Raw genomic sequence first — 72,089 nt, 5'->3', positions numbered from 1 at the left:
AAATGGGGACCATGATGCTTTCCAGCTTCTTAATGCATAAGGCCTTGCTCAATAATAAAACTTTGAAATCCACAAAATTAACATCAGTCCTTAGAAATGGTAAGAGTGGACCTCCTGGTTGCCACCTGGCTCCTGTTCAGCACACCTTCTCCTGTTTTGTAGCTGCTGCGTAGTGTTGTCAGATGCTTCCGGTGTGGTGCTCTGCTTTGTTCAATGTTGATATCAATCAGCTGCGTGCATGTGTTCCCTCTGTGTGCTGCCCCAGCTCTGCAGATAGCTAACACAGCAGATTCCGAGAGAACTACCAATGACCACAGACTCTAGTAAGGTATGAAGGCACGGCGGCCAGGTTTATTGTCAAAGAGAAACACTGTTTAATAATGTTTAAGAAGGATGAATTCAAACTGGAACAGGTTCAGAGACGGGCTACTAGGATGATCCGAGGAATGGAAAACCTGTCATATGAAAGGAGACTCAAAGAGCTTGGCTTGTTTAGTCTAGCCAAAAGAAGGCTGAGGGGGGATATGCTTGCTCTTTATAAATATATCAGAGGGATTAATATTAGGGAGGGAGAGGAATTATTTAAGCTTAGTACCAATGTAGATACAAGAACGAATGGGTATAAACTGGATACTAGGAAGTTTAGACTTGAAATTAGACGAAGGTTTCTACCCATTAGAGGAGTGAAGTTCTGGAACAGCCTTCCAAGGGGAGTAGTGGGGGCAAAAGACATATCTGGCTTTAAGATTAAGCTTGATAAGTTTATGGAAGGGATGGTATGATGGGAGACCCTAATTTTGGCAAGTGATCTTTGATTATCGCCAGATAAGTATGCCCAGTGGTTGGTGATGGGATGTTGGATGGGATGGGATCTGAGTTACTGCAGAGAATTCTTTTCTGAGTGCTGGCTGGTGAGTCTTGCCCACATGCTCAGGGTTTAGCTGATCGCCATATATGAGGTCGGTAGGGAATTTTCCTCCAGGGCAGATTGGCAGAGGCCCTGGAGGTTTTTCGCCTTCCCCTGCAGCGTGGGGCATGGGTCACTTGCTGGTGGATTCTCTGCAGCTTGAGGTCTTCAAACCACAATCTGAAGACTTCAGTAACTCAGGCATAGGTTAGGGGTTTTTTATAGAAGTGGATGGGTAGGGTTCTGTGGCCTGCTTTGTGCAGGGGGTCAGACTAGATGATTACATTGGTCCCTTCTGACCCTAGAATCTATGAATCTATGAAACTGTCTCCAGCTCCCTGGCAAACGAAGTCCAAGGTGCTGTTAAGGTGCACCTAGCCAGTACTTATGTGCTCCCTGGCAATGGACTCAGCTCAGTCAGTGACAGGACTTTCCACTGCCCCCTAGGCTGGACAAAGACACTGCCCTAGGGATGCATTCTTATACACAGGTACAAACAAGTTACACATCACTCCTGACGTATTGAGGTGCAACCCCTCTACGCAGTAAGGTGACACCTCTCACCTTGTACATGTTGGTTGGAACAAAACAACTCTATCCATCATATTACCCTTTTGGCCCTGTCATTGGGATGGGTCAGCTTGTTCCTTGTTATCTGCGTGGAGTGTACAAGTATGTGAATGTTTTGATATCTGGTGTCCAGTACTTTTTAGGTATGTCTCTTTTTGCAGCATCAGCCCTTTCCTTGCCAGCTCCTGTGAGCAGGGCCTGCCTCTGGCTCATAGTTTAACTTTGCTTTATGTTAGCAAAGTCTTGACCATTACTTTAGTTCAGGCCTCAGGCCTCATACCGGGCCTCTGATACCAAGGTTTATATCTTTGGGCCTCTTCTTACTACACCTAGCATGCGCACCATTTAGGGTTGTGCTAATGCAGTGGACCTGTAAGGCTCTCTCAAGGATTGGGGGCATACTCAGTGCAAATGGAATATTGGTAGAGTTTCCCTGCAAGTCTCTAATAAACTCTACTGAACATGTGCAAAGGCAGTCTTCAGAAGCATATAATTTGTTCAAATCTGGGTAAATATCATAACGAAGTGAAGGACACCTCTGTGACCTCAGGGCTATCCATCTGCCACATTGCAAGTCCGTTCTCCAAAGGATGAAGGTTTAGAGATGTCCAAAAATGGTTTGGAAAAAAACTTTACCTTTAACAGCCTAAGGCACAAAGCAAGCATGGAAAACTTCAACCTGAACAGTTAAAGTTTGGCAAAGTGAAAAAGCAACTGAAAACAGGGGCTTATATTGGAAAATGGTAGGCAACCTTAACTATGTGTCACTGCCAGCTTGTAGCAAGGCGGTGGGATATCCCACAGCCCCTCTGCGAGACAAACCTTTCCCAAACCTGCTGTGGGCGGGGCCACCAGGGCCTACGCCTGCCCCTCAGAGGTCACAGCGCAGACCTGGAAGTATAAAAGCTCACCGGCAGAGCTCAGTGGGGCCCCAGCCGCCAGAGAGACCAGATGTCTGTGACCGAGCTCCCACTGGAGAGCCAGCAGAAGGTCGCGGCCGGCCTGACGTCGCACCAGGTCGGCTGAGCCTACCCCTCGCTCACTACCCCAGGGAGGCCTGGCCGAGCCTGCCCCTAGCTCGTTACCTCGAAGAGGACTGGTCAAGCTTACCCTGCTCCCTCTACCCCGCAGAGGAGCTGAGCCTGCCGCTTGCCTGCTACCCCGAGGACCCGCTGAGCCCACCAGTGAACACTTACCCCGAGGAGCCGATGGTGGTTGACCCCTCTGCTGACACCACGACGAATCAGGTACTCGATGAGGGGGAGAGTGGAAGTGGCCCGGGGGTAGCCGACCCCAGTATGGCTGCAGCACTGCCAGAACCAATGTCAGTGTGTTGTGGCTTGGATCCCCACTGACAGCAGTGACTCCCCGCCATTGCTAGGGCCTCGGGCCGGGACGCAGTGGAGTGGGAGGGCCTGCGTCTCCCCTGCCACCCCTCCAGGGGTGGCAGACTCCCCCTTTCTCTGGCCTGAGGAGGCCGCAAACCCTCTATTGACTTGCTGTGTTTGCTGCCCCGCCCTGACCTAAGGGCCGGGCCTAGAACTGTTACTGCTCAGCCCTGCCTAAGGGCCTGAGCCTATTGACTTACTGTGCTTGCTGCTCAGCCCTGCCTAAGGGCCCAAGCGTAGTGACTCACGTTAGTTGTTGCCCTGCCCTGACCAGGGCCTGGGCTTAAGGCTACTAACAGCGAGGTGGTGAGATATCCCACAGCCCCGCTGCGGGAAAAACCGCAGCCGCGTCGCATCACACAGCTCTATTTACGAGAAATATTATGAGGCCAAACAAACACTATACTACTGCAGTATCAGGCTCCTCTCCTTTTAATCTTGTGCTAAACTTTATCTGGCCTTGTTCACTGGGATGTCGCATGGAAGAGAACACAGACAGAAAAATCCTCCTTGTCCAATACCTAGAGTACTTGCCAGCTCTATATCTCCAGTGAAAGGCTGATCAAACATGAGCTGCTGTTTTGAAGTAGGACACATCTGTTTACATTACTTTGTCTGTAAGTTATTGCTTCATTAATTCATCCATTCTCTCACTCATTGAAATGTTATTTTAATGTCCTTTTTTTTTTTGGAAAAAAAAAGGAACACTCAAATTTTCTTATGTCTGCCAGGATTATACTTTAGTAAAAAGGATGGATGTCTTAAAACTGGGCTTCTGTGAATTATTTTTTTTCTTGTTTTTTTTTCAGAAGGAAGGGAATCCTACTGCAAATTGGGGGCATTGTAAGTTCTTTTTCCACTCATCCAAGATGAGCATGAGTAATGTGGTACAGCCCTAGTCCTATTTTGAAAAGTTTAATACAGTTTCACTTTTAATTTCACATTGAAGGAGATCGCTTCTTTCTGTTTTCAGTTCAGGATGCACAAAATACACATTACAGAAATTATTTTTTCAGGGAACATCACATGTGAGTGTCATGTCTCAGTGGAAAGTGAAAATAGTGAGGGAAGAGCACCATCTACAGGACACATTACTGTATCAGTGAAGAACATCAGATATTGGGATAATCTTCTGTAACTGTACTATTATTTAACTTAAACCATTCTTCTAAAGAAAATAATCCTGCAGTATTGCTCTGAATATCTCTTGGTGACATTACAAATACATTCTGTGCTATTCAGAGTTTCTTCTAGCCATGGTCATTTTCTAGGGTGCCCCACATCCTGTGCTTGGGGATGGGTAGGGAGAAGTAGTTCTTTATTTAAAGAAGTAGTACTAATATTTTGTCTGCAGGGTGATCCAAAAAATCTTTGAGGGCTGTACAGGGCTTCCAGAGAAACAGGAGTCACAGGTAAAAGGAAAATTAATATTTGCATAAAACATGCAAAACAAAACCTGCATGCTTATCAGCAGAGTACCTGCTGCAGTACATTCTCTGATGCACTAGGCCTCTGAATTACAGACAGGCCTGTACAGCTGGCATAGGTAGGGCCAACACTAAAATGAATAGGAGGACAGACAGGGAGACTGCTCTCCTTTAGCTGGATTCTTTGGTCTGCGAGAACAGGTTCATCTTGGTTGATACCACACTGCCACAGATAAAAGATGGGAGACCAGACCATTTAGCACACAGATGTGTGACATCAGAGGTGGAGGACATACCTTGCAGGACACAGTCCGTGCTCATATCAATATATGAGAAGGTAAGGGAGAGTGGATTTTGAGTTTCACACAGCTGTAGAGAGAGAAGGAATGTTCTGGATCTGAGTTCATCTCCCTATATTTCTGAAGGTCCAATTTTCAGAGTTCTTCAGAGTCCCTCTAGTTGGTTGTGTATATTTTCCCCAAATATGACTAGGGTTGGGAATTGCATAATCAGCTTTGGAATCTTAATAGAAAGTGGAGTGAATGCTAGGGTTGACTCGTATGATCAGTCTTCCTTTTGTTGGTTGCTTATTAACAATACATCTGTTAAACACAGGAGCACATTTTGTTGACAAATGTATTTACCCTTATAAAGTCAGGATCTTTGAATATTTAGCCCATACAGCAGGTGTGCAGTCCATCACCAGTGGCTGTGAGTTAGTTATTGGCTCTCGGTAATTTCATTTCACAATGGCTTGTTTGAATATTTTCTCTGGCTTTGATCACATGGGTTCTTAACTATCAAATCTGACTTTTGACCTTGAGAGTGGAAAGAATTGCAGAAGTTATTGTGATAATAGCTACAATGCATGGAACTCTCATAGAAAATGCATAGGACATTCATGGGCCCAGTCTGCAGCCATGAACCAGGACTCTATCTTTCACTGTCTTCTGAAGGATAAGGACCTAGTAGCTGGTGTATGAAAAAGTCCTCTTAATGTTTTTTGGGGGCTACTTAATCCCTTCTTGAGGTCATGCATTCCTGTTCCCCTCCCTAGATATTTTCAGGAGGGCCTGCTAGGACTGACTGTCACCCTAGAGCAAGGGTTAGCCTAAGCCTGTTCTTCCTCTACAGTAATATTTTAACTCTTCCTCTGTCTATAACATGTACTCCTTCTTCTCATTATCACCACCACTGATAACTTTCACGTTTGTCTCAACATGATCATTAGATCACACAGTCCTAGCACAGAATCATTATTTCTACAGACAAATGCAATAGTATATAAACCCTGCCATCCTACTGGCTTTGTTCCTGCTAGTGATTTTAAGATCACGCTAATCTCAAACAAATCCTGCACTGAATTCATGAAGGATACCCACCTGGTTAGGAAGCGATAATTAATAAGGAAGCTATGCCTCACTGTTTGCAGCACAATGCTTCGATTTATAAGTCCATATGCCAGAGTCTGAAGACAATATACTGAAAATACTTCTGCGTTCTGAGCAAGGGCGGATCCAGGCCCCAGCACGCCAAGCGCGTTCTTGGGGTGGCAAGCCGTGGGGGATGCTCTGCCAGCACCACGAGGGCAGCAGGCAGGCTGCCTCCGGCGGCTTGCCTGCGGGAGGTCAGCCGAAGCCATGGGACCAGCAGACCCTCTGCAGGCAAACCGCTGGAGGCAGACTGCCTGCTGTGCTTGGGGCAGTAAAATCCCTAGAGCCGCCCCTGGTTCTGAGGGATGCATTTGCATTAATTTTGTTAGCGAGCATCTCTGCTGTTCTTGCTGCTGCTTCTGACCCTTTTCATGTATTCTACAGTTGTTATGAAACAAATCATAATAACCATCCCAGACATGAGTATTCATTATAGAGAATGAAATGTGAAAGACACTTGTACCCAGAATCCAAGAAATACTAGGTTGTTTATGTGCAGGAAGACAAAGAAAAGAATTAAAGGTCTACTGTACTTGATTGAAGTAAAGCTCATCAGCAAGAGTTCATGATCAAGTGTGCCCAAGCTCTACCATATTTGTTAAACCAAGAGGACTCAATGCCCCTGTCTACATTAGAAAACTTTGCACTGATGCAAGTAAATCAGTGCACCTGCAACTGTAAATCCCTAATGTAGATGTGTTTATAACCAGTACTACTAAATCTAGAAAATTACTGGTGTAAACTCAGTTTTACATTGGCTCAGTGTGTCTGCATAAGGAGTTTGTACCAATGTAATACTTGTGTAAATTTCTCAAATGTAGACCTACATAGGATCAGTAAATAGACCCTCATTCCATTCAGGCTGACAGATGCACCTGTAGATTTACAGTGCTGTATATAAGAGTATTTGAAGGGCCTCTGGGATGATAAATGCTGTTCTATAGAAAGGGTTTTCAACAATTTAACCACCCTCCTCTCTTCAATGTAGGTTTACAGTCCTGGCTCTCTCAGAGGAGATAGCACCCTTTCTGAACACACAGCCCTCAACCTCCAGTTAATGGGTGTTACTAAATAAGGTGAGATGCTGCATCAAGTGGTCAAGTGTAAAAAAAAAAATTTTTTTTTTTGAGAATCAAATTTAAGAATAACATAAAGCACACATGGACATGAACAAAATCCTGTAGGTGAATTCCCTTGTACACGCAGGCATCAGCCTATTTTTTTTCTTTCCCGTAACTAGCCCAATCTCAGACTCTTTTAAAAAGCAAACTATCCCTTACAATTAGGGGCATGTGGGAGTGTGTAAAGACTGCATGAATGAGCCTTAAAGCAGTAGATTCCAGGGGCAGAAGAGATCAAAGTTATATGGAATTCATGAAGGACATGAAAACATTCACAGGTTGCTTTCCCTCTACTCCATTTTCCAGTCACGGTAACGCCAGTCACAGTTACACTTTTTCATGCTTTCTGCCAGACTGGAAAATGCTTCTGTTGAATCTGCCTTAAAGAAACAATGGAAATGTTGAAGTTGATTCTGCTTCTGTTCCAGCCTCAGCAGCAATTAGAGGTCACAAGTGACTTAGGGCTTGTCTACATCAGAAAGTTGCAGCGCTGGTGAAGGAGTTACAGCGCTGCAACTTAGGAGGTGTACACATCTGCAGGGCACCACCAGCGCTGCAACTCCCTGTTTGCAGCGCTGGCCGTACTCCCGTTTTGTCTCGGGTGTAGAGGATCCAGCGCTGGTGATCCAGCGCTGGTAATCAAGTATAGACACTTACCAGTGCTTTTCTTGACCTCCGTGGAATAAGCAGGTATCCCAGCATACCTGAGGAAGCCTCTGGTAATCAAGCTGGTCTCCTTCCCCGGTTTGCTCTCGCGTTCCCCGAACCCCGAGCAAGCAGGTCTCCTTCCCTGAGGTTTGCTGGGTGGTTCCGGGAACGCGAGAGCAAACCGCGGCGAAGCTGATCTCCTTTCCCGGTTTGCTCTCTCGTTCCCCGAACTCCCGAGCAAGCAGGTCTCCTTCCCTGCGGTTTGCAGGGGGGTTCGGGGAACGCGAGAGCAAACCGCGGTGAAGCTGGTCTCCTTTCCCGGTTTGCTCTCTCGTTCCCCGAACCCCCGAACAAGCAGGTCTCCTTCCCTGCGGTTTGCAGGGTGGTTCGGGGAAGGCGAGAGCAAACCGGGAAAGGAGACCAGCTTCGCCGCGGTTTGCTCTCGCGTTCCCCGAACAAGCAGGTCTCCTTCCCTGCGGTTTGCAGGGTGGTTCGGGGAACGCGAGAGCAAACCGCGGCGAAGCTGGTCTCCTTTCCCGGTTTGCTCTCGCGTTCCCCGAACCCCCCTTGAAGCCGCCCAACAGCGCTGCAGTGTGGCCACATCTAACACCACTTGCAGCGCTGGTTGCTGTAAGTGTGGCCACTCTGCAGCGCTGGCCCTATACAGCTGTACTAATACAGCTGTAACAACCAGCGCTGCAAAATTTTAGATGTAGACATGGCCTGGGTGTAAGGTGATGAGTCACTCCTGTGCTAAGCTTCAGACAATCCACCAGGTAGAAACTGGTCTTGTGACTCCCAGACTGGGTATAAGCCTCACAAGAGAAAAAGCAGCTCAGTCTGCTTGATGTCATGCCAGAGCTTGGAACTTGCTCCTGCCTGACAGCAGCAACAGACTCCATGAACCTTAGCAAGCTCCAGCCTTGCTCTTGTTTTGGTTCTGCTCCAGCTCTGCTCTGGCCTACTGAATCTGACTCCAACTCCTAGGCATGACTGCTCCAGCTCCAACCATTAAGCCTAACCAGCCACATCACAGTTTCTGACACTGGAGGAGAATTCCTCCAATACAGGAGCTGTGTAGAGTCAACAGAAGAGCCCACCCACCCAAAGCCCCCAGTCCCACATTCACAATGTCCATTAGACTCCTGGTGGCCAGAATGGGAGCAAGGCAGAGGTAGCATAGTGCATTCTAGGCTGCCTTAAGGCCCATAGGCAACCCTCCATAAATTATAGCAGCCTATGGGGATGATTTATGCCAGGGGCCATTTTGGCTCCTGCAACAGTCAAGAACAAAAGTACTGAAACATGTCATAAAACCATCTTCTGCCCTCACTCCCCTTGAGCTGTGTTGCACAGATCCTGTCACTCATACCTGCTTGTGGCTGGCCCTAAAGAAGCAGTATGGTCTGGTGCTCTGTGGGAACAAGGAGCAGAATCTATGGGCTGGTAATTTCTACATCATCTTTCAAGATAGCAAAAATAATGGGTTTCTGTTTTGTTAAATCTTCAGAAAAAACTACATCTGTGAATTTTTTTGTCTGTATTCTATTTTTGTTCACTTTGTCATTGCTTTTAATCTGCACATGTTTATCAGGATCATTCCTCAAACATTGTCTTTGAAAGAATAAAATCTATATTCTGTTCACATACTGTCTATTCATCCATGCTGCTGCTGCTGAGTTATTCTCATGCATATTTGAATATTTAAAAGCTTAACCTTGGTACATATGGTTGTTGTATACCTCTTCACTAGCCGCTCACTTAACAGCCAAATTTACCTTTATCCACTACAAACATGGTGTTATTACAATATTATACGGCAGAAACCCTGCATTGTAAAACATTACTTATTGTCCAGAGATAAATCTCACTCCATCATTACATTTACTATTATTTTATTTGTATCTTCCTTTCTGGTCTTAATCCCCAAATTAGTCAGACGTTTGGGACTTCAAATCTTGGCAAGATGGGTAAAGGCACTTATTAAGCAAATGATTTAAAAGTATTCCTGAAACACTGAGAGACTTCATTTGAAGTCAAATCCTCGCTCTGTTGAAGTCAATAGCAAACTTCCCTCTGACTTCAGTGGCACCAGGATTTCACCCTTGCTGTACTGACGTCAATGAAATATACAGAGTTTAATAAATAACTATGGTGCTTTTCAAAAAGACATATTAGGTCACCTTAAAACCAGCTCCAATATGCCTGAACTGTACAAGAGATGGCTTTAATCCTAGGTGAGCTAGGTGACCATCTGGAGCGAGGCACCTAAGACCTTTCTCCCAAAGAAAGAGAAGGTGTCCCTCTTATTAACTTGACCCCCAAAGATTAGAGCCTTCACTCAGACTGTGGAAGACCTGGGTTTGAATACCCTTCCCCTCCCCTCCCCTAAATCAGGCAGGGATTTAAACATGGGTCTTCTAGCAGATGCCCTAGCCACTGAGCTGTTATTCTCACTCTTTCTCTGAACCAGTTAATATTGATTAGTTATACCAAGTGGAACAGCTCCAGCAGGAGAGAGAGAGCAAGAGAGAGAGACAGAGGGAGAGAGAGAGAAATTCATCCTACAATGCCCTGTAGCCTAGTGGTTGGGGCATTCACTGGCAGATGAGCCCACTGGCTCAATTCCCTGCTCCACCCCAGGGCACCTGGCCTGATTCAAAGAAGAAGGTCAGTAGGAAGCAGGGAATGCCATGTTTTCCATACACACAGACTTACTGTTAGTGGCTTTTATTTCAAATTAAGAGACATGATAAACAAAGAAAAAGCAAATATAGAATAATCATGCATCAGAAAGAGCATAGAGATGTTGTAATGTTCTGCCTCTGTACTGACTCAGCAGTGCCATCAACAGACAATGAAGGAGTAGCCTTACTTGGAAATGTGGAGTACATAGAAAATAGAATGGTAGCATCGCCCCATAACTATATACACTATAGGCGATCTGTGGCTTATGGGGGGAAGAAGAAGAGGAGAGAAAAAAAATAGGGGAGCACCTGGGGAGAGAGAGAAGCATTAGAGAGCAGAGAAGAAAAAAAATTATGATAAAGGGGGGAGAGAAAGGAGGGAAAACAAACAATGGAATGGACACACAAGAAAATAATGAAAAACAAAAGAAAAAAGTGAATAAGGAAAGGGACTGAGAGGGCAGCTAGCAAAGGGACATCATAAAAGTAACACAATCTTTTTGTTTCAGATTACTACATTCCAAATTTTAGGAGTGGCTTTCCAGGCTGTGAATTATGGATTTTTGTCAAGAATAAATATGCACTGTTAATATCATTGCCCTCTATTTTCCCCTTTTGTCTTGTGAGAGGTGAGGCCAAAAGTAGAATGCAACTACACCAAAAGGGTAAAACAGCTTGTTACATTCCAGTCCATATTCCTTATGAAAATATGCTTATGATATGAGTAGAACATAACAGATGTACTTTATGCAACCTTAAGCACAAATAAATTTGTTAGGTGACACTGGACTCCTCGTTGTTTTTATGGAAGATGTCTCATGTGAGATGTCATTGGAAAAGTTATGATTTACTGAATGTGATTATCCACTTTGTATGCCTGTATCATTTCTGTATCTGAAGTTAGGAATATTAACTATCTATCTGTGTTCCAAATGTGTTACTTTGGGTGTTAACCCTGACCAGCCCTTCAGGTACAACAATGGAAAAGCCAGACAGGGCTAATGAACCATTAGCAGAAACAATGAACTGTGAAAGAGCTTAGTCTTCATATGGATGCTGGAGATAGCCACAGCAGTGCAGAGACATGGGTCTGAGTCACCTGATGCTGGATACCCCTCCCTTTTTGAAATGCCAGTGGTTTTCCACTAGAAGACAAAGGGGTTCCTGCCTTACACAAGAGCTGTATGAGACAGGGAAGTGATATCATCAGGGGTCTCCTCTGCCCCCCCACCCAAAGAAACCCTGAAAAAGACCTGGAAACAAAAATTGAACTGAAGGGAAAAGGGTTAGTCCCTTAAGATGAGTCTTCTCAAAGCTGATCTGCAGTTGGGTGTGGCCCTGCCTGTGTCTTTGAGGAGGTTTTAATAGCCTAGCTCAGAAAGACAGGTTAAAGGGGGCCCATGCTGGCAGAACAGATAGACTTAGTGGTATCTGAGCACATCAGGTGGCTTACTAAGGGGCATAACCCATCACACAGCTGTCAGGTACAAAGCTTACTTTCATTGCAAAGTGTGTAGTACAGCTCTTTCTCCAGGCGATTGGTACCTGTCAGAAATTTGTCAAATTCTCATGGTCCTAAAAAAACTGAAAGCCTGTTGGGAAAATGGACTTTCTGTTGTTACCAATATGATGGGAAATCACCCAGTGTATGGAATCATTCCAGCAGACCAATGGGGAAAGGCTAGACTATTGCACTGCAGTCTATTACCATCCTGCAATTGTGTGCCTCTTAATAGTCCAATAACAATGAAACAAGGCCATGAAAAGAGTAAGGAGAGACACCTTATCCAGTTTTTCATAAACAAGAGGCCTTTGACAGTTCAGATAGTGGCAAATAGGTTCCTTTCCTTATTCTCATGTGCAAAATATAACTGTGCCCAGTATCACTGGTGAAGAACATCTATATGACAAGATCATTAAGCGTAGAGGTTATTATTCATCACCAGTTTACTTCAGTACCAACTCAGATGCTGAGGTCACCTATTTAGGCCCCCATGATCACAGCCTTAAGTGGTAAAATAATACAAGATTTTTTTTAATGTGTTATGATTCCAGCAGAATCAATGTGACAAATTCCTATTATTATTTTATGGTACATAAAATATTAACTATTGTTGTTCATTGAATTCTAACCATGAATCCACTTAGTTAATGTTTTCTGGTCTTTCCAGGGTGTCACAACCTGAAACTCACACTTAGGCTTTTGGTCTGGCCGATCATTGGTCAGTACAGGGTCAGCACAAGGTCAGTATAGGGCCATGTGCTACTAGTGAGCCGTGTGCCACCTGTGTGCCTCGTGCTACTGCAGGACCGTGTGCTACAAGTGTGTCATGTGCTACCTGTGCCGTGTGAAAAAGTGGTGTGTCGTGTGCAGCCCCTAGTGTGCCGGGTGCAGCTTCTACTGACGTAAAGGGCACCAGCTCGGAACCCGATAGGTGCAGGAGCAGGGAACCAATCCGATGCCGACACAAGTAAGAGTGCTCAGATAAAACTGTGTCTCGCACCAAAAACCGTTAGAAGTGCCCACGTGTTAGCTGAGAGGCCTGATCACCCTCTCAGCCAGGGTCTTCTCTGTGTTTTTCCGGCTCATGTCATGTCGTGTTAAGATTACTTTCCACCAATTCGCCATGTACTCGATGTCTGTACTGCTGGTCAGCTGCATCTGGAGTGTGGTAAGAACAGTTTAATTTTTGTATATAATTCATTTTTGCCTAGTTATTTTCCTCTGTTTATTCTTCCCTGCTTGTGTATAGAGTTGTGTATAGAGTTGTGTATAAAGCTGTGTATACAATTGCTGATATTGTTCTTGGTTGATAAATTGCCTTGTTCAATTTGAATTGTAATTATTTCCTTGTTGTTGTTGTTCTTTTTCCCTGGTATCAGGTTGTGTATGTTTTGTTCTGATAGTATCTGTAGTTGTTGAATTGGCCCTTTTTGATCCAAGTTGCAATTTACCCTTGTTGTTTGTTCGGTTAATAAACAGCTGTTTGGTTTTGAACTTTACTCGGTTGCATTTAGTCGTTCCTCACCAGAGTAAACACTTAGTCGAACCTGATTCGTCTCGGACACAGGGTCATACTATGAAAATGAGATTTGGAGTTGTCCAGCAGACAATGCATTCACCATTAATTAAGACTGTCAAAATACTGACTCTATTAGTGGTCTGTGCATGAGGCTACAACCTGAACATCCTTTTACCAACTGTGTTATTGCACTACAGTCAACAAATGGCAAGCTATGAAAGCCTCTAAAAGCTTCAAACCAGTTTTTTGAGTCATAGAGCCATTTGTCATGTTCAGGTTAGAAATATTTATAAATTTTGTATGGAGATCTCAACAGTTCTGGGGTAAATCGTGGCTCTATACTACAGAGTGGGAAGAATCTATATTTTGGGTGATGGAGAAAGACTTATGCAGGGGGGGTTCCATACACTTGGAGAAAGATGTGATGCAGTGGTAGTAAATGCTAAATACAAGCAGCAGCTGCTGTTCAAAATTATCTGAATTTTTATATAGAAACACAATACAAAAGGGAAACAAATTACATAGTTATCTAAAATGCTCCAACAAATCACCCCTTAGAATATTTGTGCCTGGAAAATGATCCTTAGAAAGACATTCAAGCCTTTTGCTAACAATGACTTCCTTTACTACTACCTGGTTACCACTAAATTCTTCTATGTGTGTTCACTCTTTTATAGAGTCTGTCTCAGTTTGCTTTTCTGGTTGGTGGCCCTTTAAATCTGGGAGACAAAAGGGACTGCAGCCATAAGGAAGCCATTTTGAAGGTGATTGCTGCAAATTGCGCTTCTCTTTTCTTTCAGCTAGTAAGTGTGTGTATGGTTGGGTTTTTTTTAAGTTTTTATTATGTTTTCATCTTTTTACCCCTCACTCTTAATGAGATTGTACACCACTGTGTGAAGAGGTGTATTGATACTGGAATATGTGCATGTTCAAATTTCATTTAAAAAACATTAGACTCAAGGCCACGGGAACTGAAGACACAGTTGCCCAGGAGGAACTCATAGCTTGTAGCATCAGGACTTATATGTGCTTATATAGAGTCAAACGCACTCTGCTGATGTTTAACAAATATTGCATTATATTAGTATGATGAGCATAGTTTTGCTCTAGTATTTTTCCAAGTAACATTCTCCAAGGTTTTCAAAAGCTTGGGAAGGTACAGGCAGCAATTTGAGCACTCACATAGGCGCTCAAAAAGAAGAGGCCATGCAAGGGCTTTTTCAAAGCTGGTGTTCGGTTGTGCCCAAGTTATCTGAGAGCCCACTAGCTTGGGTCCTTGAAGGGGCAAGATAAGATAGTGAATCGGGGTGCTGGGTCTCCAGTAGTGTCTTAAAAATAGACTGTTTGTTACTGGGCTTGAGGCCTGAACAGCATAGGCAAAGCAAAAGTCTGCATATGTTAATGTATACCTAGGTAAAATTTCTGCTTTACCCAAAGTCACCAGGAAAATTCCATGGGCAATGCTCAAAATTCCATTGGATGCACAGGCAGTTTGAGCATGACCAAAAATTGCCTTTGGAAATCATCTGGGATCCCAGCTCCCACTTGAGTCATTAGATGGGGTTGCAATGGCAATTTCTGTGGCCCAAGTTTTTGAAAATGCTGACTCTTACATAAAAACTGCTTCTTCCCAGCTTCTTGTTCAACCTTCAGCAATATCTGAGCACTAAATGAGGAAAAAACTGCTTGTTTTAATATCACTCTTTAAAACAAGTCATCTCCTGACCCATACTTATGCCAGGGTTTTTTGTTTTTTTAATCAGTTCAGGACAGTGTACTGTTTCAGCAAGCAACAGGTGGCTGATGGGAGAACTATGGTTGTGTCTTGAGTAACTTTGGATGAGGGGTGAAACTGAGGCCATGTCTACATCTACAATTTTGCAGCGCTGGTTGTTACAGCTGTATTAGTACAGCTGTATAGGGCCAGCGCTGCAGAGTGGCCACACTTACAGCAACCAGCGCTGCAAGTGGTGTTAGATGTGGCCACACTGCAGCGCTGTTGGGCGGCTTCAAGGGAGGTTCGGGGAACGCGAGAGCAAACCGCGGCGAAGCTGGTCTCCTTTCCCGGTTTGCTCTCTCGTTCCCCGAACCCCCGAACAAGCAGGTCTCCTTCCCTGCGGTTTGCTGGGTGGTTCGGGGAACGCGAGAGCAAACCCGGGAAAGGAGACCAGCTTCGCCGCGGTTTGCTCTCGCGTTCCCCGAACAAGCAGGTCTCCTTCCCTGCGGTTTGCAGGGTGGTTCCGGGAAACGCGAGAGCAAACCGCGGCGAAGCTGGTCTCCTTTCCCGGTTTGCTCTCGCGTTCCCCGAACCCCGAGCAAGCAGGTCTCCTTCCCTGAGGTTTGCTGGGTGGTTCCGGGAACGCGAGAGCAAACCGGGAAAGGAGACCAGCTTCGCCGCGGTTTGCTCTCGCGTTCCCCGAACCCCGAGCAAGCAGGTCTCCTTCCCTGCGGTTTGCAGGGTGGTTCCGGGAACGCGAGAGCAAACCGCGGCGAAGCTGGTCTCCTTTCCCGGTTTGCTCTCGCGTTCCCGGAACCACCCAGCAAACCTCAGGGAAGGAGACCTGCTTGATCGGGGTTCGAGGAACGCGAGAGCAAGCCGGGGAAGGAGACCTGCTTGATTACCAGAGGCTTCCTCAGGTATGCTGGGATACCTGCTTATTCCACGGAGGTCAAGAAAAGCGCTGGTAAGTGTCTATATTTGATTACCAGCGCTGGATCACCAGCGCTGGATCCTCTACACCCGAGACAAAACGGGAGTACGGCCAGCGCTGCAAACAGGGAGTTGCAGCGCTGGTGGTGCCCTGCAGATGTGTACACCTCCTAAGTTGCAGCGCTGTAACTCCCTCATCAGCGCTGCAACTTTCTGATGTAGACAAGCCCTGACATTCAGCAGTGCCTTGAGAGCATGCCATCATATAGCAGTGAGGTTTTGAAAATGCCAGTAGCCGGGTGTCAAAGTGACCTCCCAGACACCTCTACCCTGATATAGCATGACCCAAAATAACATGAATTTGGATGTAACAAGGTAGAGCAGTTCTCTGGGGGGGCAGGGCTGCGCACTTCTGCGGATCAAAGCAAGTTCGATACAATGCGGTTTCACTTATAATGTGGTAAGATTTTTTTGGCTCCCAAGGACAGCATTCTGTCGGCGTAGAGGTGCAGTATCAAGATGACCATTTCAAAAAAACAACCCCACTCTGTTCCCTTTCCTGCTTGTATGCCCACATCCTCAGCAGTGTGTCCAGAGTGAGAGAGGCCCTTGAAAAATGTCCTTGGAAATGTACTAGAATTATATAGTTCATTATGGTATAAAATTCTATTATTCCACTGCACTAGTAAGCTTAAACTGCATAGTATTGTGTTTCATAGGCACACATTTGTATAAAGTATTTCTTTTTATATGTAACACATTACATATTCCAACTACGTGAGTATAAAATGTGAGATTGAGGAAGCAGAGGGAAGGATTTTGTTCTCATTTTACTGGCATAGTTACTATGCTATGGAACATTCTCCTGCTCTGCTCTTCCACAGAATAAAATAATAAAAATCTGTCAGGCTTGCTATGCATGGGGAGCACAGAAAGGGTATAAATAACCCAGTATTGCAAATAAATTAAAAGCCTAAACCTTCTATTTTGTGGGATTTTGTGGGAGGGGAAAGACTCCATAAGAAAGGCTATACTGGATCAGACCCATGGCCCATCTAGCCCAGTATTCTCTCTCTGACAATGGCCAGTACGAGAGCTTCTGGTGAAGAGTACAGAATGGGATAGCTGAAGTGATCCACCCCTGGTTTCCCCTCTCAGCTACTGGGGAATATGGAGTGCCCCAAGTGTGGGGTTGCATCCCTGACCATTTTGGCTAAAAGCCATTGATGGACCAATCCTCCAGGAACTTATCTAGTTCTTTTTTGAACCTAGTTATGCTTTTGGCCATCACAACATCCAATGGCAATGAGTTCCACAGGTTATTTGTGCATTGTGTGAAAATGTACTTCCTCTTCCTTGTATTAAACCCGCTCCCTGTTAATTTTATGGGGTGACCCCTGATTTTTGTATTGTGTGAAAGAGGTCACAGCATTCACGATTTTCTAGACTTCTGTCATATCCCCCCTTAGTCATCTCTTTTCTAGGATGAACAGCCCTAATCTTTCTAGTCTCCCTCATACAGAAGTCATTCCATACCCTTCATCATCTTTGTTGCCCTTCTCCGTAGCTTTTCCAGTTCCACTATGTCCTTTCTAAGATGGAGTGACCAAAACTGGACACAGTATTCAAGGTGTGGGCACACTGAAGGATCAATCCCTTCTTGACTGCTGCTGTCCACTGAGCTGAAATTTTAAAAAACTATCTATGATGACTTCAAGATGTCTGTCTTGAGGGTAACAGCTAATTTGGAACCCGATATTGTATATGTATAGTTGAGATTATTTTTTTCCAATATGTATTACTTTGCGTTTATCACTGTTGAATTTCACCTTTCATTTAGTCACCCAGTTTTGTAAGAATCCCCTGTAAATCTTTACAGTCAGCTTTGGCCTTAACTATCTTGAATAATTTTGTGTCATCTGCAAATTTTGCCACCTCATTGTTCTCTCCCTTTTCCATATTATTAATGAATATGTTGAACAACACAGGTCCTGGCACAGATTGTTGGAGGTCCCAACTTTTTACCTCTCTCCATAGTGAAAACTGATCATTTAGTCCTACCCTTTGTTTCCTATCTTTTAACCTGTTTCTGATCTGTGAGTGGACCTTCCCTCTTCTCCCATGTCTACTTAATTTCCTTAAGAGCCTTTGGTGAGAGACCATTTCAAAGACTGTCTGAAACTCCAAGTACATTATAGCCAGTAGATCACCCTTGTCCACATGGTTGTTGACGCCCTCACAGAATTCTAATAGATTGTTGAGCCATTGGTGTTCTGTTTATTAAACAACTCATGTTAATCTGCTTGTGACAATTTTGTTCTTTACTGTTGTTTCTACTAATTTGCCTGTGTTGAAGTTAGGCTCACCAAACTGTAATTGTCAGGATCACCTGTGAGTCCTTTTTTAAAAAGCTTTACATAGTCGCTTTACAGTCATTTGGTACACAGGCTTGTTTCAGCATAGGTTACATTGTACAGTTAGTAGTTCTGCAATTTCATATTTGAGTTAATTCAGAACCTTTGGGTGCCTCCTCATCAGGTTTTTATCACTATTACTATAGATTGCCATGTCGTCTAACAGTTTTACTGCCTCTGTACATGATCTTAGCTCTTTATTTCTGTGTTGCATGCCTTTCTCTTGTTTGTAACACTTGTATAACATATAGTGTAAGCATAATATGTAAATGATGCAATCTCTTTATTGGTCCCAAGAGTCCATTGCTCAGTTATTTGTATTTCTTTTCATTTTTGTCATAGTTCTTATGTTGTTTTATTTATAATTAAGTCAGATGTGTGCAGGGAATTTCACAGGTAAATGAGGACGTGGTCCCTGCTCCAAAGAGCTTACGTTCTAAATGGACTACAAAGGATAGTATGCAACAAAAAGCAAGTGATTTTTGTAATAATGTTTAGCTTCTGCATTGCTGATTCAATAGTGATTGCTTGTTCTGTTGTTTTAATAGTCATCATCTGTTTTACAGACTGGGACAAGAAGAGTCTAAGGGACACAGGGAGAAAGATGCAGGGTTGAGTGAGAGAAGAATATTTAGTCATGTAACTTGGACAAGGAGCTGGGAGGAACTAAAAGAAATTAGGAGAAAAAAGAGGACAAATTGTGCAACACTTTGAAGACTACAACAGAGAGCTCAGTGGTCTCAGTTTGTGTGCCCACTCCTTACTATTACTGCTAATAATTAGCTATATTAAAGTAGGCCCAATCAGGATTCAGGAACTGTAATGGTGCAAGACTCATCACCATAGCACCTCCTGCTGGTGGTTCTGGAATTAGCTCAAGTCCTTCCACAGGGCACCCTTCTCCAGTGCTTTGTCATTTGCCATTACTCCCGCTTTGCTGTCTCCACCACTCTGGGACCTGTGTCACTCCCCAGACTGTGGTGTCCTCTTCTGGGCATGGTCCTCCAGCTGTGCCCCCATTCCAGTATTAGCAGTCCTTAGTCCCACCTTGCCTCGTGGCCAACTGCAGTCCAAGGTCCAGCCCCTCGCCTCAGGTGCAAACTGCAGTCTGGATACCAGCCATTCTCCTCATTAGCAAGTGTTGTGCAAGGCAGGGGGGGACCCAGGCCCACCTGTTACTCTGGATCCCAACCCAGGGATCCTATAGCTGGCAGCCTCCTACTTCCCTCCTCCAAATTGCTGCCTTTTTTTCCATGGGCCACTTCTCCCATAGCTCTAGCACCCTCTCAGCCCGTGTAGCAAGGCCCCAGCCTGGCAGTGGTGAGCCAGCAGCTCACCCTTGAACTCTGCTGACCCTGCCCAGCACTACTCTATCTAGGAGACTTCCCTCTGTGCTGCTGAGCAGCCCTTTATATATGTGTGATGTTCCCCTAATGTTATATGAACTAGTGATCTGCTTGGTCACTCCAATCCTCAACTCTGGGAGCCAGCCTTACCTGCTCTGCTGTGAAAACCCCCACTTCTGGGCTGTTCACGCACAGCCTCTGGCATGTAAGCTGCTCCCAGCAATGTGAGTGAGCACTTTTGGCCAGCCGCTGCTTGGATTGTGCAACCGAATGACACTAGCCAATATCTCTGGTCCCGGACACAACCCTAGGAACCTCCATCTTGCAGTGTCCAGTTATGTCCGCTGGACACTGCAAGCTTATGAGAGTTTGTCAATTTAACAAAGAAATTGATATGTACCAGGCATTTTATCCCAAGGGGAGTCTCTGACGCACTCCAAACCAAACACACTGCTTCAGGTAGAATAAACAAACAAATGTATTAACTACAAAAGTAGATTTTACTTGATTATAAGTCAAAGCACAACAAGTCAGATTTGGTCAAATGAAATAAAAGCAAAATGCATTCTAAGCTGATCTTAACGCTTTCAGTGCCCTTACAAACTTAGATGCTTCTCACCACAGGCTGGCTGGTTGCTCTTCAGCTAGGCTCTCCCCTTTGATCAGTACTTCAGTCGCTTGGTGTGGTGTCTGTAGATGGAAGTGGAGGAAAGAGACAGTATGGCAAATGTTTCCCCTTTTATCATGTTCTTTCTTCCCTTCTGGCTTTGTCCCACCCTCTTCAGAGCCAGGTGAGCATTACCTCATTGTAGTCCCAAACTGATCGAGGGAAGGGGAGTGACTCACACAAGAGTCCAATGGATCCTTTGTTGCTGCCTAGGCCAGCGTCTTTTCTTCCTGTGAGACTGGGCTAGGTTTGTCCCATACATGCCCTGATGAGGTGTGAACTGCCCCTCTTCTCCTGGAGAGTTCTTGCCTGGGCTTGTTTTTAGTCATAAGGACACATTTTCAGCCTCATAACTATATATATGAAATTACAACTTATTACTATAACAACAATGCTTAGTGCATCATGACCTTTGAAGACACCTGACATGACAAACTTTGCACTGGATACCACACACTCACATTATAAGGATGAACATGGGGGTGCAGGGTGTTCCACTGAGGTACAGAGCGTCACAATATGGCCCTCACCAGCCCTGATTGGCTGCTCCAGCAAGCCTGCCTCCTATTGGTGGGCTCAGTATGCCTTTCCTGATTAGTGGGTTCTGTGCAGCCTCCTTGGTGCTGCTTTTAGCCCCTTCTTCTCCCTGTGTGGAGCAGCCACTCCACCACAGGAGCCTACTGGGCTGGACACTGTACAAAAAGAGCAAAGAGACAATGCCTCCTAGTGTTCAGTCTTGAAATTAGTGTCTGGGAATTACATAGGTGCTGATTTTTAAAGCCCTATATAAGAGAGCATATTGTAGCAAATGGAGCATGTTAAGAGTGTATGAGGTAAGTAAATATTATCCCTGTTTTATAGATGAAGGAAACTCAGACAGAGAGGTTATATGACTTTTCCCATAGTTGTACAGCAAGTTGCTGTCAGACCTGGGACTGGAACTGAGGCACTCTTGATTCAGTTCTCCTGACCAATCCATTAGAGTTGCCTTTTCCATCTCTTGTCTTTCTCAATGGTATTTTTATTGTTTACCTAAAAATATACAATCCTTTCCTGAGCAGTTCTCCACATACAAACACTACCTCTTTCTTCTAATTCAAAAAATTCACATCCCTTTTTTAAACAAGCTAATTTTTTTCATCCCTAAAATTGAAAATACCAGTTTTAATAAAAGCTTAACATATCTCTGTTTTCTCCTTCGGTCCCAAAGCTGCCCACCTCCCCCCCCCCCATTACTTTTAAGACTGTCACTGATGAACATTGATTAATATTTGCAAAGCTGGAAGGAAAAAGAAGTATTCCCATTGAAATTGTGTATTCTGATGAAGTGGGAGAGAAAGGTGGTAACGAAATACCACACACGGAAATAAAATCAAAAGTTAAGCTCCCTTGTGACTGATTATGCTGCTTGAGCAGGTGCCACACTCTTATTGGTTTAATATCTGGCAGCAAAGGTACTAGACAAGAACCTCCTCTTGGGGCAATGATTCTGCGCTGGTTGATATGTTTAATGAGGTGTTACTAATTTCCTCCATGCCTTTTGATAACAGTAAACATATCTTCTCCTATTTCATAGAATATACTTAATATTCTAAGTGAATGTCTGATAAGTGGAACAGGTGTCTGCTATGTGCATGTCTTCTGCAGAATTATCTTTAGACAGAATTTGAAGGGATTTGTCTTACTACTTTTTCAAGGACCCCTAGCCCGGACATGCACAGAAATAATCATTTTCCATTGGTTCCCATGGCTGTGCCATTCAGACCAAATTTGCCTCAGGTGTTCTTGGCTCACAGTGGCTCTGCAAGCCCTAGACTGCATAGCTGTAGAGGTACTCAACTAATTGGGTTCTTCTCTTGAGGTGAGGTTTTAAATGGTGTAACTAGCTCGGGGAGGAAGGTAACAGAGGGGACCTATTGAGCCAAAGAATTTCTCAGCTGTTCCTCCCTCATCTCCAAAAATGGATATTAAAAAAGGTTCTGAGAGTTTCTTTCCTCTTTTCAATTGGGATAGTCCCAAAAGAAAAGTGGGATGGAAGAAAAGTAGGAGTATTCTTCTTTCCAGTGATTATAGAGAACACCACTCCTTCCTAGCAATCAGGTATTCAGCCACTCACTGCCATCAGTTTTTTTTTGTTTTTTCCTCCAACATTGTCTCCTGTCTCTACAGAGTCATCTGGGTGTAAGATACTCCTAGAACTTCCATAACTCCTGCATGCTGCTCTTCTTTATTGGGTTAGAACTGACCCAGAACACAGCTTGTGGTATGCAGGAGTCATAGAGCTTATGTATGTAAGCTCTCCTTCCCCAAGCAACTCTGTACCCCCACGATCATATAGAAAGGCATATGTATGTACCTTTTACTTATGCAGCTGGATGGCCTGTTTCTTCAACATGGTGGCCCGTTGCAGAGCCAGTATCCATGGCTCAGAAGGCCAAAATATTTTAGCCTAGATAGAGTCCTGGATTACAGGACAAGATTCTGTTTATAAAGTATTTCCAGATCCCTGAATGGAGAACACCATGTTAGGGCTGTGTGGGTTTCTAATAATTTCTATCAGATGCCTATAATTATGAATTCCACATGACCAACTTTACTACTTGGTTGAGGTCCAGCAAATTATGGAAGGCTATCTCTGGACCTGTGAGTGGTAAGAGTTAGTATCTGTCACCAGTTTGCCTGGCTCAAGTCAGTGCTATGAATCCTTAGTTTACCTAATAATCAAATTATATCCTCATTTTACCCCCCCCCCAAAAAAGGTTGTTGCATAACACAAATCGGTATTAATATCCCAAGTTATATTGGCCTTTGCAAGTTATATTGGCCTTTGTCTATTTTTATTATTTAAAATACTAAAAAATCTCAAAGAGAAAAATAATGCACCAGTAAGGTTAACTTCACATTCACAAAGGTTTTACAGTGTAGTCGGTACCTTATTGTATTTAATTGTGATACCTGTGCTGGGCCCTGTATAAATATATATGCACATGTATAATAACAGTATTTCTTTCCCTGTGAAGTAATAGACTTAAATAGCAGTAAACATCCTGATGAAATAGCAGCTGAAGCAGTAGAGCATAAAATTAATATGCATCAAATGACAGATGATCGGTTGATAGGCTGTTTCATAAAGTTTCCATGCATAATTTAAACAAAGCTGTTTAGCAGTTTGTGGATCTTACAATTATAGCGCTGTTTATTGCTAATGCATGAAATATATCTGTTCAGGTAATAATATAACATTTTGTCACAGAAAAGTTTAAACATTTCAGTTATCAAATATTTGATACAAGCTAGCATACCTTCTGGTGTGACATCTAGTGTCTTAGTGCTGTAGAAATCCCTTTCTGGGTTAAGATATATATCAAATGAATCACTTTCTCTGTTTTGTGCTGTTTGTTTTCACCATTTTCTCCAAAAAATTCTCCATCACAGTTGTATGGCTTGATAGCCTCTCGGAGACCCAGGTTTGGGAGAGTGGAGGCAACTTGCATCACATGCTTCCTAGTTTAAGGAAACTCAGGCAAATGAAAGTTAACAGGCCTGGCTTCTGGAGTGGTGTGGAGCTTCATTAACTCTGGGGTTGGAAGTAAGCTCATTGCACAAGCATCTACCTGGTGATCAATCAGATAGGTCTGTTCTCCCCCGAGAATAAGTAGGGACCATGTCACCATCCAAAAAGGAAATGAGGGTTGGTGGGGAAATGGGATCCCAAGAATAAAGTGTTAGGGGACACTTCAGATCCTCTTGATCAATTTTAATTGAATGCTAGATGTTGTGAATTAAATTTGAGTGTGCAAGGAGAAAGCATCTCCACGACACAAAGCTTCTATCGATGTCCTTCTACATATGAAAAATGTGCTGTCTACATTTCATATTGTTTAGTGCAGTTTGTCATAGATTCTCAGAAAAGGCCGCATACATTCCTGATACTGCTGATAATGATGCTTTCTGTTAAAACTCTTCCACCTACTCTCATTCACTTCTTCCTAAGCAAAAATTCTTTCTTAAAAGCGCTTTGATGAGTGACGGAAGTTAGCCTATTGTAAAGTTGTCTTTCAATGTTAAATTGCAGGTATTTAGAACTCAAGAACATTAGAATAGTGTTCTGGACACTGGAACAATTTTCAGGAGTGTAAGTTGTGGGGGTGGGAGGAATAATACAAAAACAAGATGTTTACTGAGTTGCCCCTTTGTAGTCATCTCAAGTTCATTTCAAGTGAGAACATTCTGACAGTACAAAAAAATTGAAAAGTGAGATTTTTAATCCCTTTTTGGGAAAAGACTACTGACTACTTAGCAATGGTGAAGTAATTTTCTATATATACAGCATTAGTATATTTATTTTGCTATTTATCAATTTAAAATGAAGAGATCAGTTTTATAGCACTACTTAGTATATGGGTTTGACAGGAAACTTGGTGCCAGATGCAGTATATCACAATATGGAGTTTGGCACACTGTGTTGTTTGCATTTGATATTGTCTGGACCAGAGCAGCCAATGTTTTCCTAAATGTATACACTTTGATTTTTCTGATTTCTAATCTAATAATCTTTTTTCTTGGTCCCAGAATATCCTAAGAGGGCTTTAAATAATGAAAATGGAAATGTAGCAGTACCAAAATCTCAAGAAATGGTTAGATTCTTACACTGTACACAGTCATATTATTGGAGTTCTTCTTAATTTGAAAGTATAGGATGAGTATAGCATAGGAAAAGATGTGTGTAGCAGTGTACTATAAAGCCACATAATTTTTGGACAGTAAGTATTGCTGTTAGCTACTTGGTAAAGTGTGATTTAACTAACATTGCATTGTATAAATCCCCTGAGCAATTAAATAGAAGCCATTGTGATGAGCTACAGCAAGCAGGGACAGTACAAGAGTTGTTGTTATTTAAATATTAATACTGTACCATGGGAATCTTTTTAGTCCCAGGTTTAATATTGCATAATTTCCCTATCCAGAGTGGTAAAGAAGAAGAAGGGTATTATATAGGAGGGAGAAGCCTCTTAAAAGAATCTGAATACCCAAGAGACCAACATAATTTCTTGGCTGACTCAAGATTTATTAATTAGAAAAGAATATCAAAGGAAAAGTGTGGTCCAAACATAGAATCATAGAAGTGAAGGACTGGAAGAGACGTCAGTAGGTCATGTAGTCCAGTCCCCTGCACTTCAGGCAGGACTAAAAACTAGACCATTCCTGACTGGTGTTTGTCTAATCTGTTATTTAAAACCTCCAATGACAGAGATTCTACAACTTCCCTAGGCATTTTGTTCCAGTGCTTAACTACCCTGACAGTTAGGAAGTTTTTCCTAATGTCCAGCCTAAACCTCTCTTGCTGCAATTTAAGTCCATTGCTTCTTGTCCTGTCCTCAGAGGTTAAGGAGGGCAGATTTTCATCTACCTCCTTGTTAACAACCTTTTATGTACTTGAAAACTGTTATCATTGTCCCTCCTCAGTCTTGTCTTCTCCAGACTAAACAAGCCCATTTTTTTCAATTTTCCCCTCATAGTTCATGTTTTCTAGACCTTTCATCATTTTTGTTGCTCTTCTCTGGCCTTGATCCAATTTTTCCACATCTTTCCTGAAATGTGGCACCGAGAACTGGACGCAATAGTCTAGGTGAGACCTTATCAGAGCTGTGTAGAGCAGAAGAATTACTTCTCGTGTCTTATTTACAACACTCCTGCACCCCAATACATCCCAGAATGTTGTTTACTTTTTTTAAAAACAGTGTTACACTGATGTCTCATATTTAGCTTATGAGTCACTGTAACCCTCAGATCCCTTTTTGCAGTATCCTTCCTAAGCAGCCATTTCCCATTTTGTATCGGTGCAAATGATAGTTTTTTCATAAGTGGAGTACTTTGGATTTGTCCTTATTGAATTACATCCCATTTACTTCAGACCAGTCCTCCAGTTTGTCCGGGTAATTTTGAATGTTAATCCTAACCTCCAAAGCACTTGCAACCCCTCCACGCTTGGTATCATCTGCAAACTTTATAAGTGCCCTCTCCATGCCATTATTAAATCATGTATGAAGATACTGAATGGAACTGAACCAAAACGACTGATCACTGTGGGACCCCACTCAATATGCCTGTCAGGTTGACTGTGAACCACTGATAACTACTCTCTGGGAGTGGTTTTCCAACCAGTTATGCACCCACCTTATATTGGCTCTATCTAAGCTATATTTCCTAATTTGTTTATGAGAAGGTCATGCAGGACAGTATCAAAAGTCTTACTAAAGTCAAGCTATAACACGTCTATCACTTCTTCCCATTCACAAGGCTTCTTAGGTTATTTGATTGGTTTGACATGATTTGTTCTTGACAAGTCCATGCTGATTGTTACTTAATTACCTTACTATTTTCTAAGTGTTTGCAAATTAATTGCTTGATTAGTTGCTCCATTATCTTTCTGGGTTCTGAAGTTAAGTTGTCTGTCTGTAATTCCCCAGGTTGTCCTTATTTCCCTTTTTATAGATTGGCACTATATTTGCCCTTTTCCAGTCCTCAGGAATCTCTCCCAACTCCCATGAGTTTTTTAAGATAATCGTTAATGGCTCAGATATCTCCTCAGCCAGCTCCTTGAGTATTCTAGGACGTGTTTCATCAAACCCTGCTGACTGGACGACATCTAACTTATCTAAGTAATTTTTAACTTGTTCTTTCCGTATTTTAGCTTCTGATTCCGCCTCATTTTCATTGACTTTCACTGTTAGACGTCTGATCGCTACTAACCTTTTTGGTGAAAACTTAAACAAAAAAGTAATTTAGCACTTCTGCCATTTCATTTTTTGTTGTCCTTCCCCCTCATTGAGTAATGGGCCTACTCCAGGGTTTCTCAAACAGGGGTCACCGCTTGTGTAGGGAAAGCCCCTGGCGGTCTGGGTCAGGTCGGTGTGTTTACCTCCCCCATCCGCAGGTCCAGCTGATTGCGGCTCCCACTGGCTGCAGATTGCTGCTCTGGGCCAATGGGAGCTGCTGGAAGCGGTGCGGGCTGAGGGACTTACTGCGGATGGGGCAGGTAAACACACTGGCCCAGCCCAGCCCAGCCCACCAGGGGCTTTCCCTACACAAGCGGCGACCCCTGTTTGAGAAACCCTGGCCTACCCTGTCCTTAGTCTTTCTCTTGCTTCTAATGTAGTTGTAGAAAGTTTTCTTGTTACCCTTTTTGTCTCTAGCTACTTTAATCTCATTTTGAGCTGTGGTCTTTCTAATGTTCTCCCTATGTGCTTGTGGTGTTGTGTTTTATATTCATCTTTCCTAATTTGACTTAGTTTCCACTTTTTGTAGGACTCGTTTTTGAGTTTCAGATCATTGAAGATCTCCTGGTTAAGCCAGAGTGGTCTCTTTCCATACTTCCTATCTTTCCTAAGCAGTGGGATAGTTTACTCTTGTGTCCTTTCTAATGTCTATTGAAACAACTGCCAGCACTCTCCAACTATTTTCCCTGAGGCTTGCTTTACATGGGATGTTACCTACCAACTCCCTGAGTTTGCTAAAGTCTGTCTTCTTGAAATCGACTACCTTTGTTCTGCTGTTTTCCCTCCTACCAAATATGTTATCTGTTGTCAGTGGAGCAAAATGTCTAAAGGTAGTACTGCACTGAGAACAAAACTGTTTTGCAAAAGATTTTGAGATTTTTAAAAAAAACTAGCTTTATTCTGCATTGAACAAACTCAAAAAAAAATTCTCAAAGGAAAGGTAAAAAAAAGTAGTAGGTTAATTAAAACATTTCATTTAGATTTTTTTTACTTTTTTGTTTTGTATTGTATTATTTATAGAATACAATAAAAAATTCAAAATAAAATCTAAGTGTCTTATTCCAAAAAAACTGAAAATGGATGTTTCAACATTGAGTAATTTTTTCTAAAATGAATTCCAGCAAAAGCAAGATGATTTCATGAAGCATTTTTATTATAATGGAACTGCTTATTTTGACAGAATATGATTTTATCAAAGATTTTCAACTGGCTCTATCTAAAGAGGAATATTTGGCAACTCATAGCCATACATTAGAGAAGACAACTGTGGCAGCGTAGTCTGATCCCAGTATTACCTAGGTAGCTGTAGAACAGACCATACACCCTCAGGGTGCTAGACGGAGATCTCCTGTATAGTTCACTTTACTTGGGATCATGCAGAGCCTAGAGACATCCTGAACAGAACTCCATTCCCCATCTAGTGGCTGGACTCGCAATATATTGCTTCTCATATCTCAGCTTGCTCAAGGAAAGGTGTTGACCTTATCTCAGCTGGAGTTAATTCTGTGTATCTTACCTGGAATTCTTTATGAAACATTTAACAGCTGGGAGTGATATCCTGGATATAGTGAGCTCAGTGGGAGTTCTGGTATTGACTTTTACGTGACTACCACTGGTGGCAACCATTGGTATTTACTTGTGCATTGTAGAAAGTAACTCCATGTATTCTGCCTTTTTTAATAACAGAATCTTTCTGCTGACTAGAAAGAGATTGTTAATATTATGATGTTAGAAGAGAGACTCCAGAGTGTCTCGCTCTATAAATTTATTTTCCTGTGTTTTTCTTTTGCTGATATAGCATCTTTGTCCTCTTCTATTTGCTTTTTTTGTGGTAAACATTCCATTGTAATAATGTGCCATGTTCAATGAAATTGCATTCAGCCATTTAAATGATGACAGGTGTATATATGAAAAAAATGTTGACTGTAATGTGCTTCTTGTAAAGAACTCATGCATTTATAGCATGGTAATATTTCCAGAAACATTATAGCAATGAGTCTGTCAGCTACAATTCACCAGGACACCATTACAAACATATAGAACTGATGGAATTCTTTCAGTCATTTACTCTGGAGGTAGGTGTTAGGTTCTGGGGTGCAATCCAGACAGATGAAGAGTAGTCACCTCTTACCCTGTAACCCTTAAGCACCTTAAAGCTTTGCTACAGTAGTTCTCTGCCTGGGACTCCCACAGTCAGCAACAAGCATGCGCTCTGTCTATGTATTGGGCATCCCTGGTCCAGTGCTTTGGATCCAGGAGCCTGCTTGCAATATCACAGACTTCCATTGGTCTCCCCCAGCCTTGCTTAACAACTAGTAAGCGGGTGCCACACTCTCTCCAGCCCCCAAGTTACCCAAAATATTTGTTCTGAAATGTCCAGTCCTGTCTCTGAACAATCAGAGAAACGTTATGCTCCTCTAAAGCGTCAATATCAGGGCCAGTGCAACCCATTAGGTGACCTAGGCAGTTGCCTAGGGGTGCTAGCATTTGGGGGGCGGCATTTTGGGTCCTTCAGCGGCAGCTGCGGCGGCCGGATCTTCGGCTGCCCTGGTCATCGTTGGCATTTAGGGGGAGGGACCTGGGGCAGGGGGGCGCAGGGAGGGCTGCCTGCAGCACGCGCAGGAAAACCGCTCCCTGCCCCGGCTCACTTCTGCTCCGCCTCCTCCCCTGAGCATGCCGCCCTGCTCTCCTTCTCTCCCTCCTAGGCTTGCAGCGCCAAACAGCTGATTGGCGCCGCAAGCCTGAGAGGCAGGAGAAGTGGAGCAGTGACGGCGTGCTCAGGGGAGGAGGCGGAGCAAAGGTGAACTGGGGCAGGGAGCTGCCGCACGGCTCCCCAGGCCAGGGGGAGCTGCCGCGGGTGGGGGGTGCCTCAGGATGGAGGTGGGGAGCTGCTGCGGGGGGGGGACCTCAGGGCAGGCGGGGGCAGAGAGCTGCCACAGGGCTCCGGGGGGTGGGGATGCACAAGGTGGAAGTTTTGCCTAGGGAACGAAACATCCTTGCACCTGCCTTGTCAATATCTAACTGGAGTTACTAAAGATTTCAGTTCAAACACAGCTCTGGATTGGTCTAAATTAAACATAAAAATAAGCATTTCATTCCAAAGAGAGAAGTTTTAAATGAGTGCAAGTATAAGGATTAAAGTCAGAGAAAAAGAAAAAAAACAGTTTCTAGCAACAAAAACTTAACAAGCTAGAGGTAAAATTCTCATGTAATGTTTTCATCAAGATGGCTGACCCAGTTCTCGGATCAGGATCTATCTCTCAAAGTCAAAGAGCCGGAACCTTTGTTGTCTTAGGTGAAAGATAAATAACTTGAGGTTTCTTTGCCCTTTTCCTTTATAGTCCAGTGACCCTTTGAAATGGGTTCTTCTAAGGGTTACCCCTAGATAAAGTTCATTCAAGCTGTCAAGAAGGTGAAATGAAGTCTCCTAATGAAGGAATTTTCTTGCTGGAGTTGTCTGCTAAAATGCAAATTATTTAGATCCTGCCCCCTGCAGTGTAATTTCATGAACATTAAATATAGACTCATAGACTTTAAGGTCAGAAGGGACCATTATGATCATCTAGTCTGACCTCCTGCACAATGCAGGCCACAGAATCTCACCTACCCACTCCTGTAACAAACCCCTAACCTATGTCTGAGTTATTGAAGTCCTCAACTTGTGGTTTGAAGACCTCAAGCTGCAGAGAATCCACCAGCAAGTGACCCATGCCCCATGCTGCAGAGGAAGGCGAAAAACCTCCAGGGCCTCTGCCAATCTGCCCTGGAGGAAAATTCCTTCCCAACCCCAAATATGGTGATCAGTTAAATCCTGAGCATGTGGGCAAGACTCACCAGCCAGCACCCAGGAAAGAATTATCTATAGTAACTCAGATTCCAACCAATCTAACATCCCATCACAAACTACTGGACATACTTACCTGCTGATAATCAAAGATCAATTGCTAAATTAATTGCCAAAATTAGGCTCTCCCATCATACCATCCCCTCCATAAACTTATCAAGCTTAGTCTTAAAGCCAGATGTGTCTTTTGCCCCCACTACTCCCCTTGGAAGGCTGTTCTAGAACTTCACTCCTCTAATGGTTAGAAACCTTCGTCTAATTTCAAGTCTAAACTTCCTAGTGTCCAGTTTATATCCATTTGTTCCTGTGTCCACACTGGTACTAAATTTAAATAATTCCTCTCCCTCCTTGATATTAATCCCTCTGATATATTTATAAAGAACAATCATATCCCCCCTCAACCTTCTTTTGATTAGGCTAAACAAACCAAGATCTTTGAGTCTCCTTTCATAAGACAGGTTTTCCATTCCTCAGATCATTGTAGTAGCCCGTCTCTGAACCTGTTCCAGTTTGAATTCATCCTTCTTAAACATGGGAGACCAGAACTGCACACGGTATTCCAGATGAGGTCTCAGCAGTGCCTTATATAATGGTACTAACACCTCCTTATCTTTGCTGGAAATACCTCGCCTGATGCATCCTAAAACTGCATTAGCTTTTTTAACGGCCATATCACATTGGCGGCTCATAGTCATCCTGTGATCAACCAATACTCCGAGGTCCTTCTCCTCCTCTGTTACTTCCAACTGATGCGTCCCCAATTTATAACTAAAATTCTTGTTATTAATCCCTAAATGCATGACTTTGCACTTTTCACTATTAAATTTCATCCTATTACTATTACTCCAGTTTACAGGGTCATCCAGATCTTCCTGTATGATATCCCAGTCCTCTGTGTTAGCAATACCTCCCAGCTTTGTGTCATCTGCAACTTTATTAGCACATTCCCGCTTTTTGTGCCAAGGTCAGTAATAAAAAAGTTAAATAAGATTGGTCCCAAAACTGATCCCTGAGGAACTCCACTAGTAACCTCTTTCCAGCCTGACAGTTCACCTTTCAGTGTGACCCGTTGTAGTCTTCCCTTTAACCAGTTCCTTATCCACCTTTCAATTTTCATATTGATCCCCATCTTTTCCAATTTAACTAATAATTCCTCATGTGGAACCGTGTCAAATGCCTTACTGAAATGGAGGTAAATTAGATCCTCTGCATTTCCTTTGTCTAAAATATCTGTTACCTTCTCAAAGAAGGAGATCAGGTTGGTTTGGCACAATCTACCTTTTGTAAAACCATGTTGTATTTTGTCCCAATTACCATTGACCTCAATGTCCTTAACTACTTTCTCCTTCAAAATTTTATCCAAGACCTTACATACTACAGATGTCAAACTAACAGGCCTATAGTTACTCGGATCACATTTTTTCCCTTTCTTAAAAATAGGAACTATGTCAGCATTTCTCCAGTCATACGGCACAACCCCTGAGTTTACTGATTCATTAAAAATTCTTGCTAATGGGCTTGCAATTTCATGTGCCAGTTCCTTTAATATTCTTGGATGAAGATTATCTGGGCCTTCCAATTTTGTCCCATTACGCTGTTCGAGTTTGGCTTCTACCTTGAATGTGGTAATATCTACCTCCATATCCTCATTCCCATGTGTCATCCTTCCATTATCCCTAAGCGCCTCATTAGCCTTATTAAAGACTGAGGCAAAGTATTTATTTAGATATTGGGCCATGCCTAGATTATCCTTAACCTCCACTCCATCCTCAGTGTTTAGCGGTCCCACTTCTTTCTTTGTTTTCTTCTTATTTATATGGCTATAGAACCTTTTACTATTAGTTTTAATTCCCTTTGCAAGGTCCAACTCTACATAGCTTTTAGCCTTTCTCACTTCATCCCTACATGTTCTGACCTCAGAAAGGTAACTTTCCTTTCTAATCCCTCCCATCTTCCACTCCTTGTAGGCTTTCTGCTTAATTTTTGCCGTTTGGCTTCACTGACATTCTTTACCCGGTTAGGCACAGACATTCTACCACCAGTATCACCTATTAGACTGGTATCTACACTAGCCTTCCTCCTTATGTCCATTCTTCTGCCCACAGCTGTATCCTTTCTTACTTTATTTTCTTCCCTCTCAATGTTAAATTCCAGCGTGAATATTACCTGGACATCTCCCAACCATCTCCCCCAATATGTGATTGTCAATCTCCACCACACTGTGATAGTATGAGGTTTGCCTCCACCCCTTGTTAGCTTGATGGGTCTATTTATGCAATATATAAATACATTCTCATGGTCTTTCAAAGCACTTTGTCAGTTTCTCCCAAGGGGGAAAATTATATTCCTCTGTTTAGGGTAATAACCAGTAAGTCAGGAGCTTTTCATTGACCCCTTGCATGACAAATACATTTCATAACATTAAAGAATTGGCGTAAACTTGAATTGGTTAACTCAGCTACAATTCATTACAAGCTATCTGGTTTGCCCCTTGGACTGTTCTTAAGTAATAATAGAATTAAAGAAAATGTCAACTGTATTGCACATTTCAGGTCTGGCCTGCAGCCTTGAGCTGTGACCACAGCAGAGCTTTCAAGCTGCACAGGGATAGGGCTGCTTGGAGTTTGGGTGAAAGGCCTCAGAATCGTCCAGGTGTCATTCCAGCATTTGGTGCTGGTGACTCATGAGGTAGCACTCTTCCCTCTGGGCCACTACTGAACGAATACCCTTACATTGTGGTAGGGGACACTGTGTGCTGCTAGAGGGCTTACCTTAAAGATGAGAGGTGAAATCCAGTTCCTTGCCAATTGAAAATTCCATGGTATGATTTTTAGTAGAAGGAGTGTTAGCCCTAATGGCTTGACTAGATTCCAGTGCAAGCAATTATAATATATTCTTCCTGCTTGATTTTCCCCTGGAATTTTCCAGTTGGATAAGTTAGCACTGCTTAATGTTGTTGCTACAGAATATCTGTTGCTATTTGTAAGTTAGTGGTAATGGCACAATGCCAGAGCTTCCTTATTAAACATTTGCTAGGAGTAATCTAAAAGTATGTGGCTTTCAGACTGGTGTGATAGTGAGTATGATAACTACAAATTGTCCAGGCTACTGAAATTCAGGTCAAGCCAGGTTTAGAGATAAAACAGAGTTTATTTAGAGTTTATCTCTAAACTGACTATGACCTCAACTATAAAGAGTCAGGCTGCGTCATAACTGTAAGCATTTTTAGCATGCTGTGAAGGTGAATGCAAAATATGATAATTTGACCTAAACCACACCATTCTCTGAAGCTGCTGTGGAACCCACTAGACGATGTGAAGGGGAATTAAGATGGGCTGCTCTGTGGCATAATAAAAAAAAATTGCTGTTTTCAGGTGCTGACAGCATGCCTTGGTAATTGGGTTTAACATTATCTTGCAATCTGGAATATTAGATCCATTGGTAACACATTTGCCACTTTGGGGAGATTGTGTTAAGCTCTGCAGATATCAAGGAGAGTTTTACTGAGTGATGTCATATTGCGATATTACTCTAAAGCTGAAAAGTGAATGTAATGTACTCTGGAATGTCCTGGAGAATGGAGTGCTATTGATGTGCTGTGACTCTTGTGCAAAAATCTATCAGTCACGTTATGGGTCAGATTCTAAGCTTGTGACAAAGACTGACAATAAGAGGTAAATTTTTAACATCCGTAATTAACTCTTGGAACAATTTACTAAGGGTCATGGTGGATTCTCGTACAGGCAGACTTGGAATGGCTAGGGGCAATTTATATCTGCTGTCAGCACCCATTCCTGAGCATGAAGTGGTTTCACTTTGTGCAAAATGTCAGTTTCAGAGAGACCTGGCCTTCCTTCAATCACTCATATTCATTGCAGGGTCTTTGGCCACGTTGCCAGGATGGACAAAAAGACTCCAGTATACTGTGGTCTCAAACTCTGTATTGATGAGTGAAGAGGTATACACATTGACCTGATCTGGTTCAACCTGTGGGGCTGCCCCAGAGATTCAGGGATTCACTGGCTTGAGCCAGGTTTGAGAACTTCACTATACAATGACTGGTGTGATGCCACAACCTTGGTCACTCTGGCTGGTGCAATAGTCCTCAGTTGACTATGCGTGCTTGATGATCGTGGTGAGGATGTGGTAGATTCTCCATCACTGACAGTTTGTAAATCAAGATTGGACGTTTTTATAAAAGACGTGCTATAGGAATTATTTGGGGAGAAATTCTATGGCCTGTGTTATACAGGAGGTCAAGCTAGGTGATCACAGTGGTTCCTTCTGGCCTTGTAATTTATGAATCTATGAAAAAGAACTGATAAAGCTCCATTGAAATCCATTTCTCCTGCCTTTTGAAAGTTATTGAAATCAATGGAGCTGTGCTGATTTAAACCAGCTAAAGCTCTAGCCCTATATTGGTAGTCAGTCTGTATTGCTGGTCCACCGTTTTCATTCTGGAATTAGATAGTGGTCATAGTTTATGACTGCAGTTAAACCACAGTTAGTTTTCTACTTGACACTGCATTCGGATAAGACAAATTGCATAATATGTAATCCCAGTAGCTAACAATAACCATACCAAATAGCATGGAAGCAGTAAGACTCATGCTTTATGTATCAGATGTTTATGAATGCACACAATTAATTTTTAAACAGATGTTGCTTGAGTTGTCACAGTCTACCCCCAAAATGTATAGATGGGGTGATAATTGGAAAGATTATCTGTGGTGAGAGAGGCTCCTTAATCAAGGGTCTAACAGATGCTTCTTTAAAAGATACTGTCATCTTGCTGGCTTTCAGGAGGGTAACAATAGTCTCCTGTAATGGCTCCAGTTCTGCAAAATGTATAGGTTTCTAAGGGTATGTCTACATCTACAATTTTGCAGTGCTGGTTGTTACAGCTGTATTAGTACAGCTGTATAGGGCCAGCGCTGCAGAGTGGCCACACTTACAGCAACCAGCGCTGCAAGTGGTGTTAGATGTGGCCACACTGCAGCGTTGTTGGGCGGCTTCAAGGGGGGTTCGGTGAACGCGAGAGCAAACCGGGGAAGGAGACCAGCTTCCCCGCGGTTTGCTCTCGCGTTCCCCGAACCGCCCTGCAAACCGCAGGGAAGGAGACCTGCTTGCTCGGGGGTTCGGGGAACGCGAGAGCAAACCGGGGAAGGAGACCTGCTTGATTACCAGAGAGGCTTCCTCAGGTATGCTGGGATACCTGCTTATTCCACGGAGGTCAAGAAAAGCGCTGGTAAGTGTCTACACTTGATTACCAGCGCTGGATCACCAGCGCTGGATCCTCTACACCCGAGACAAAACGGGAGTACGGCCAGCGCTGCAAACAGGGAGTTGCAGCGCTGGTGATGCCCTGCAGATGTGTACACCTCCTAAGTTGCAGCGCTGTAACCCCCTCACCAGCGCTGCAACTTTGTGATGTAGACAAGCCCTCAGTGTACTCTCTATGCCATTATCTAAATCATTGATGAAGATATTGAACAGAACCAGACAGACCCGGAACTGATTTCTGGGGAACCCCATTCATTGTGCCCTTCCAGTTTGACAGTGAACCACTGATAGCTACTCTCTGGGAATAGTTTTCCAACCAGTTATGCACCCACCTTATAATAGATCTATCTAGGCTATATTTCCCTAGTTTGTTTATGAGAAGGTCATGAGAGAGAGTATCAAAAGCCTTACTAATGTCAAGATATACCACATCTACTGCTTTCTCCCCATCCACAAGGCCTCTTGCCCTGTCAAATAAAGCTGTTCAGTTGGTTTGACATGATTTGGGATTAATAATCCAAGTTTATTAATTTTATTTTTTCCCATGTGCATTACTTTGCACTCATCAATACTGAAGTTCATCTACCATTTTGTTGCCCAGTCACCCACTTTTATGCCCAGTCACCTACTTTGTAACTCTTTGCATTCAGGTTTGGACTTTAACTTTCTTGAGTAATTTTGTATCACATCTGCAAATGTTGCCATCTCACTGTTCACCTCCTTTTCCAGATAATTTATGAATATACTGAACAGCACAGGTCTCAATACAGATCCTTAGGGGACCCCGCTATTTACCTCTCTTCATTGTGAAAACTGACTTTTTATTCCTACCCTTTGTTTCCTGCTTTTTAATCAGTTACTAGTCCATGAGAAGATCTTCCCTGTTATCCCCCAACTGCTTACTTTGCTTAAGAGCTTTCAGTGAGGGACCTTGTCAAAGGCTACCTGAAAGTCCAAGTACACTTGATCCACTGGATCAGCCTTGTCCACATTTGTTGACTCTCTCAAGGAATTCAAATAGATTGGTGAGGCAGGATTTCTTTTTACAAAAGGCATGTTGACTCTTCCCCAACAAACCATATTCATATATGTGTCTGAGAATTCTGTTCTTTACTATAGTTTCAGCCAGTTTGGCTTGTACTGAAGTTAGACTTAGCCGTGTGTAATTGCTAGGATCACCTTTGAAGCTTTTTTTAAACACAGACATTATCTGCCTTCCAATCATCTGGTACAGAGGCTAATTTAAGCGATAGGTTATGCACCACAGTTAGTGGTTTTGCAACTTAAGTATCTTAATGATGTTAATTATTCTGCAGAGGAAATGGCAATCTGTTATTGGAGGTAGAGCTGAGATTACAGTAAGGCCCAGGATCCCTGTAAGAAGGAGCTGTGGGGGCCTCTGGGAAAACACAAGCAGCAATCTCTATTTTTCACAGAGCTTCCATGGCAAAAAAATGTTCAGAATGCTTTTTATTACATGAGTGTGATGAACTTGTGATGGCATCACTGTGCGTTTCCAAGACTTGAAACGCTCAGGGTCTCTTGAGCACGTATGGGAGCTGCCTTTGACAAACTATTGCAGGATAGATGTGGAGAGAAGAGACCTGCTGTGTTGCAGATTCTGCCAGCCTCTAAAACATCCATCATCATCTGCTTTTATCTCTCCTGGTGCTGTTCTTAATCTTGCAATATTCCTAATATATAAAAGATCATGCTATTTGTGAAGTAAATGGTCTGCAGTAATGATAGTGTTTAACTTCTGATGTAACACATTCTTTGTTGTGCATGTTGCAAACAAAAGAGACTAGCAGCTTTAATGTTCTTCTCTGAATATTAATTCCACTTGAATTGATATGGTAGAAAGGTGCTTGGCACTTTCCTTTTTTTAAAGGAGTTGTAATTCTACATTAAAATCAGCCATTAAAAGAAGTTCATACATAGAGACAATGGTACTTGCTGATATTGTAATGAATTGCTTACATCATACACTTCATAGAATCATAGCAATTAGACATTGAAAATACCTAGTCAGTCATCTTGCCCATATGCCATAGTTCACGCATCTTCTCTAAAAGGTATTCTTAATTGTTTTTCTGATCCAGATTTAATATTTTTCAAGTGTCAAAAATGCCCTTTAAATAATTGATGCTGGAGTTATCTAGTTTCTCCTCCCAACAAATTCTGCTACAATGGTATTAGGGGAAATGTTCTGATTTGCCAGATTAAACAAATAGAGCTGTTTAGAAAGTTTGTGACTTCAGTCAATAAGCACAGTTCATTGCACTATGGCTGCAAAAGCAACGACTACCTAGAGGAATGTAGTTGACCAGAATAAAAGTATTAAGAGAAATGAAATTGTCTTATTGCTTGTAAAAGATAAACTTGAGCTATTTAAGAAAAAAAATGGATCCAATGGGATACATGGATTATAAAAGTTATATCAACGGAAAAACAATTTGTACACATACTGGAATTCATAACCTACAATAGACTGTCACACCTCTGCAACATTACTTCATTTCTTTGTATTTTTCACCTTCACTTTTAATAGCTATGTTTAAAAAAATGGTCAACAGTTCTGTTTATTTGAGCATTAATTTCCCTCATATCATCACACACTAAAGGAACACCTGGAGTCTGTGTTGGTTTTTTTTGTTTTGTTTTGGTTTGGTTTTTGTGTTTTGTTTTTGTTTTTTGTTTTCCTTGAGACAGGATGATACAAAATGCAAAGAGAAGCTTGGGAAAAAAACAGCCCGTGACACAGTATGTTAATTATTTCACCATTTGCTCCTCCCAGTCTTACCATTCCACCTCATCAAATCTAAGTTTATTTGCCATAAGTATTTATAATCACAGCCAGGTGCTTTATTTCCTAGGTACCGTCACTCCTAGGTATTTTACATGTTGTGGTGCACTTGCTCTGGCAAGGCTATCGCTAGTAAATCCAAAATCATTTGAGTTTTTCTGTGCTTAATTTTTACCTTATTTAATTGAGGTTTGGTGGCCAACAGGGACAATAGAATAGATTGGGATCTTCCAATCAGCATGAGTCCCTGCTTGGACAGTGATAAGCATCATTACCTTTTTCTGGAATCGGTGAGCATTTTCTGTGTGTAAGGATGGCATGATCAGCCTCTCGTGAAATAGAATGTGTAGTGCCATTTATTTATTTGTGAACCTTTTCCTACACTGGGTGAAGAGATGTAGATATAAAAAATTAATGCAAGAGAGAGCTGAAGTATACTCACTGTGTATTGCTTTGTAGTTTGAAGTAAGCAAGTGGTTTTAGGTCAATGGGTGTGTGTATAAAAAATGGGTTAAACTAACATAGTTGAGGCTTAATACAAATATTGCAAACATCGCTGCTGGGAGCATCCATTCCACTCCATTGAAAGCTTTCACTGCATTCATTTCACTGTGGCTTTGGGTATGCATTTAGAGTGATAATTAATATGCATATTGTTAACCAGTGCTCTGTTCCTCATAAATGTCTTGCTTATTAGTTTTTTCCAGCACATATTTTACAATCAAACTTCAGTCTTAAAATTGGGCTATATCAAATGGTGGTCTTTGGAAGAAATACAAATGGTGGCCAAGATAAGACAATTTAGTGGCTTCCCCTTTTTCAAGAAAACTACTACCAGCTTGTCAAGAAGAGAAAAATGAATTCTTCCATAAATTTGTTCTAGTTCTCATTTCAGGCTTGGGTACCTATCCACAGGCAGAATTACTGTAGCTTCTGTCATCTCTACTTTTACTGTTTTCCATTGTTTTCTTTTTTAACATAAAATTGGATGTAGTTGATGCTAGAGAAAGTGATAGAGGATCAAAATTATTAAAATTGAATTTATCCTAGTGATAGAAAAAAAGGACAAAACCTCCAGCGGCTGTAAATTGGCATAACTCCCAAGGCCAGCCAGAGGATTCAGGAAGCCTGGGGCAAAGCAATTTTGGGGGCCTTTTCCATAAAAAAAAGGTTGCAATACCATAGAATACTATATTCTTGTGGGGGGCCCCTATGGGGCCCAGGGCAAAGTGCCCCACTGACCCCCCTCTCCCCCGCGCTGCCCTGATAGCTCCATTGACACTAATGGCAACCATTAACCTCTGATAAAGATCTGGCCTGTAATGTAAATGCAGTTCTACTCTGCAAAGATTGGTTATGAAAGTGTGGGGCTCTATTCAAAGTAAAAATGGCATTTTCTTACTGAACAGATTTGCTCCCTAGGGGTATTCAGTCATATTGCTCACTTCTGAGAAAGAAATAAGTTTTTACTCCTAATAATCCTGAATAACCAATACAACTAAGAGGGAGTGGACTAGGTTGAAGTCTTTCTCCTTATGTATCATCAACAAAATTGTTAACAAAGTTCTACTTAATTACACATATATAAACCTATTGAAGATAATTGTGAGAGAGTTGTGGTCTGAAAAACCTTGAGGCTAAATGGAGAAATGGAATTGTGGGCCTGATCTTGGGATGAAAGCTGTCGTCAGTCTCCACTAAAAGTTTCCTGTCTGAATATCTGTCTCTACTCAGAGTGGTTAAGCGATTTTTAGCAATTCCTTTTATTGCTTTTTAACAACTTCCATTGCATATATGTCTAATAAAGGTATGAGGTCAGCTGTATTAGTTTAGTATGCTGAGATAAGCTGGCTGCCCGTTAGTGATTATTGAATCATAAAAATCTAGGGCTGGAAGGGACAGGAGGTCATCTAGTCCATCCCCCTTGTGTTGAGGCAGGACCAAGCAAATCAAGAGCATCCCTGATGGGCATTTGTCCAACTTGTTCTTAAAAACCTCCATTGTGGGTTTATGTTCATATATAATTGATTGTCTAGGTTCCTCTCTGTCGCCAGCAAGGCATGTTGCTGCTTGGTCTCCTGTGCCTTTGGCAGGTCTGCATGGACTCAGTATTGTGTTGGCTAGCTTGTTCTCTTTCTGGAGTAGTTTTCCTTCTCCAGCAGAGAGCCTCCAACCTCACAAACCATACAACTAATCTTATTGGGTTTTGTTATTACTATTACACTAATTCCAGAGTTAACTTGTTAAAAATCTATATTATGCTGCTAAGTTATAATTTGCTGTTTTATCTTGTACACATCAGCGTGTGTGTGTGTGTGTGAGAGAGAGAGACCACAACTTTTTTGAAGAACAGGGGAGGATATATATAGAGAGAGATATGCACTACAGTATATGAGACAAAATAGCAAATAACATAACAGCAAAAAAGCATATTTTTTAAAGTTGAGCCTTGATTTAGTGTTGTAATACATTGATAATGTAATCATGCACAGACTTAAATGAATGTGTGCCTGTATTGTATATACATTTATATGAGAGAGAGAGAGAGAGTGTGTATATATATGTATATATATACATACAAGTCTATACCATGGTGTGTATATATAAAAGATTCTGGATCACATCCATTGCTGGCATAAGCAGTTACAATTCTATTGACTTAAATAGAGATGCACTTATACCAGCAGTAAATTTGGCCCTTTGCTTATTTTGTGGTGTTAAGTATTCGTCCATACAGTCCATCTTATAGCCTCACGTCCACATTAGTCTAATTCGTTTAAGGACATTTTAAGTCAAAGTTAATCTACAGTTTAGAGCTTCTCTAGTGGTTTTGATTCTTTGAATCTATCTTGTATTCATCATAAATGCAGAGTTCTTAATTTTGATCGTGTAACAAAGCTGGAGGCAGTATGTACTTCACTGATCTAACAATGTCTCTCTAAATTTTAAAAAGGCTTGTTATAGTATTTATTTGCATCTCTCAATTATTATCTTTTTGTTTTTCTTGGTGAAAGACTGCTAAATATCTGAATGGCTTTCTGAACGTGTTTTAATGTTTACTATAATGTTAGAACGTCCACTAGAGCAGTGCTTCTCAAAGCCGATCCGCCACTTGTGCAGGGAAAGCCCCTGGCGGGCCGGGCCAGTTTGTTTACCTGCCATGTCTGCAGGTTCAGCCGATCGTGGATCCCACTGGCTGCGTTTCGCTGCTTCCCACAGCTCTCATTGGCCTGGAGCGGCGAAACTGCTGCCAGTGGGAGCCAAGATCGGCCGAACATGCGGATGCAGCAGATAAACAAACCGGCCCGGCCCACCAGGGGCTTTCTCTAAACAAGCGGCAGCCTGACTTTGAGAAGCACTGCACTAGAGGAAGTACTTCTGTCTTTAAACAGACAAAAATGAATGGCAACTTATAACAGATTCAATGCGCTACACACACTCCTTTCAAAAAATACACGCTTTATTTGCATGGCCTCTTCTTTCGATGCAAAATAGATATCGCTCAGTTGGTGTTGTGTGTCCAGAGTTTATTTGTAAGAGCAAACTGCTGCCAAAAAAAAAAAAAAAAAAAAGTTTAAAATAAGCTATTGGAAAGATTAGCTGAACAAAGGTTATACATTAAACTAGAAAACAGAAGATTAAGAATAAATACCATTTAATTCTTATCTATAAGAAACATTCTTAACCAGGTTCACTGAAAATATGAGGTTTCTTTTGATTTTTATTTTCTCAAATCTCTTCAGAGGAAAGGGTATCTCCCAAGAGTAACCCCTGCTGAATGGTACTTTGTGATTAAAAACTCACTATTGCTAGCATTGCACTCCTAGTTAGAAAAGCTGGGTGTCTAGGTTGATGTAGGTGGCAATAGCTATTACTGGGCAAAATGGACAGTAGTGATTTTATCTAGCAGGGACGGTCATCATGAGGATTGCTAAATGAAATTTGTGGAAAAGCTGCTTTCAATTTGAAATGTCTGAAATATGGGAGCTCTGGGAAAATGTGCTTATGAGGAGAGCAGTGCTCAGGGCACCAATGTTAGGGAGAGAATAATGGATTCATTGAAATGTGCCTGGGAATAATGTCAATATGTATATTAGAAAGTTAATTAATATCTTTTATATTGGTTCCTTTGGGAGCATTCTAGAAAAGGTATCCCAACTCCAATTATTCTAACATTCCAGATAATTAAGCCTGTTGTGGGGTTTTTTGTGTTTTTTTTTTTCTAGAGCTGCTCTTCAGAGCAGTACAAGCGTATCCAAGGACGAGATTGTATCCCTGTAATGCCCAGAAGATGATGTTTCCCCCAAAATCCCACGTTTTGTCACATTGTTTAGCATTAGAATGGTGTGTTGTCCTTGAAACTGTTTTTATCAAAATGTCTGAACACTGTTTAGATACATGTTGTGAGCCCAATCCTGTGGATCTGGCATATATAGCCCCTATGAAGTCAACAAGACAACATGAATAATTTAAAAAACCCAAACAAATAAAAAAGGCCGTTCTTCTGGGAGCCTAGCTTCTCCCCAAAAAAACTGTCGATTTTTTTTGGTAAAAAACAAACAAAACAAAACAAAACAAAAAAAAAACCACACCAACACATTTACTATGCTCTGCCTATGTGGACATTGAAATATAATTTGTGAAGTCTTTTAGTAGGCTCATCTCCAACACACCTAACGGTATAGCCCTTTTACTTGGCTTAGACTCTGCCCTGGACAGGTGTTTCTATAATATTGCTTCTGGATGCCTCAGAGTTGATTCATTCCTACTGTAAGGTAGATGTCTGTCTGAGTGCAGGATGCTATTATGAGAAGGCTCATTCATTGTATTCTCACAGAACAGGCTCAGTCGTAAGTAGTGAGCTGCACTAGGAAACCTGGTATGACTGCTGACCCAGCCCTTTCTACAGAAAGTCATGTGTCGGTCTGTGGTGCAAAAATGTCTCCTCTTCCCCCTCCCCGCCCCTACTCCCTCAAAAGTAACAGGAAACATTTCCCTATGACCATGACACCCAGCTATTGTAATTTCTTCTAGGCTGCCAACAGGTCTCCTCTGCCACTTGCAGCTAGAGCAGAACATAGCAGCTAGAAGACCTGTTCTCTTGTTCTGCCCACCCAGTATTCTGTAAAATGAAGTGATTTTGAACTCAGGATGTATAAATTCCATAGCCCTTAAATGGGAAGCATTCTGGTGGGCTTCTGCACTCAGTCACCACCTGCTGGTCAGCAGTTCTACTATCATGCCTCATGTCTTATGGATTTGCTACTATGTGGTGCCTCTAGTCACATGCTTCTCTGTTCCCTCCCCACCTGCCCTGTGAAGAGGGCACACTACACGGAAGGGTTTGCAATGTTGGGGCTGCACTAGTGTCCATGGAGTGTTCAGGTCTGTCAAAATTCTTCCTTCGCATACAGCCTGGTTACTCGCCATAGGCTTGTGCACTGGGGACAGTATTTGTTCCTTTGATACCTAAGTGACTGGCCTTGGTCCTTCACAAGGAAACAGAAGCTCTTTGTGCGAGGAATGAAGTGATTTAATAGAGCATTTTTTTAAAAAAAGACCTAAATCTGTGAAGGGAAAAAAAATTGCCATGTCATATTTTCATAAATGCAAGAAACATTTTAAACGTTTCCATTTAGTGTGCATGCACATATCTCTCATGCAATTTTCTAAGGTGTTGGCTTATAGGGCGTCCTTGGAAGCCAACTCAAGGGTCGCACACTTCACGGTTTCTACAGATACAGCACATTGCACCCACCAGGATCTCCTTGCATTCCTCCATTTCCTACCCCACACCTTCCAAGGTCCCTGTATGCCATTCTCCGATCCCCCTGTGATTCAGGGACTGCCTACAACTCCCACTCAATCTCTCATGCTAGTGGCTGTCTCCCCTTCCCCACTACTTCCCACTGCAGGGGCTCTGTGTGCCCTCCTTCCCTATCTACCATATGCCAGGGTTCTCCATTTTCTACCCCCATGGCAGGGGCTCTGTGTTCTTCCCTCACCTTCTTCCTCCCCATACAAGGGTCCTACAATATGCCCCTCCCAACAGGAGTTATATGTGCCTTTCATTTCTGCCTCCCCTATACCAGGGACTCTCTTTCTCCCATCATTATGGCAGGGACTCTGTGCACTCCATTCCCTTCCATACCAGAGTCCCCTAATCTCCCCTCCCCCATACCAAGGTTTCTATGTGTATCCCTCTTCCCTCCCTCCCAGGGACTCTGACCTCTATTCTCCCTTTTGCCTCCTAAGATGGAGGCTGTGTGTCCCCAATCTCCCCCATCCCTCTATCAGGTTCCTCCTATTGCCTTCCTGTCAGGGATCCTGTGTGCCCCATTCCCTCATGCTAGGGGCTGTATGCACTCCCCCCACCCTTACTGTTCTCTGTCTGGAAGATCAAAGAATCCTGTGGCACCTTATAGACTAACAGACGTTTTGGAGCATGAGCTTTCGTGGGTGAATACCCACTTCCTCAGATGCATGTAATGGAAATTTCCAGGGGCAGGTATACATATGCTAGCAAGCAAACTAGAGATAACGAGGTCAGTTCAATCAGGGAGGATGAGGCCCTGTTCTAGCAGTTGAGGTGTGAAAACCAAGAGAGGAGAAACTGGTTCTGTAATTGGCAAGCCATTCACAGTCTTTGTTAGTCACAGGATTCTTTGCGCTGCTTTTACAGATCCAGACTAACACGGCTACCCCTCTGATACTTGTCTGGAAGATGTCATTCAAGGTGTCAAGAGGTTAAACTCTATTGAGAAGACGGCAGAGATGAGCTAAGGGAATTGTTATGCTGAAAGGTGTTAATGGCTGCCTTCAGCCAGATCTCTGATCTATAGACTATGGCAGAGGCACTTCAAACTGTAGATCTGCTAACCAGAGGAAAGGGTAACCTGTGCCTCTCATTTCCCGATTCCTCCCCAAAATGTATAGCATTCTTCCCACTGATGTCTAGAATATTCCTTGATATTTTTTGGAATTGATCAGATACAGCATTCAAAAGTTACCATGGAACAGACAGACAGACACAGAGAAATTCCAGCATTCTTGTGCATTAGGCCTTTGAAAACAGCCAATTATTCTATGCTCATACAAACTATTTTACAGATTTGTTCTTGGTCTATTTAGCTGTCAGTTTATCTTAGGAACTTAAAACCTGGCTGTGCCTTTAAAACACAGGCCAGGACTAAGGCCATGGCTACACTGGTGCTTTACAGCGCTGCAACTTTCTCACTCAGGGATGTGAAAAAAACACCCCCCAAGCGCTGCAAGATACAGCGCTGTAAAGCCTCAGTGTAAACAGTGCCGCAGCGCTGGGAGCACGGCTCCCAGCGCTGCAAGCTAATCCCCATGAGGAGGTGGAGTACGCGCAGCACTGGGAGAGCTCTCTCCGAGCGCTGGCGCTGCGACCACACTCACACTTCAAAGCACTCCCGTGGCAGCGCTTTGAAGTTTCAAGTGTAGCCATACCCTAAGTGGTGCAGAGCGACCTCTCTCCTGAGGAAGCTACAGAGGAGATTGCCTCTAAGGAGACACAGCCCCTGCCAAAGCTCTGTAGTGTGCAAGCTGTGCTATCACTCTTTCAGGGAGGAACTTTTTGTTCTGTGTTTATACAGCACCTGGCACAATGGGGTCCTGGTCCATGATTGGAGATCATTGGCACTCCAGTAATAATATTACTACAAATAATAATCCATTTGGGTGCAGACCATAGGTGTTGTTTTACTTTTCCCTGAGGGGGTGCTCCATCCTAGCTCTGGCACAAGGCCCTGGCCCCACTCCCCCCTCCCCCAAGGTCCTGCTCTGGCTCTGCCTCATCTCACACCTGCTCCACCCCCTCCCTGAGGCTGCTGCTCTCTGCCCTCTCATAAGCCCTTCTCTGAGACACCAAACAGCTGTGGCTGGGTGGGTGCTGAGCACCCATTTTTTTTTGTTTGTTTTTCTGTGAGTGCTCCAGCCACAGAGTCAGCATCTATGATGCAGACTGCTCCTCCTGGCCAATTCTGCTGGTTGGGATACAGGGCCTTCCCCTCTGCCCTACCATCTTTAGGACAATTTATGCCCCAGTAGGGGAATGCAGAGAACAGTCCCTGCCTTTCTCTGGGCACAGGGACTGTGATTATCCCTGGCCCTTAAATAGGATGTACCGAGGTTGGGTTTAACAAAGACTCTGTGAGCTCCCCCCACCCCCACAATAACTTTCACGAGAGCTAGGAACACCCTTATGGTCTAAGAGGTTTTACAAAACACATGGCATTAGGAGAAGTTATTACATAAAGTTTCAGTTCCATCAGTGATTGGCTTTGTTTAGATGGAAGAAAATTGAGCTGAAGTGCTTCATTCCCCCCCCTCCCACACACACTTCCTACTGGAAAAGCAGGAGAGAATTGGCAGGGGAAGGAGAAGGAAAAACAACAAAATGTTTTTCTTTCCCAATTTTGTTAGAAAAACAGAAAACTTTAAACCAATCCAAAGAGGCCCTTTTCAATGCAACCAGCTCTAATGGCCACCCCTTACACAGCCAGCTCTAAGTGAGTATAGGATGGGACCTTCCTTGAATGGCTGTGTAAGGGCTAATCACCAACAAGACCATTATTTTTGTTGAAAGAGTTCCTTTTAATAAATAGAAAACCCACAGTAACAGAAGCAATATAAGCCCCAACCCAAACCACTTAAAGATGAAAAAAATCATTTCATGATATGTTTTAATCTACCTTTTTGTTTGCAGTGTTGTAGCCGTGTTGGTCCCAGGATATTAGAGAAACAAGGCGGGTGAGGTAATATCGTTTATTGGATCAACTTCTGTTGCTGAAAGAGACAAGCTTTTGAGCTACACAGAAGTTTCTTCAGGTCTGCATAGCTTGAAAGCTTTTTGCTTTCACCAACAGAAGTTGGTCCAATAGAAGATATTACTTCCCCCACCTCGTCTCTTTTTAATTCCATTTTGTAAGAAACACATTTTGAGCATCAGAGGGGTAGCCGTGTTAGTCTGGATCTGTAAAAGCAGCAAAGAATCCTGTGGCACCTTATAGACTAACAGACGTTTTGGAGCATGAGCTTTCGTGGGTGAATACCCACTTCCTCAGATGCATGTAGTGGAAATTTCCAGGGGCAGGTATATATATGCTAGCAAGCAAGCTAGAGATAACGAGGTCAGTTCAATCAGGGAGGATGAGGTCCTGTTCTAGCCGTTGAGGTGTGAAAACCAAGAGAGGAGATACTGGTTGCCACTACAGAACCAGTATCTCCTCTCTTGGTTTTCACACCTCAACGGCTAGAACAGGACCTCATCCTCCCTGATTGAACTGACCTCGTTATCTCTAGCTTGCTTGCTAGCATATATATACCTGCCCCTGGAAATTTCCACTACATGCATCTGAGGAAGTGGGTATTCACCCACGAAAGCTCATGCTCCAAAACGTCTGTTAGTCTATAAGGTGCCACAGGATTCTTTGCTGCTTTTACATTTTGAGCATTAGTTTTTAAGCTGTAACCCCCTCATTATAGTTAGTTTTGTCATTAAATCTTGCTGGTAAAATGGTATTTAGCTGAAAAAAATCTGTAAGAAAACTAACATTATAACTAGGAAAATGATCCATTGCCAATAATGACTGTCACCAACATGTTTCCTCTGACCATACCAGCTCTGCTCTTCAGTAGGAATTGGAAGTGCCTAGCTAATAATATAGATTGGACAAAACTGCCTTCAACATAGTATTTGATAATTATCATACTTTCCCTGTTGAAAATGGTTCTTTTGTTTCCTCACTCCCCACTCTACATTAAAACAAACCCTTTTTCAATGGCCAGGAGAACTTATTGTAGGCAGCCATTGTCAGCAGTAGGTTATTGTCCTAGCACGGAATGGGGCCTTAAGGTTATATGCCTTTTAAACTTTTTCTGCAGAGTGCTCGGACTGGGTGAGATCAGAGAACAGGAATGATCTGCTATAGGGAACTAGTCACATTAGCAGAAAGGTGGACTACATGATCTAACAAGTCTTTTTTTTCACCTCCATTTTCAGACTTTGATTTGTCCTTGATAATATAAACAAACTAGCAGAAAAGGAACATAAGAATATTGAGGGCACAGTCAATATGCTAAGACAAGCAAATAAGGAAAATGAATTTAAAATCTAAGTGAGACATGTATAGGTTACTAAGCACAGTGGACCAGATTCTGATTGCGGTAACAGTGATGGAAATCCAGAGTAACTCCATACTTTCAGAAGAGTAATTTTATGTTTCCACAGGTGGAACCAAGATCAGAATTTGGCCCACTGAATTCTAGTTTTTATAGCAAATGCCTAGTGGGGGAAACAAATCAACTGAGGTCTACCAATATTTCTTGGGGCTTTGTAAAGAGTTTGCTGTGTTTAGAAGACTGAGGGTATATCTTCAGTACCATCCAGATCGGCAGGCAGTGATCGATCCTGCAGGGATCGCTTTATCACGTCTAGACTAGACACGATAAATTGATCCCTGAGTGCTCTCCCATCGACTCCTGTACTCCATCTTGGCAAGAGGCACAGGGGGAATTGACAGGGGAGCGGCAGCAGTCGACTCATCATGGTGAAGACACCACAGTAAGTCGATCTAAGTACATCGACTTGAGCAACTTCAGCTACCTGAATAATGTAGCTTAACTTGGATCAACCCCCCCACACCCCCCAATGTAGACCAGGTCATAGTTCTTTTTCCCAGAGTCCAACATATGTTAAATTTAATATTTTGCCACATGCTTTGGAAGTATCTGAATTCCTCTTAACAATCAATTTTGAAATGTTTGCAACACATTATCTAAGGGCTTGTCTACATGGAAAAATTGACTGGAATAGCTATTGTGGAGTAATTTTTATGGTAATGAACAGTGATTTTTGTCCAGAATAATTACTGTTTTGGAACCATAGTAATTATTCCAGAATAAAGTGACTTTATTTCACAATATAGTGTCCACACAAGGAGCTATTCCAGAATAACTATTGCAGAACAATTTATTATGCAATAGCTATTCTGGTCAATTTCTCAATGTACAGGTAAATGGGTCTCTCAACTATTCAATAGACCTGATCCAAAGCCTGATAAAGTCAACAGAAAGACTTTACTGACTTCAGTGGTTATGGGTAAGTCCCACAGTTCAACTATAAAGACTGCTGTGACTAAGGTATCTTTTTTAATGTAACTGAAGTGTGCAAAATAATTTCGCTCTCTTATCCTGTTTTTGGCTTTCCAAATAAATGTGTTAAAATGTAAAACAACAACAATGCTTTGGGGAAAAGTGGGGGTTGCTCATTTTGAAAACAAAACACAGATCAGCGTGACCTTCATTCAAAGACAGAGAATATTCATCTCACTTTGGAAACTAAAACTCTTCATTAATGGTTTAAAAGGCATATTTTCATGGCTGTACATCCTATTCTGAAAACAATAAGTTTAATAAAAATTAAATGTCAGAACTTGAATATTTTATTATTGAATACAAAAATACTATCTATGTAAAAAGAATAAGTTAGTTTATTTACAGTACTTCACACTATTCTGCCCTAGGAATTCCTTAGTAATGGATTTATTTGTATACATGCCTTTATAACTTTGCACAAAGCATCTCCAGCAGCATGTCATCCATGTTCACTGTTCCAATGATGGGCTTAAAGAATAGTTCAGCAATTACGTTAGCATTAATGGATCTTAGCAAGGAAAGAACAACATTCAGCTTGGCAAATCTCGCCTGGTCCCCTCGATGAATCAGTCTGACATGTTCATTTAGAGCTTGCTGTGCTTCCCTCTGCAGTCCCTGGATATACTGTACACACTGCAGCCCTGGCAGATCTGAAAGAAAAAAAACCGGAAACTAAATGTCCGTTTACAAAGTTTTTATCTATAAAACAACTCATGGAAGTTGGCCATCCTGCAGCATGCCAGCTAACTGGTAACTCATAAACATCAATATTAAGTTTCTTAGATGAGGAACAAGCCAAATGCAATTACCTTTCTGCATTAAAATGAGTCAGCTAGAGATTTTATTATATCCAACATGCACGTAGATATGCACAGATTTTACCAGTGCAATCCAAGATCTCACCACATTGCTGTTCTGGACATGCAGTACTACTCTGTTATGCAACAACAAATTTAGATTGCAACAATATTTTCCAATATTCATATATTTAAGATATATAATTTGTAGGTGATAAAATATGGACAACCAGTATGGACTGTTACCAGTAATGATCTTCAAGGTGCCAAATATACCATGTAATAGTAAAGATAATAAAAGGAACAAGTTTGCTAATAACTTGTTGACCACTAGGAAATGCTCTGTTCATATTAATGTGTCTTGCTGACAGCTACACTGGAACGAGCGCCAGATTGCGGATGATAAGCAAGTTAACTCCAAGATGTTATAGGATGTTTAGTTAGAAAGCAAACAAAATAGGAGAGTGAAGTTGTTTGCAAATTCAGTACCTTTCCTCTTGGTTTAAATTTGACAATATTAATTAAAACATTCCAGTAGTATATCTGAGCACAACAAGCGATTCTATTTCAGGTAGGTTTTTAAAAATAAAAATCAACTGCTAACAAACTTCTGACTATTGTGAGATTATATAAAAAATATTGCTTTTTAAACATTCATATATACATTTAATCTAACCAGATTGTTTCTAAATCTTGCTATGTTAAAGTTGTCAAAGAATAAAAAATTATTAGTCAAGCACACTTTGATCCATTAAGTTTTCTTAGCCACAGTTACGAATTACCATGTGATTATTTTAATAAACCAAACCATAATGCTTACTGTATGACTTGTGGTGCAGCAGTTGAATTTGCAAAGTTGCAAGTTCAGAAAGAAAAATACAGTGACTATTAAAAGCAGCAAAGAGTCCTGTGGCACCTTATAGACTAACAGACGTTTTGGAGCACGAACTTTCGTGGGTGAATACCCACTTCGGATGCATCCGACGAAGTGGGTATTCACCCACGAAAGCTCATGCTCCGAAACGTCTGTTAGTCTATAAGGTGCCACAGGACTCTTGGCTGCTTTTACAGATCCAGACTAACACGGCTACCCTCTGATACTTGTAACAAAGAAAGTACACAGGTAGTGTTAATCCTCAGAGGAAATTATTTAACAAAAAATAAAAAGCACTCTAGCTAGTTATTAGTCATGTATGAATTGTAACTGGAAAGAGCCTCATCAAATGCCTAGATGAACAGGAAAGAGGAGAGATTTTTTACTAGGATGAAAGATAAATAAATGTATACTGCCCACCACATAAGCCAGGTCATTTAGTACCAGTGGCTTTCAGACTCTAATTAAACTGGACAAAGCAATCTCTACCTGAAAAGGACCCCACAGCACCATCTCCTCTTCCCCTCTCTCCCCAAGCATGCAAAGGATTTGTCTACACTTAAAATGCTAAAGCAGCACAGCTGCTTCAATGTAGACACTGCCTTTGCTCATAGGCGGAGTTCCCCTGTTGCTGTAGTTAATCCAGTTCCCTGAGATGCCCTAGCTAGGTAGAAGAATCACTGGGTCTTAGGTTGGTTTATGGTCTATGCTGCTTAGAGGTGTGGATTTTTCACACGCTGGAGTGATGTAGTTAAACCAACCTAATTTTCTAGTGTAGCCTAGGCCAAAGTTTTCTAATTATTGGGAGGTTGGACCAGTAAGGGGAAAAAAGATAATCTGCCACTCTTCTAGGGTTGCCACCTCTGAAGTAGGAAAAAAAACCAGGACCCCAGGCTGATCTGAGCCCATAACATGGGACAGCTTTCTCCAAAAAGGGCCAATCCTGGGCAAACCTGACCAGGCGGCAGGTCTGTCCTCCTTCCTTTCCTTCCGCTGAATGCATGTAATGCAAAGCCCCCTTCAACAGGAAAAAGAAAAATAAAAAAGCGCCACCTTTCAAAAGTTTCCCCTTGCCTAAAATGCTGTCAGCTTCTTCAATCAACCGCCCTCCAGTCCCGCTCTCTTTTCTACCCCACTAGGCAAAGGGATCAAACGGGGGAATGCCCAGGAGGTGCAGCTGAAGGGGGAATCCCCTTCCCCGAGGCGGCGGCAGCACCCCCGCTTACTCACCCGGGTTGAAGAGCACAGTCCCCTTGAGGTAGGCGTACTCCTTGGTGCTGATGTCCAGGCTCCAGCACTTGGCCAGAAAGCCTTTGATGGTCTGGATCTCGCCGGCGGAGGGCAGCTGCGGGCTGCTGCTGTCGGGGTGCTGCTGCCCTTGCTGCTCCTGCCGCCGGTCGGTTAATATCCGCTGCAGCATGCTGGGCTCCGCGGTCTCCACCGTCTCGAAGTGCACCCGCTCCTGGGCCAGCCCCAGCACCAGCAGGGGAGCCCAGCAGCTGCGCACCAGCACCAGCTGCTCGTCCAGCGGCAGCTCCTGGAAGCAGGGCACGCTCTTGACGAAGCGCAGGGTCTTCACCAGCACGGCCGAGGCCGCCTTGCCCGCCACCTGCGGGCTGCGCAGGGCCACGCGCCGCCGCGAGCCGCACGAGCAGCCCGGCCCCGGGGGCTCCTGCGGCGGCGGCTGCTGCGCTGCCTCCGGCCGCTCCTCGCTCTTGAGGATGTTGTAGAGGATGCTGCTCTGCCTCCTGCGCTCCGTGCAGCAGCGGCAGCCGGCCACGCACGCCATGGCGCCGGGGGGGAGGGTCCCCTCCTGCCTGCTGGGCTGAGCCAGACGGGGAGCTCCCGCCGCTTGTCCCTTCACGTATTTATACCGTGTGTGCAGCCGCGCTGTGGCTCAGCTGTGCCAGGGGGCAGACGCTCATTACTGGCTGAGAAAGAGAGAGAGAGAAAAAAATCCTGCTGCTGCTGCTGCTCTCGCTCGCTCCTCTGCTGCAGCTGCGGTGGCTAGAGGGAGCCTGCGAGCTGCCGGCTCCGGGTCTCCCCTGGCTTCAGGGCTGTATTCTGCGGCCTTGCTCGCGGATCGCTCCCCGCTTTGCTTTCAGGTGTGTGTGTGTGGGAGGGGAGACGCAACATTTTGCACCCGCTCCTCCCGCCTCCTCTTTCGGGCGGCGCTCTCTGAAGCGGGGCGAGGGGCTGAGCTGCCACGCGCCTCTCCCCGGGAGCGCTGGACGCTGCCGCCTGCCTCTGCCCGCAGGCGCCGGGAGGAGGGGCTCCGCACAGCGCTTGTTAAATCCGCAAGTTTGCAGAAGGGACATTTGACTCCAGCGCCGCGCGGAACCTGAGGCCACGTGTTGACAGACAGGCAGTTTCACACCCGAGAGTCCCCGTAGAGTTTCCCCCAATCTCTCTGCGGGAGGGGCCCGCGGGGCTCTTCCCCCGGGAGAGTGGTATGGGGCCGGGCAGGGGTGGGACTTCCCTAAGGGAAAGGCAAGGCTGGGCGGAATTCCCAAAGGAGGGCGGCCCATGGGGCACATAAATATAGGGGGTTACACTGGCATCAACTGGGAATTATATGATGGAAATACCTCTGTTTATGCCAGTCTTCATTGTTTGCATTCCCAGTGCTAAATTAACCTCAGGCTCGATGCCAGTTTCCTTGAGGAAGGGGGTGAAGAGGTGCAACTTCCCCTACACTATGGGGTACAGAGGACAACAGAGCTGGGAAGTGGGTACTAGGCTCAGTAGCCTCTGCCAGCAGAGCTCCTATAACACACTGGGTGAGATTTAAAGATGCTATCACCCAATTGACACCTTGAGGAAGGGAAGGGTAGGGGGTGGCATACCCCCATCATCACAAAAAGGGCAATCAACCTGGCACTGGAAGTTGAAATTTCACTACCTTTCACCAGGTTTGGGTAAATCTGGACTTATGTATTTTATATACCTTTTCATCTTCCTATTATGTTGTTTGCATACCATCCGTCATCTTAAACAATTATGTCTTCCACAAACTCACCTTCTGCCATATTATTAAATATGTTCAATATCTTTTTTGTGTCAGTTTTTACCAAAGAGGTTGGTAGCGATCAGGTGACTAACCTAATGAACATCAGTGTAAATGGTCTAGGATCTGAGGCTAAAATAAAGTGCAAATTCAGAGTTATTTAGACAATTTACATATCTTCAAGTCAGCAGGGCCTGACAAAATACATCCTAGAATACTTAAAGGACTGGCTGAAGAGATCTCTGAGCCAATAGCACTTATTTTTGAGAACTTGTGGAGGACAGGAGAGATCCCCAACTGTAGACCCCTCAGCTTAACTTCAGTACCCAGAATGATAACGGAGCAAATCATCCATCAATTTGTAAGCACCTAGATAAGGTTATAACTAACAGTCAGCATGGATTTGTCAAGAATCAATCATGTCAAACCAACCTAATAGCCTCCTTTGACAAGGTAACAAGCCTTGTGGATTGGGGGGAAGCAGTAGATCAGTGATTCTCAAACTTTTGTACGGGTGACCTCTTTAAGGCCACGTCCAGACTAGGAATTAAAATCGATTTTAGATACGCAACTTCAGCTACGAGAATAACGTAGCTGAAGTCGAATTTCTAAAATCGAGGTACTCACCAGTCTGGACGGGGCGGCATCGATGTCCGCGGCTCTCCGCGTCGATTCCGGAACTCCGTTCGGGTTGATGGAGTTCCGGAATCGATGTAAGCGCGCTCGGGGATCGATACACCGCGTCCAGACTAGACGCGATATATCGATCCCCGAGCAATCGATTTTAACCCGCCGATGCCGCGGGTTAGTCTGGACGAGGGCTAAAATAGCAAGCATCTGAGTATGATTCCCCCCCAAATTAAAAATGTTTTAAATATATTTAACACCATTATAAATGCTGGATGCAAAGTGGGGTTTGGGGTGGAGGCTGACAGCTCACGGGCCCCCATGCAATAACCTCACGACCCCCTGAGGGGTCCTGACCCCCAGTTTGAGAACCCCCACAGTAGATGTCATATATCTCGACTTAGCAAGTGATACCTTCTGATAAACTAGGGAAATACAGCCTAGACAAACCTACTCTAAGGTGGGTGCATAACTGCTCAGGAAATCCTACTCAACTACAATCAAGCTGGAAGGGCATATAGAGTAGGTTCCCACAGGAGTCTGTCCTGGGTCTGGTTCTATCCAATATTGTCATACATGATTTGGATAGTGGCCTAGAAAGTATACTTGTAAAATTTGCAGCCAGTACCAAGCTGAGAGGCGTTACAAGCACTTTGGAGGACAGGAATAGAATTCACAATGATATTGACAAACTGGAGAAATGGTCTGAAACAGATAGGATGAAAGTCAACAAAGACAAATGTAAAGTATTGCACTTATGAAAGATGCTCCCAGTTCCACACACAGGACCAGTTAGACAAGCAGAACTGCAGAGTCTCAATGCGTGGTTGAGATGATGGTGTAGGGAGGAGGGGGTTAGTTTTATTTGGGAACTGTGGAAACTTTGGGGAAAGGAGGAGCCTAAACAGGAAGGATGGGCTCCACCTAAACCAAAATGGAACCAGATTGCTGGCACTTAAAATTAAAAAGGTCATAGAGCAGTTTTTAAACTATGGGCAGGGGGAAAGCCAACAGGTGCGGAGGAGCACGTGTTTCGGACATCCTTTAGGGGAGGATCTATTAATAGAAAATCTCTATGTCCTAGTGAGAACAAGAGGATGGAAAATGATAAAATACATTCAGGGTCTGATCAGAAACAGTCAAATAAAAAAGATTCTCATTCAATTACATCATGTAATGGCAGACAGTTAAAAGGAGACCAGTTTTTAAAGTGCTTATCTACCAATGCTAGAAGTCTAAATAATAAGATGAACTAGAGTGCCTCATTTTAAATGAGGCTACTGATATAATAGGCATCACAGTAACTTGGTGGAACAAGGATAATCAATGGGATACGGTAATACCAGGGTACAAAATATATCGGAAGGACAGAACAGGTCGTTCTGGTGGGGGAGTGGCATTATATGTGAAAGAAAGTGTAGAATCAAATGTAGTAAAAATCGTAAACGAATCAGACTATACCATAGAATCTCTATGGATAGAAATTCCATGCTCCAATAATAAGAATATAGCAGTAGGGATATGTTACCAATCACCTGACCAGGATGGTGATAGTGACTATGAAATGCTCAGGCAGATTAGAGAGGCTATTAAAATAAAAAACTCAATAATAATAATAATAATGATAATGGGGGATTCAAATTATCCCTGTATTGACTGGGTACATGTCACCTCAGGACAAGATGCAGAGATAAAGTTTCTTGACACCTTGAATGACTGCTTCTTGGAGCAGCTTGTCCTGGAATGCACCAGAGGAGAGGCAATTCTTGATTTAGTCCTAAGTGGAGCGCAGGATCTGGTCCAAGAGGTGCATATAGCTGGAACGCTTGGTAATAGTGACCATAATATAATTAAATTTAATATCCTTGTGGCCGGAAAAATCACAGCAGCCTAATACTGTAGCGTTTAATTTCAGAAAGGGAAACTACACAAAAATGAGGAGGTTAGTTAAACAAATTAAAAGGGTACAATGCGAAAAGTGAAATCTCTGCAAGCTGTGTAGAAACTTTTTAAAGACACCATAATAGAGGCTCAACTTAAATGTATACTCCAAATTAAAACACACGGAGAACCCAAAAAGAGCCACGGTGGCTAAACAACAAAGTAAAAGAAGCAATGAGAGGCTGTGATCAATGGTGGGGCAGGGAGTTCCCTTTTATGGACAACCAGCCAGTCAGTAGCTATAGAATCCTCCTTAGCAGCTGTACTCTAGTTGCCTTACCTGTAAAGGGTAAAGAGAAGTTGGCACCTGACCAGGGGAACCAATAGAGTGGCTGTACCGTTTCAAATTGGAAAAACTGCTGTGTGTGGGTGTGGGTGGGTGGGGGTTGTTCTTTGTCTCTGGGGCTGGACAGAGGGGAAGGCAGCAACAAGCTGTAAGCTTTGAGACAGGTATGATAAATCATCAGTATCATACCTAGAAACTCCTCATTTGGAACCCCAGACATGTAAGTAACACAGGAAAAGTTAAGGCAGATGTGATTCGGAACCTTTGATTGTATTGGTTTGTGGATTCCTCTGTGCTAACCCCAGCTGCTTTTTTTTTTAATTGTAACCTTTAAGCTGAACCCCAAGAAAGTTATTTTGGTGTTTAATCCCTAAAGCCTGAGTTTTCAGATGTTTCTTTCTTTTTTAATAATATTTACCTTTTTTTTAAAGAATCCTTTGATTCCAAAGCCCTTAAACAAGGGTTTGGTCTGTGCTCACATTGATAAGGCAACTGGTTGCTATTTTATTCTCAAGCCTCCCGAGGAAAGGGGGTGAAGAGTCTTTGGGGGATAGGGATTCCGAGTGATCTTTCCCTGAATATTTGTGAAAATCACTTGGTGGTGGCAGCACCATCTGTTCAAGGCAGAAGACTGGTAAAAGATAAGTTTAGGGGGTCTTTCATATGGGTTCTCACATCTCTTCCCCAGAGTTCAGATTTGCGGGTGTATACCCTAATGGAGGCAAAAGGGCATCCTTTAAAAAATGGAAGTTAAATCCTAGTGAGGAAAATAGAAATGGCAAATGAAGTGTAAAAATACAATTAGGAAGGCCAAAAAAGAATTTGAGGAACAGTTAGCCAAAGACTCAAAATGTAATAGCAGTTTTTTTTTAAAATACATCAGAAGCAGGAAGCCTGCTAAACAACCAGTGGAGCCACTGGGCGATCAAGGTGCTAAAGGAGCACTGACGGATGATAAGGCCATTGCGGAGAAACTAAATTAATTCTTTGCATCGTCTTCATGGCTGAGGATGTGAGGGAGATTCCCAAACCTGAGCCATTCTTTTTAGGTGACAGATCTGAGGAAAAGTCCCAGATTGAGGTATCATTAGAGGAGATTTTGGAACAAATTGATAAATTAAACAGCAATAAGTCGCCAGGACCAGATGGTATTCACTCAAGATTCTGAAGGAACTCAAATGTGAAATTGCAGAACTACTAACTTTAGTCTGTAACCTATCATTTAAATCAGCTTCTGTACCAGATGACTGGAGGTTAACTAATGTGACACCAATTTTTAAAAAGGGCTCCAGAGGTTATCCCGGCAATTACAGGCCTGTAAGCCTGACTTCAGGACCATGAAAACTGGTAGAAACTATAATAAAGAACAATATTGTCGGATATATAGATGAACGTAATTTGTTGAGGAAGAGTCAACATGGTTTTAGTAAAGGAAAATCATGCTTCACCAATCTAGTAGAATTCTTTGAGGAGGTTAACAAGCATGTGAACCAAGAGGATCCAGTGGATATAGTGTACTTAGATTTTCAGAAAGCCTTTGACAAGGTCCCTCACCAAAGGCTCTTACACAAAATAAGCTGCCACAGGATAAGAGGGAAGGTGCCCTCATGGACTGTAACTGGTTAAAAGATAAGAAACAAAAGGTAGGTATAAATGGTCAGTTTTCAGAATGGAGAGAGGTACATAGTGGTGTCCCCGGGGGTCTGGAACCAGTCCTATTCAACATATTCATAAATGATCTGGAAAAAGGGGTAAACAGTCAGGTGGAAAAATTTGCAGATGATACAAAATTACTAAAGATAGTTAAGATCCAGGCAGACTACAAAGAGAAATGCACATTGGAAAGCATAATCCCAACTATACATATAAAATGATAGGATCTAAATTAGCTGTTACCACTCAAGAAAGAGATCTTGCAGTCATTGTGGATAGTTCTCTGAAAACATCCACTCAATGTGCAGCAGCAGTCAAAAAAGCGAACAGAATGCTGGGAATAATTAAGAAAGGGCTAGATAATGGGACAGAAAATATCATGTTGCCTCTATATAAATCCATGGTATGCCCACATCTTGAATACTGTGTGCAGATGTGGTCGCCCCATTTCAAAAAAGGTATATAGGAATTGGAAAAGGTTTAGAAAAGGGCAACAAAAATGATTAAGGGTATGTAACAGCTTCCATATGAGCAGAGATTGATAAGACTGGGACTTTTCGGCTTGGAAAAGAGACTTCTAAACAGAGATTTGATAGAAGTCTATAAAATAATGACTGGTGTAGAGAAAGTAGATAAGCAAGTGTTGTTTACTAATTCTCATAACACAAGAACTAGGGGGTCACCATATGAAAATAATAGGCAGCAAGTTTAAAACAAATAAAAGGAAGTATTTCTTCACACAATGCACAGTCAACCTGTGGAACTCCTTGCCAGAGGATGTTGTGAAGGCCAAGACCATAACAGGGTTCAAAAAAGAACTAGATACATTCATGGAGGATAGATCCATCAATGGCTATTAGCCAGGATGGCCAGGAATGGTGTCCCTAGAAGCTGGGAATGAGCAATAGGGGATGGATCACTTGATGATTACCTGTTCTGTTCATTCCCTCTGGGGCACCTGGCACTGGCCACTGTCAACGACAGGATACTGGACAAGATGGACCTTTGGTCTGACCCAGTAGGCCGTTCTTATGTAATAATCAATTGCACAAATACAAAATGAGAAATTACTGCGTAGGAAGGAGTACTGTAGATGGGGACAGTAGGTGATCACTACCTAAATATGAGTCAGCATTGTAACACTGTTGCAAAAAAAAGTGGACATCATTCTGGGATTTGTCAGCATGAGTACCTGTAAGCAAGACACGAGAAGTAATTCTTCCACTCAGCACTGATGAGGCCTCAGCTGGAGTACTATGTCAAGTTCTGAGCACCACACTTGGGAAAGTTGTGGACAAATTGGAGATGACGTAATGGACAAGAAGTATTGGATTTAAATTGCAGCAAGGGAGATTTAAGTTAGACATTTGGAAAAACTTCCAAAATGTAAGGGTGGTTAAGCACTGGGACAAATTACCTAGGGAAGTTGTGGAATCTAAGTCATCAGAGGTTTTTTAAGGACAAGTTAGACAAACACCTGTCAGAGATGGTCTAGTAATGTGTTAATCCTGCCTCAGTGCAGATGACTTATTAAGGTATTTTCCAGTCCTACATTTCTAAGATTGTATTATGAACTATATCACCGGTTAACACAAGTATTCACTTTAACTCCCACTTTCCAAAGATCAATGCTTTTAATTCCAATGGGGATCAGTGTAATGATGAAATAATCATCACAAAAATCTGGGGAGGGGAAGACCTAATGTGCACCTTTGGAAAGATGAATATTCTGTATAAACCTAATTTTCTTCTCTTTGTGAACGAGCCATAAGTAATTGTGCTTTCTCAATCAGACTAATTTCAATTAATTATATGCTATAGGGAATATTGTAATCCATTTAATAAAGAATTCATTATCTGTGCTGCACAGGAAGGAAACTTTGTGAGCTATTGTTCTATTGCTTAGAAGAGCCTTGGAAAAGATTCAAAGGGAGTTGCTTGTTGTAAGCGGTGCTCTCCACCTGTTGTCTCAGTAACTGATTTGATCTAAAGAGCGGTGTAAACTGGGAATGAGCCTCTTGAAAATAATTTCTGTTTTCAGATTAAAGGAATAATGTGTTAAGGAAATATAAGTGCATGCTTTGTGTTTCTGAAAAAATATAAGCCTTGGGTAAGACTCAGCCTTCAATTACACCCATGGTTCTTATCCAACTTAATGGACATTCATGGGTATAGTTGTGGGCAAATATCCCTTTGTCTATCAATATCTCGGGCTTAAGAGGTTCTATGTTTTGCATGCTGTACTGTATAAGTTCAAGTTATTTATTATGAGTAAACACCAATTTTCCAAATGCATATTATCCAAAATTTAGGTTATCCAGAAGCCTCTATAGAATCGATCTGTAGCTCTGTATTTGTTAAAATTTTTTATAACCCCAAAACATATATTTTGCACCTGCCCAGCATTTCAGATCATTGTTGACTCAAGAGTCCTTATCCAATTTTCCAAAAGCCTGGTCCATGACCTATTTATTTGCTTATAATAGTGGCCATGTATTACTACATGTCTCAGAGAATAAAAGGCCAGGTATGTTGTGTTACTGCAGTGGAAAGACCATGAGGGAAAACTTCACTAGATATAAGAATTTCATATTTGACCCTCTACAACAGGCACACAGAAAAGGCAAATTTGTAACAATATAATTAATTTTCTCCTTCTTAATTTTCATCAAATCGCAGAAGTTAGATATGGAAAATGCCTTTCTGGTTATCTAGTTCAGCGCTTCTCAAACTGTGGGTTGGGACCCCAAAGTGGGTTGGGATCGCCAAGGCTGGCTTAGACTTGCTGGGGCCCGGGACTGAAGCCCAAGCCCCACCACCCGGGGCCGAAGCCCGAGAGCTTCAGCCCTGGGTGGGAGGGCTCAGGTTACAAGACCCCTTTTGCCTCCCCCTCCCCCTATCCGAAGTGGTGGGGCTCAGGCTTTGGCCCCCACACCCGGATCGGCAGAGCTCAGGTGGGCTTAGGCTTTTGTCCCACCATCTGGGGTCATGTAGTAATGTTTGTTGTCAGAAGGAGGTCACAATGCAATCGAGTTTGAGTACCCCTGAGCTAGTCCATTCTCTTTGCCAGAATCAATTGTTCTCTAACATATATTCTCTAGAGTTTTTTCCAATGTAGTTATCATATCTTTTTTTTTTCTCCTCTTCCATTTGTGATTCTTTGGGCCAAAATCAGAGGTGAATCTAAGTCTTAGAAAATAGTGGGGTAGGTCTAAATTGGTGCAATTTATATTTTCTTCTGATTTCTTTAAGTTCTGTTAATTTAGACCCCCCAATCCTGAATTTACACATGTGCTTAATTTTACTCACATTAATAGTTTCATTGGCTTCAGTGGGACTCCTCACATGACTAAAGGTAAATATATGTGTAAGTATTTGTACGACCGGGTCCTTGGATTCCCATAATCATACTTATTTAGTTCTAGATGGTGACTTCCACTACAGGCACAATCAGAGGTTTAAGGTAGAGTAAGAGCCTCCCTTAAAAATCTGCAAGGTTATATAGAGTTTGGGCCCTCAGAAGAGGTGGGGGAGGAATGAGGCTGAGCCTTGACTGCAGGTATAACACAGCAGCAAATTCTTCCCCCAACCCTCGGAAGCAAGGGGACAGGGAAAGAATCATCTCTGAGCAGTGTCTCTGAGGCACAGTTCTGTGCTATTCCATTTCAGGTACTTATGCTCCTCATTTCTGCTGTACCCGAGTGCCTCATAATTTTTAGTGAATTTATCTTCACAACAGCCCTGTGAAGTTGGGAAGTGCTATTTATCCCCATTTTACAGCTGGGCAACTGAGGTTCCAGAGAGGCTAAGTGACTTTCCCATGATGACACAGGAAGTCTGTGGCAGAATAGGAATTTGGTCCCCTAAGCCCTAGACTAGAGTCCTTCCCGTCCTGTGGCAGTGCAGCTTACATATTATCCCTTGCTCAGGGCTGTGCATTTAAGGTGCAATGTAGGCTTCAGATTAAAAGGACCAAATTCAAAGGTGATGAGTATATTATGCCAGTCTACACTTGCAAATTTTGCCAGTATAGCTATATTGGTTGCAATATTTATATGCCAGCAAAAGCCCTAATGTAGATGCAGTTTTACTAGCATAAAAGTATGTTTGCTGCTGTATCCTATTTCGCTTTCTGAACTGGTATAAACTAGACCAGCAAAAGCTTTTTTTTTCTTTTTTTTGCCAGTGTTAGGTGCATCTACAGTGGAGGGGTTTTGCCAGTACAGATGTACTGGCAACATTTTTAAATGTAGATTCACCCTAGACCCGTGCTGCCCTTGACATGAATTTAGAGTCCATTGTGAATACTTAAACCTCTACCAGTGTCTAAGGGAATCTGCACTAAGTTACACATACCTGCTGAGAAGCTAAATTCTCATCCACTCCTTATTTTCCTTCCACTCATCATGATGTGTCTAATTCTAGATAGCAAGCTACTCAAAACCTTCATTTTCTGTTTCCTCTGAAAAGCATCTAGCATGCTTCTGAGCACTGGGGATATTTAGTAGTACAGTAACTCTTCGCTTAATGTTGTAGTTATGTTCCTGAAAAATGCTACTTTAAGTGAAACGATCTTAAGTGAATCTAATTTCCCCATAAGAATTAATGTAAATAGCGGTTCACCGCCGCAGGTCAATGGGGGCTGCTGGAAGCAGCGGCTAGTAAGTCTCTCAGCCCACGCCACTTCCAGCAGCTCCCATTGGCCCACAGCAGCGATCCGCGGCCAGTGGGAGCTGCGATCGGCCGGACCTGCGGACAGGGCAGGTAAACACACCAGCCCGGCCCGTCAGGAGCTTTCCATGAACAAGCAGGGACCCCAGTTTGAGAGGCCCTGTGCTAGGCAGACTGCGCATGTCCTGGTCACATGACACCAACCTGCAGCCCTAGGGTCGCAAGGATGTTAAAAAGAAAATTTGTAGTTATGAGTTGAAAGTGTGTTTCTTGGGCCACATCCTACAATTTTTAAACTGAAGCCTGTTTGAGTCAGTCCCATTGCTCTAGGAAGGAGGTAGGAAGTGCCATCTTCCTTTGCATGCCTCCCAGCCCCAGAGGCAGCTCTGGTATAAGCCAGCTGTGCACTAAGCAGCTGCTCTCCCTTTCTTTCTGCAATGGCTTAGCAGCAGCTCTGCTGCCCACCTGCTTGCGGAGGGAGGTGAGAGTAACTCTGGCTGCTCTATTTTCCTGCCCAGCTGTGGGATGCTCAGGAAATGCAGATTAGGAGCTTGACTGGTTCCGTCTGACCTAGGGAAGTGGCTAATGTAGAATGTATCCCTTTCCCCTGCACAGCCAACCCAGGACAGTCTAGCAGAAAGGAGAAAAAGGAGAAACTGAGAACCAGATACAGCTTCCTAATTCTTTGCCCTGGTCCATAAATTATGCCAGCTGGAACAGTCCTCAAAAGAGCACTCACCAGTGGCACTTTCCAGCCACTCCCCTGATCTGCCTGCTGATCAGTGCATAGTTTGTGAGAGGCACTGGAGCACCCTGTAACGGTGCTGCCTCTGATGGGACACAACTGAGAGAATCAAGTCAGGACAAATTGCTTAGAGCAGGGCAGTCACAGCCCCAGGCTGGTGGTTCTCCACTGCTAAGGCACACCAAACCAGCCAAACAGAGAGGACTTTGGACTCACCCCATGGGCTAACCATAAGTCATACAAGCAATTCCCTTAGACACTCCAGTTTCCCATTATTAACACCAGTGCCACTCGTTAAGGGGACGAATGATTATGAAAACCAATATCCCACTAAAAGAAAAAAGGTTCTCTTGATCCCAAAGGACCAAACCCCAGACCCAGGTCAATATACAAGTTAGATCTTACCCACAAATTACACTGTTACCAATCCTTTAGAATTTAAAGGTTTATTCATAAAAAGAAAGATATATAAATGAGAGCTAGAATTAGTTAAATGGAATCAATTACATATAGTAATGGCAAAGTTCTTGTAGGCTTGTAGCAGTGATGGAATAAATTGCATGTTCAAATTAAGTCTCTGGAGTACATCCACAGCTTGGATGAGTCATTCAGTCCTTTGTTCAGAGCTTCAGTTTGCAGCAAAGTTCCTCCAGAGACAGGAAGCAGGACTGAAGACAAGATGGAGGAGATGCAGCTGCCTTTTATAGTATCTTGCTATTTGTGCTTTCTTTGTTCCAACCACAAGCCACCCAGCACATGGCATGGAAAAACTTAAGAGTTTTGTCCATAGGCATGTCCCTGCAAGCCTTCATGAGTCACAGGGTGTGTTTGCCTTCTTTCAATGGGTCAGTTGTATAGCTGATGGTCCTTAGTGGACCATCAAGCAGGCTAGGCAGTGCTGAAGCCACATTGTCGAGGGTGTCACCCAGAAACATAGCACAAGTTTGAAATACAGACAGTATAGACCCAATACTTATAACTCTAAACACAAAAATGATACATGCATACAGACAGCGCAATTATAACCTCCTTACAGACACCTCACTTGACCTCTCCTGTACAAGATTTGGTGCCACCATATGACCTTGGTTGCAACAATGGTCTATACAGTCACAGTTTGTGTCAATAATATCACACACCCACAGAAAAAAAATAATGGGTGCTCAGCACCCACCAGCGGGTTCTGACAATCAGCTTCTCCCCCTTCCCCCCAGTGCCTCCCTCAGCTCCTCTCCTTCCCATCCACCACTGATCAGCTGTTCAGTTGTGGGCAAGAGGTGCTGGCGGGAGGGGAGGAGAGGAGCAGGGGCATAAAGAGGTGAAGCGAGGGCAGGGCGCACTCGGGGGAGAGGGTGGAAAGGGTGAGAAGAGGCAGGGGGATGGTGGTGAGAGGGGGGGAAGGGGTAGATTGGGGCCTGGGGCAGAGCAGGGGTTGAGCACTCCAAGGGAAATCAGAAAATCAGCATCTGTGGCTCAAGCAATAGCACACAGTACATGCAAGGTCACACCTTGCACATCACTGACAGAAGAGGTTCTGGGGTGCCGCCCCAGTATGAAAAGTGGTGTCAGGGCTGACAGCAAGCCTTGGCACAAATTGATGTGCCCTCCTGTACCACGGACTTTAGGGAAGGAAGCATGTCAGGAGTTGGTTAGGTCTGCTGGGGTCTCATCCACTGGAGGAGTCTCTGACCGAAGACCCACCGGTTGTTTCTGCAGTGGAGCTGATTTTGTAGAACCAGACTGTGGTAGGATCAGGACTGGAGGAGCTGACTTTACAGAGCCTGACCTTGCAGCAGCAGGCCTGATTGAGATCTGGTGGTGTGGACTTTGCCTGACTGCAGCAGACAGGCTGGCAAGAAATGCTTCCTGGCAGCCAATTAACCACAATGGAGTCTGACTGATCTAGTGAGTGAGGATTGTGTTGTGAATAAGAATTGTGGGTCCCAACAAGCAGGGCATTTAACTGAGATTGTGAGGTTGGCCATACCCCTCAGATGCTATATGAGTTTTGCAAATTTCACTTTTTTAATCTAAATATGTGTTTATCTTGAGCTCCCAAATAGAAAAAAATATTTGTGGTTTCATATTCAAAGACTCCCGAGTGCTCACCAGTGGGTAGGAAATGCTTGTAAAGGTATCCTCTGCAATTTTTGGGGATGCTCCATGCACTGCCTGCTCTGAATTTAACCCAGAAATTGCATTGCAATGTTTACTCCATGCAGGGGCAGCTCTAAGTATTTTGCTGCCCCAAGCACGGCAGGCAGGCTGCCTTCAGCGGCTTGCCTGTGGGAGGTCCCCGGTCCCGCGGATTCAGCAGCATGCCTGCGGAAGGTCTGCCAAAGCCACGGGACCAGAGGACCCTCCGCAGGCATGCTGCCGAAGGCAATCTGCCTGCCGCCCTCACGGCGACCGGCAGAGCACCCCCCGTGGCTTGCCGCCCCAGGCATGCACTTGGCGTGCTGGTGCCTGAAGCCGCCCCTGCTTAGAAAAATAAATGCATTTCTAATCTTCGTTCTGTGAACCTCCAAAGGCTGATTGTTTCACAGTTTAGCTGCCTATTTAATATTTCTATCCAGATCCATGAAGAAGCAATTGCTTGCTCATGATATTTTGGCACAGGCCTGATTTTGGAATGCATGAGACTAGCTATATTGTTAGAGTAAAGAAATTTGCAACAGTGAAAGTAAACTGATGTAGTTACACCAGTGCAAACTCATACCATAGACGTGTAAAACAGGGCTTGCACTAGTGCTACAAGTAAGCTGCTTCTATTTGGGGTTTGCAGTGGTGTCGCTATATTAATGTACTTATACAAGTGCAAATTTCTTTAACATGGACAGAGCCCTAGAGGGTAGTGTCTGTGTCTGTCTGTGACTATCTCTGCTGAATCAAATGTTCTCTCTTTCCCCACACAAAAAGTGGTGTGCAGCTAGTTTAACTGAGCAGTATCTGTGAACACCATAAAGAGTTATTATATTATGCATCTATCAGAGAGCTGACAAAGGGGAAACCAGAGCTCCAGTAGCATTAATGGTATAGTTCTACAGCACAATTCAGTAAACCACTGCATTTCTATAATGTCGCTTTTTTCCTTTTGTGTGAAAGGGTCAGGGTCACATTTTTTGCTAGAAAATCTTGTATTAGTCATCTATTTTTTCGAAGAACATGTGTATGGGGTATCTAATCTTACTGTATCTCTCCTTCAGCCCTGTCTGCACTAGAAAAGACATGCACATACTGAGGCATGATCTACACTTAGAAGCTTTGCTGTTATATCAATATTCATTAGGACTGTGAAAAAGATCACACCCCTACCCAAGATAGCTATGCCAGCCAAAGTTCTAGTGGGAAGACAGCTTATACCATTCTTTTGCTGGTATAGCTTACCCTAGTTCCCCAAACACAATAAGCAATACTGATAGAACTGCATCTATACTTGTCTTTTGCCAGCATAGCTATGTTGATTAGGAATGTGATTTTTTTCATCCTCCTCACCGACATAGGTATTCCAGAAAAACTTTTATGTCAGACCTGGCCTCTGTGTGTGTGTGTGTGTGTGTGTGTGTGTGTGTGTGTGTGTGTGTGTGTGTGTGTGTGTGTGTGTGTGTGTGTGTGTGTGTATAAGTATAAAATGCACGTACAGGAAAAAAAGAAAAGAAATATATTTAAGCTCTTTATGACTGAAATGACATGAACAACCAAGTTGTTTTGGTAATATACCCATATTTATTAATAGGCAAAAATGACTTGACAGAGCCCAACTCTGCTATTAGATTCATAGACTTTAAGGTCAGAAGGGACCATTATGATCATCTAGTCTGACCTCCTGCACAATGCAGGCCACAGAATCTCACCCACCCACTCCTGTAACAAGCCCCTAACCTATGTCTGAGTTACTGAAGTCCTCAAATTGTGATTTGAAGACCTCAAGCTGCAGAGAATCCTTCAGCAAGTGACCCATGCCCCATGCTGCAGAGGAAAGCGAAAAAGCTCCAGGGCCTCTGCCAATCTGCCCTGGAGGAAAATTCCTTTCTGACCCCAAATATGGCAATCAGTTAAACCCTGAGCATGTGGGCAAGACTCACCAGCCAGCACCCAGGAAAGAATTCTCTGTAGTAACTCAGATCCCACCCAATCTAACATCCCGTCACAGACCACTGGGCATACTTACCTGCTGATAATCAAAGATCAATTGCCGAATTAATTGCCAAAATTAGGCTATCCCGTCATACCATCCCCTCCATAAACTTATCAAGCTTAATCTTAAAGCCAGATATGTCTTTTGCCCCCACTACTCCCCTTGGAAGGCTGTTCCAGAACTTCACTCCTCTAACGGTTAGAAACCTTCATCTAATTACAAATCTAAACTTCCTGATGGCCAGTTTATATCCATTTGTTCTTGTGTCCACATTGGTACTAAGCTTAAATAGTTCCTCTTCCTCCCTAATATTTATCCCTCTGATATATTTATTGCTTCATGTGTATAAAATTGAACTGCTAGGCCTGATTTTTCTTGGTTTACTGGGCCTGTACACTCCTGCTCTATGGTACAGCAAGGGCACCCATTCTCAGGCTTCTGTTTCCCTTTGTGGTCACCTCTCTTGGGTGTAGACATGCATCTGTCCACCTACTGACAGCGGTATCTCCAATCCGAAAACAGGCTGCCTAAGCAAGCTTCTCTTGCCATCTCTTCAGAGACTAATAACAGAGTGACTGCCACCAGTTATAAATTATCACAACATGTCTCAGAATAAAATAGGCTTGCACAAAGTAAAAGCACTACAGAGAAAATTAAATATTAAAGACAATAAAAGAACCTTTACATGCACGCCAATAAGCTTATCCAAGATGACCCCACCCCTAACATGGGCTCTTACTGAATCATTCCTTCAAAACCCCCCAAAAAGAGCAGGTAATTAGCAGATAATTAGTTCCTCTCCTCTGGGCATAGCTTCAAATGGATGGAGTCCAAGTGGGTCATTTTCATTCCCCTCACCAGGAGGTATTTCTCAAGAAATCCACTTTATATGCATTGTCCCCAAAAGTCCTTTGAATTTCTTAACATTTATATTAGTCAAGACCCTAGAAAAGTTATGTACCATTCTACAATAAATGTAAACAATTGCATTTTTAATACAGTGGATCTCAAAGGTATTAAACCTAATTCGATAAATTTTATCTTAATTCCACGGAGTTTGTCCAAGATACTAAAGGACATTGTCCATCTGTCACACACTTTACAGAATATTCTTTAATCACTACAAATATGAGTACATTAGCTCTCAAAACAATACTATAAATCTCCTCTTAAAAAAAAATCATGTTCTATTTCATGTTCAGCTAATCAATATGGGTGTCAGAGGCTATTGATTTAACTCTGATTAGACAGAAAGAGGCTAATTATGTTCTTCCATGAAATAAAGCAATTTATTTTAGAAATTAGAGAGCTTCCATGAGAGAATGCCATAATATTTTAAATCATGTTTTATTTATAATTAAAAGATGGCAAATATATTACATCTTGTAATATCTATGTTCTTTTGTCCTGCTTCATTTAATATATTGAGCTAAAGCAAACTAATATTTTCTCTTCTGTTGCTGTATATAACTCTCCACTAGTATTATGGGCTGTCTTGCTATCTATCCCCTTTACCTTTGGTTAATATTAAGGATTCGTTGGTTCCGCAATAATAGCAATGTGAAGAAACATAGGTATCGGTGTTTGAGGTAAGTAGGAGTTATCTCTCTTTACTGCATCTTTTACCATAGTATATGAGCTCCTGCTGGAGGAGGGTGTTGCATCAAAGAGGGAGGATGAGAGAGTTACAGGTAGCTGTGAGAAGGTGGATAAGAAGAAAAGAATATGGATAGTGAAGATTAGAAGATATAAGACAGTGAGAACTTGGAAGAAAGTGACTGTAGATTTAAGGTGAGAACATGTGTATGAAATACTCCTGGAGGAATTCTGCACCAAAAATATTAAAAATTCTGTGCACAATATTTTAAAATTCTGCAAAATTCTACATGTTTTATTTGTTAAAATAATGCAATATTATCACGCTGGTTTCAATTATTTTGGTAATTTATTTAAACTACAATACAATGGATGAAGAATGGGAGTGGGAAGCACTGGACAAAATCCTCAAATCCCCTCTGTCTAATAATAATGTAGCTAATATTAACCCTTACTTTTGGTTATTAGTCAACAAATATATGCAGTTATATGCGCAGTGTTACATCATAGGCAGCTGAAGAGCAAGCAAGGACTGGGGACTCAAACTCATAATTTATATTGGCTACTGACCAACTCCAGAAAGGTCAGTAGCAAACAGTTCATGGAGCACATTTTGATAGGAAATTTTTTCAGTCCAAAAATTTAGATCAGTTCTAATCACTAAGCACCATAAGCATTTATAAGGTCACACTGTCCTTTAGAATAAGGCTCCTTTATGCCACTCTGGCAATGTAAGAGAGCCTTAAAACATTTACACCTGTTTTATACTACTGAGGAATTAACTAAGAACAATGGCAACAATTCACTAACCAGGCAAGTCTACATTCTGCTCTGCCTGAGGGGACTGAGCCTGCCCCACACCTACCTCCCCAGAAACATGCCCAAAGCCTGCATCTCCATGCTGAGCATGCCGCAATAGTGAGCAAAAGAGACAGCATGTCTGTCTGTCTCTCTCTCTCACAAACACACATGACTGCCCAGCCCTCCCAACTCAGTGGTGATTTATGTCTCTACTGGCTGCTCCAAGGGTCCAAACTGACCTGCCTGCACTGGCAGGGAGGGTCTATGATTGCTCCTGTGGCTTCCCTTTGCTTCCCCGTCAGAAGTCATTTTTCTGCGAGAAAGCAAAGAAATCTGCAGGGGCCATGAATTCTGCGCACATACAGTAATGCACAATACACCCAGGAATAAATAAGAGGAACAAGTAAAGTAAAAAATGAGGAATGGTAATGAGAGAGGTTGAGGAAAGATAAATACAGAAAGCTGAGTAAAGTAGAACACTAAGATGATGAGAAGAGAATAAAGAAGCAGAAAGAAAAGAGCAAGAAATATAGTAGGGCTTGGAGCATGAGAGAGTCCTTATTTAAAAAAAAAAAGAAAGTGGGGCAGAAAATAGAGTGACAGGATGGGGTCCAGAGAAAGCAGAAAAGTGCACAAGGTCATAAATATTATTGCCTCCAAACTCCCTTTTCTGCAGTGTGTTCTAATGTTACTTTCTGAAAAGGGCAGGAAAGGAAGGGATCAGCTGGGTTGCAGTGCGAAGAGGAAGCAGAAGGCATTTTTTTCCCTCCCTTCCTCAG

The 72,089-nt window shown here is 42.8% G+C and overlaps 1 protein-coding gene across 2 annotated transcripts; it reads right to left on the bottom strand.

Moving 5' to 3' along the window:
• Positions 1-42,432: 42,432 nt before the first annotated feature.
• On the bottom strand, positions 42,433-53,789 carry NR0B1 (nuclear receptor subfamily 0 group B member 1). Of its 2 annotated transcripts, none has more exons than XM_050936717.1 (3): positions 53,076-53,789; positions 50,578-50,824; positions 42,433-42,540 (listed from the first exon to the last, which is right to left on the bottom strand). In XM_050936717.1, exons 1-2 carry the CDS (start codon positions 53,632-53,634, stop codon positions 50,580-50,582), a joined length of 804 nt encoding a protein of 267 aa, XP_050792674.1. In that variant the 5' UTR covers positions 53,635-53,789; the 3' UTR covers positions 42,433-42,540; positions 50,578-50,579. The 2 variants fall into 2 exon arrangements, with proteins under 2 accessions (XP_050792674.1, XP_050792675.1); XM_050936718.1 differs by having other exon boundaries at positions 42,433-42,537.
• Positions 53,790-72,089: the final 18,300 nt, after the last annotated feature.

The sequence above is a fragment of the Gopherus flavomarginatus genome, chromosome 1, assembly GCF_025201925.1.
Source record: "Gopherus flavomarginatus isolate rGopFla2 chromosome 1, rGopFla2.mat.asm, whole genome shotgun sequence".
Lineage (NCBI taxonomy): Eukaryota > Metazoa > Chordata > Testudines > Testudinidae > Gopherus > Gopherus flavomarginatus.
The sequence above is the reverse complement of the archived record's forward strand: the minus strand, read 5'-3'. Positions and strand labels throughout refer to the sequence as shown.

What these genes read in the sequence shown, in the direction of transcription:
- NR0B1 (XM_050936717.1), bottom strand. Translation starts at nt 53,634, where the DNA reads ATGGCGTGCGTGGCCGGCTGCCGCTGCTGCACGGAGCGCAGGAGGCAG. An exon ending in GACTGTGCTCTTCAACCCGG is followed by an intron (nt 50,825 to 53,075) that starts GTGAGTAAGCGG and finishes TTTTTCTTTCAG; the next exon opens with ATCTGCCAGGGCTGCAGTGT.